This window comes from Ochotona curzoniae, unplaced genomic scaffold, assembly GCF_017591425.1.
Source record: "Ochotona curzoniae isolate NIBS_2020 unplaced genomic scaffold, NIBS_Ocur_1.0 scaffold_4763, whole genome shotgun sequence".
Lineage (NCBI taxonomy): Eukaryota > Metazoa > Chordata > Mammalia > Lagomorpha > Ochotonidae > Ochotona > Ochotona curzoniae.
The window spans coordinates 10,923,556-10,995,644 of record NW_024467123.1 but is presented as its reverse complement, the minus strand read 5'-3'; positions in this window follow the sequence as shown (position 1 = coordinate 10,995,644).

Sequence of the window (72,089 nt, the reverse complement as noted above, 5' to 3'; positions counted from 1 at the left end):
ATTTTTTTATGGTACTTTGGGATAGGCCCAATCTTCCAGTACGATAGAGTAACTATGGAAATGGGTTCCATGCCAGGATCTAGAATTTACTATGAGAAGTACAATTTGATATAATTAAGTGCCACATAAATACCTCTTGAATGATTAGCATGCAACTAAGTGTTTCTCTTCTAGTCATTGAATTCTCAGTTGGGTGTGGGGCTGCATTTTACTGTCTAGAATATCCCCTGTTTTACTCAGAAAAGCATTAGGATGTGAGTATTAGCACAGTATCTCCTACGCACTCTTGCATTTGTGAAATTGCTATTAATTTTCCTCAATGCGCTGCCATTTTAAGAGCTACTAGGCTGTGATTATAAAGCAATTTGCTTGCTATCTTTGCCTTTTTCAACAACAATGCCAGTACATAATTAAGCTCTGTGTTCTGGGGAAAAGACAATTTTGAGTGTAGAGGTAAAAACAAGATTGTCTCCAGAAAAGAGCACAGAAACCAATTTAAATTGCAAGTTAATGCTGGTATATTAATGTCAGTATATATTTTGGCAAGGAAAACTACCTTGAATAATTTTTCCATAGTGCTTCTTAATTTATTGATAGTGTGTTTGAAGTTTAATGATGTGATTCTCAGCCGTGCAATGTTTAAATTGTACAAAATAGATACAAAATCAAGTGATTATTAATTTTCTATCTAATGTTTTAAAAATGATAAGGATTTTTTATGAGGGTTCTTAAGAATAATAAATATCATAGTATAATGATGAGGCTTTAAAAAAATGGAGTTTTTTTTTTTTAGAAGGCAGAGTTGGAGAGGAGAGATGGAGATCTTCTATCCTCTGGTTCACTCCTCAAATGACTGCCATGGCTGAATCTAGGCTGGTCCCAAGCCAAGATTCAGAAACTTCTACCGTGTCTCCCATATGGGTACAAGGGGTCAAGGACTTAGAGCATTTTTTCATTTCTCCATTAACAGGGAGCTGTATTCACAAATAGGCAGCCAAGTCTTGAACGGGTGCCCATATGAGGTGCTACATGCAGAGAGTTAACATGCTCTATGACACAGTGCTGGCCCCAATTTGGGCCTTTGAAACTATAGATAAGGCATAGATACTCTTTATCTGTAGCAGGCATAGGAAGAGCAGATGCAAAATAAATTCCCTGGGAGTTGTTGGGACACTAGTTTCTCTGGCATTTTCCCATTTCACAAATAAATAGATCCTATTGCATTTATTTATGCTTGGCTACAGGCTAGTTGAGAAAAATCATTTAACAAATGTCAGGCAGAAGTCTAGCCGATAATTTGGCAGAGTACGTATCACAGGATAAATTAGCTTTTGGATATAAACATGGGACACAGAAAAATACTGTAAAAATTCCGTCTTCCGCTTTGACTCTCTGACTTGGCTACAGCCTCCGCTGGGTGGAGGGGAGATTCAGGAATCTGTTTCCTTCCTTCCCACTTTTTATACCTGCAACTTGGATCAGTATTGCTTTCCTCTGAAAGTCAGTTTATCCTTAGAAATGAGGTGAGTGTTCGCCAGGAAAAGAAAATAAAAATATTCTGGTATGCAGGAACTGCTCAGATTTCTCCATATTTTAGAGCAGTATACAACAAAATACCATAGACTGGATAGCTTATAAGCAACAAGAACTTCTTTCTTACAGCTCTGGAAATGTAAGACTAAGACACTGACTTTATATAAAGGGGCCTCAAAATAGTCTTGGAAAAACCCGCACCATCCTTTAAATAAATAAATTGTTCCATGAACTCTTCAAAAATCTCATGACACTGCATTAATTTGTTATGATATGAATTTATTAATTTTGTTACCATAACGAATTTGCTGATAAGTTACCAATGAAGGAAAACAAATAAGTTTATTTGGCTCACATCATTTCAGTTTGAAAATCAATCAGCATGATAGAGCCTCCTGGATAGATGGCAGATAAACTGCAGAGGGAGAATCATGGTGGACAAGAAGGCAAATGGACTAGATAGTGCCAAACCATGGCCTCTGTAACACCTTTCTTTGAGATGGAAGACCTTTTGCAGCAGCCTGAAAGATGTTCAACTTCACCCAACCATCTGCTGTTTCTACTGCCTCACAGTAACAACACCCTAGAGACCCAGGCTTTGCCATACTGGGACACTGAACATCTCAATCTTCATTGGTTGAGTCCTTATTATCTAGTCAGTGCCTATCATCTCCAAGACCCAGCTCCATCTCCTATCACATGGGATTTAGGTTGAAGTGTCTGAATTTGGCAGAAATGTGAACATTTAGCCATTAATGACCCTTTGAAGTTTCTCAGTCTGACCGCATCCAAATTGGTAGACAAATGCTGTAGAAACCTGGTCAGGTAGCATTCAGTCCGTTTTGATCAAAAGAGGAACAAGGCTTGGTTGGAAAATGAACACAGACCGGGAAGAATACTCTTGTTTAATTTTAACTTTCTTTGAAAGGCTGAGTTACAATGAGGGAGGAAAAATTGGAGTGGAAGATGGAGAGGGAGGGACAGTGAGAAAGAGACCTCTTCTCCCTGGTACACACTCCAAATGGTCACAGCAAGTAGGGTGGACCAAGGCGAAGCCAGGAGCCAGGAGCTTCATCCGTGTCTTCCGCGTGAGTGACAGTGCCCAAGCACTTGCGCCGTCTTTTGCTGCTCTACCAGATGCAACATCAAGGAGCTGGATCAGGAGTAGACTAGGCAGAACTCAGACTGGGACCCGTAATGGATTCCAGCACCAAGGTTGCAGCTTGACCCACTATACCACTGTGTCATCCCTGGAAAATACTTTTGAAGGAATCTGTCACAATAGGGTCCCTTCAAAGACCTTAAAAATTCAAGTTCACTTCAGAATAAATTAGAGTGAAAGTGACCGTCTCGTGGGTAGATAATCTTGGGCTTTGGGCTCCAGTATGTACTGTTCTCCAAGGGGCAAGTTTGAACCTGTGTTGCCTTCCTTACGCTGTGCAGCCCTGTGCGCTTTCTGAAACTGGGAAGGTGCTCTGCTTTCAGAGGAATCCATTTCAGGATCCCAAATCTCAATTTCATGTCGTCATTTGAAGAGTTTTGTCTTTTAGGATTCAGTGTCAGACTGAATTGCAGTTGGGGTGGATCAGGGTCTGGTGACAGTAATACTCCTTGAAATATAAACATGCTTGTGCTGAACATTGTACCAGTGGCTCCTAGGAACGAAGGAAGCATTTAGCAACTTAAAAGGATCAGTTTTAGCAGTTGTGCTCTGGGAATCTTGGCACTTCTTGAATCACTAAAATTTGAGTAAACAAGTAAGGGTGCTTGATTCCATGTGTTTTTCACTGTTCATACTGCCACGAGGTGATTGAGAAGAGAACATCAATCTTCGCTGAAGGGGGCTAATCACTGGGTATTAATTCTCTATTGCATTTATGCAGGCAGTTTTCCAGAGGTGTCATCCATATCTAGAATTCCATGTAATGCATGCCAGAAGCCTGTTAAGCTCAACTCCACACATACTTTTATAAAATCACGATACCAGCGTCATCAGATATTAATTAATAAGATTTCCCTCCTAGAAGTCTATGGAGGTGCAGTAATATAGTTCAAACATTCCTACCTGTTTATAAAGTTGAGGGAAGGTTTTTTATATGCTCTAACCCCACATCAGAGTTAGCTGCATTACAAAGTACCAGTGATGCTCTGACAACTCCATTTGAGATAAGTTATTGTAAAGAAAAAATGGGACAAAAGTAATTATTTGGATACCAAGGGCCTCAGCTCATGCATCTGAGGCAACCAGAGTTGTTTGATCTGAATTTCACAAACTGGGTGTCTTTGTTGCTCCACAAATTCGTGTTGACCGACTTCCCTGTGTAGCAGTTCTTATCTTGGATTCAAAGGCAAATGAGGGTTTTACAGAAATGTGGGCTCGCTCGGGCCCAGGGAGGTGGCCTAGTGGCTAACATCCTCACTTGGCATTCCCAAGATCGTGTATGGGTGCCAGTTCATGTCCCAGCAGCTCCACATCCCATCCAGCTACCTGCTTGTAGCCTGGGAAAGCAGAAGAGGATTGTCCAAAACCTTGGGACCCTATACCCATGTGGGAGACCCAGAAGAGCTCCTGGCTGCTGGTGGCTGGCTGCTGGCTTCAGAACAGCTCAGCTCCGGCTGTTGGTCGCTTGGAATGAACCAGCAGATGTAAAATTTTCCTCTGTCTTGTCCTCCTCTCTGTATATCCACCTTTCCAATAAAAATAAATAATCTTGAAAGAGAATGGGGGCTCTTTTATTACCTGTGCCTGCTGTTTTAGTATCTCAGTCATTTGCAATTCTGAAATGAATGAAATGAAAGATGCTTAAGTGAATTTTTTTTATATGTACAAATGAGTTTGTACAAGAGGCTGAACAATGCCTACCTTCAAGGGACCATATTACTGTATACCACCCACTCTCTCACCCCATCTCTAATTCTAATACAGTTCTGCTTTTCCCTATAATAACAAAGGAAAAGAGAAGTTTAGAATCTTCCTAATCAATCTTGTCACATTCTGAGTTTCTTTTCCCCCTGTGATGTAAAAGAACCACCAAGAGTTTCAGCAAAAGTATATAACCAATAATCGGGAAGATAGAAAAGGTAGCTCTAAAAGTGTTTTAAAACATGCAAAAAAAAAAAAAAAACAAAGACAGACAAGGGTAAGGAAATCTTCCATCAGATGGTTCACACCCCAAATGCCTTTAACATCCAGGGGTATGACAAGCTGAAACCTAGAGGAGTGTCAAGGAGACTTCAAAGCAGCTTGGTCTTCCCATGTCAATAGCAGGGCCCTAAGTGCCTGAGCATCACCTGCTGTCTCTTCTGTGTGCCTCACCTGAAGCTGGAGTAAGTGCATCCGTGACTTGAACCTGATATCCTAAATGAGATGTCGGTGCCCTAAGCAGTGACTTTGCCATACCAAGCACCCATACCAGACATTTTCAAAGCAGTCATTTAAGCCTGTTATTTGAATACCTTATAGAACCTTAACAGAATAGGGAAAAAGAAGGTCTGAAAGTTACCCAGCTTGCCTATTTCTTACCCTTAATTTAAGGCCTATACACGGTTTTGAAGGTATTCATTAATAAGGATTTGTAGTGATATAACGAATTTGTCAGTTTCTTAAAGCAGGGACATATTTGTTTCTTAGAGATTTTAATAAGTATATTTCACTACAAAGCAATATATATTCTACAAAGCAGCATTAAAAGTTGATGAAAAACAGGGCTGTGTCTCATTTTTAATCAGTTCAAAAGTCTCTTTGACCCAGGACTTAAGAGTTTATTGGTGTTGCCAGAAATACTAACATACAGATCAATTGCATTATCTCCTAGAGGGATTGTTTTATACCTAATTAGCCTTTTTGATCTCAAAGAATAGATTAGTTCTTTTCATATAGTCTTCTCAACTTGATTATGCCACCCCCCCTTTTTTAAATTGCAAAGTCAAATATATAGAGGAGGAGAGAATGAGAGGAAGATCTTCCATCCGATAGTGGCAGGAGCTGATCCCAAGCCAGGAGCCAGGAACCTCTTCGGAGTCTCGCTCATGCGGGTGCAGAGTCCCAAAGCTTTGGGCCATCCTCAACTATTTTCCCGGGCCACAGGCAGGGAGCTGGATGGGAAGCAGGGCTACTGGGATTAGAACTGGTGCTCATATGGGACCTCGGCTTATGCAAGGTGAGGACTTTAGTCACTAGGGTACTGCAGCAGACACGCCCTCTTTTTTTTTTAATAAGTACACTAGATGAAGTCCAATGTCTCTCACAGCTTGGAGGACTGTAGGTTAAAATACTCAGTAAGTTGAGGGATAAAAGCTGAATAGAACTCTTGCTATCTTTGACAAAGACAGTAAGACAATAAAGTTAATAGGTTAAGATATGCAGAGATAAGTGCTAGAAAAAAGAATCTTTGACATATTAGATCTTAGATTTCTTTGTACCTGAGGCCGAGTTTGTTCTTTTCACAGCTCAGTGAGCTGAACAATTTCCTCTTGGAACTTAAATTGGTTGGAATTGGGTTTCAGAGCCTTGCAACTGAAACCATCTGGAACAATATAGATGCCAAAGACATTTACCTATAACTTCATGATAACTGAATCATGGCTAATTAGGCATGAAAAAAATCCTGTGAGCTCATTCATGTAATCTTCTTTCTAAGATCATTGACGGTAGAAAAGTTGATTATAATCTGTTTTGCATTGACCCATTTGTAATCTAAACTTTGGGGTGGTATCACTTTTATTCTGGGACACTTTAAGAAAGAGCCTATTAATGTTAGGTCGACAGTTAAGACGTGTCTCACGTTGGATGCTTACCACTTCCAGCTCCTGATTGAAGCTTTCTGCCCATAAAGACCCTGGGAGACAGAGGTGTGTGTCTCAAAGTGTTGGGTCTCAGCACTCATGGGAGAGACCTCAGTTGAGTTTTCAGCACCTGGCTTCAGTCCAACCCAGTTTTGGCTACTATGAGAATGTGGAAAGTGAACCCTTACAATGGGATTGCACTCTTGGGCTTACTTGCCATCTCTCTTCATGAATGAAATGAATAAATAAAAAGAGCTACACTATGCAGCATTATGTAGGATGAAAGCAATATTGAGGACAGTGTCCGTTTTCATGCAAAGGTCCCTGATCCAAGGGATGCTGGTCTTACAGGTCACATCATAATGAGCGGCATGTTTGATATTAGAAAATAAGTCCCTGTCTTTTTTTTTTTGGTTGTTGTTGTTGTTCAGTAATTTTAGATTCTATTTTACAGGCAGAACCATTTTACAAATGAACATCCGCAGTTAACATAGCAGCAGAAAAATTGTTTCTCTTTACTATTGGTGGTTTTTATTTGTCATCTGAGGTTGCTTTATGTGCTATTTCTCTTCAAAAAATTGTCTTTGTTCTTCATTTTGATCAACAGGGGCAATGGATTCGGTTATGTCTGGTTTCCACATAGCATCTGAGGAAACCAACAGATGCAGAGGGTTGAGGAAACATAACCGTCATTAAAATCGGTGCATAGTTCTATTCCTAAAGGACATGTCCAGTCACTCTACCCACAGGACTTTAACATTGAATAATCTCCTACCAAATGGCTCAGCCACCTGTCCTATTTTCTGGAGCTCCTTTCCCTACTGAAGCTCCAAATCTCTTATTTCATATAATCATCCTTGGAGTGAGTTCTTTGCAATTCATCCTGTCAGATCGCAAACTTTCAGATTCACTATTTCTACCCAAAGATAGTCACTTTCTGAAAAGCTATTACAATGGTAGTCTGTCGACTCTGTTCTGATGATTCATGCAAGTAACCATTCATTCATTAAATTTTAACCGACACCTACTTACGATGCATCACTTGCTTATCTTTTTCAACTTTATAACTATACCTTAATTCTAATAAGGTGTTCTCTGATTTCGCACTTACTGTATTAAGACATTATTTAGAACAGAAGAGATTCGTTGTCTCATAGTTTCAGAAATTCTGACTAGTGCAGTGATACAGGACACAAGCATGAATGATGGAACATCTTAGGAGTTATTTATTTCAAGTTGCTGCCAAAACATTAAAATGCATACCCCACTCCAAGGAGAAGTTTTACTCTTTCAGAGTGATATGCAAGAGGCTATTTCAGCATAGTGATTAAAACACGTGTTTATGATTGAGATTAACAAGATATAGCATGGATGGATGGTGATCATAACAGCAATGGTGCCACTGAGGCGAGTTAGAGAATGAAAAGACAGGAAATAAAGCATTTGTGTGTGCTTGTACACTGCCGAGTGGAAGTGGATCATACTGGTGGAAGAGATCTCCTATCTCTTGGAGGAATGCCTCTCCCAACGTCACACACCTTAGATTCAGTCCTTGACTTTTCATGTGGACTTGTTTTGCCACCATCATCCCCTTATGGGTAGATGATGCAAACATTCGCCAAGTTGCTTAAGCCCAAACCTGGGCGTGATTCTTACACTGCCTGTTTTTGCATAAGAGACTGCCAATCAGTTTTCTGAACAGCTTTCAGATCCCCAAATACACCAAGTATTCTTTTACTTCTGGACATTTATTATTTACTGTTTTCTCTGCCTAGAACATGGTATTTATGAAAAGAATAACTAAGCGGATGAATGAGTAAATGGCACAGGTAGGTGGTTCTAATTTTGGTTAAGAGCTGTGGTATGCAAATGGAGCTCTGTGGCAAAAGATGTAGAACTAAAAGCCAGCAGAATTGAGCACGAGAAGCTGCTTGCCTTGCAGTGGAATGAACTGATACTGGTCAGAGTGATAGTCCTGAAGTGCATTGAATCCATGAACGGCAAGCCCAGGGCCTCCATGGATATGGTGAAGAAACCGGGAAGTTGATAGATCATCGGTGAGAAGGAGCGCCATGTGCAACAGTGTGTTAGCATTAAGGGAGGAAGCAGCTTTATACAAACACTCTTCATACAAAAGAAATTTTCTATTATCTATGCAAACCTCCAGTTGTCATCAAGCACGTTATAGTATGTTCTCATTATCCTCAGTATCAACCTAATCTTGAACTTCCAAATTGACAGTATCTGCTAAATATTTCCCTTTCTTTCAGTTCTTATTCAGAGGTTCAGATGCTAGTTTTGTCATCTGAGACTTGATGTAATAATACATTGTTTCAATCATACACAATTTATTTCTTAGGCATGACCATACTGATTTAGATTGAATTCAGCAACAGCTCCTCTCCTACTCAGCCAAGGGTATTTAGGAGAAGACACAATTGTGCTGCAGTTCAGCTGCTCCGATAGGCATTGTAGTGGCTCAAGGAGTCAGGTTGGAGGAAAGCCCAGTGACTTGTAGGGGAGATGCCATCTACCCTGCCAGGTTGGGAGGTCACTGCGTGAGACGGTAGGAACCCTGGAAAAAGATGAAGGTAGAACATTGCTTGAAACGATGGATTAGAGGTGGGCAGAGAAGAAATGTCTTCAGTTACTTTTGCTGACTCCTAAACTGAATTTCTCATTTTTTTGCTGCTTCAGACTAAGAATAATAAAGCAAGCCTTGAGGGGAAAGCACAGAGACAAATGGAAAGAGATAAGCTAGACTGTTTCCCCTGAGCAGAAATTAAATGAAACTAATGCTATTTAACTGAAATAGCAAGGCCGGCTCTCTTTAACACTGTTTTCCCATGTGCATGATTTTTATTGCCATTAAGGGTTTGAATTTTCTGGATTCTATTCTGGATTTCTCAAATATTAACACAGATACAATTTCTTCCACGAATTGTTCCCCTCACCTCTCTCCTCACCATAGGTTAGGGTGAGTACCCTTGTGTATCACTTCATACAAAGGTTGACATCACTTAATGTCATTATTTTACTTCATGGGATTACTTGTTCCATTTTTGACTTGGCATTCTTGAAGGGAAGACCATATCTGTGTTGTTCACTGATGCATAGTCTGCACCTGACGTGCTGCTAGGAGGTGGTAGCTAATGAATAAATAACAAATGGATAAGTATTAGGAGCTTGCAGTGGGGGCTCAAGCTTTGCCCTGTTTAGTAGAAACAACAGTTTGCACACTTACCTTTTTTATCTACTGCTTTTTAAAGTATTTATTGACTTTTAGAAAAAGGCAAAGTTTCAGAGAAGGAGAGAGAAAGCTCTTCTTTCCATTGGTTCATTCTCCAAATGGCTGCAGTGGCCAGGGCTAAGCCAGGCTGAAGCCAGTTTTATTTTTGTTTCCCAAGTGGTTGCAGAGACATAGGAACTTGTGACATCTGCTGCTACAGCTGATCAGAAGTAGAACAACTGGTACATAAAATGGTGCCCACCTGGGAACTTGGCATTGTACGGGGTGGCTTTACAAACTATGCCACAGGACCAGCCCCCATGGATTTCACTATTACAGTGGAGTACAGCACTATGATTTCTAGCATATAGTGTCAACTTGATTGATAAACTTTGTTTTTGGTTTTTTTTTTTTTTAAAGATTTATTTTTATTATTTGAAAGGCGGATATACAGAGAGGAGAGACAGAGAGGAAGATCTTCCATCCGATGATTCACTCCCCAAGTGAGCGCAATGGGCCGATGCTATGCCGATCCGAAGCCAGGAGCCTCTTCTGGGTCTCCCACGCGGGTGCAGGGTCCCAAAGCTTTGGGCCGTCCTCGACTGCCTTCCCAGGCCACGGGCAGGGAGCTGGAAGGGAAGCGGGGCAGCCGGGATTAGAACCGGCGCCCATATGGGATCCCGGGCGTGCAAGGCGAGGACCTTTAACCACTTGCGCCACCGCGCCGGGCCCTGATTGATAAACTTTGTAAATACAGTGTAATATGCTTGCAAAATTTTTGTCTTAATGTTACTCTTCCTGCTCAAGGCTGTCCCTCCTCCCTTCCACTTTCCCCACCAACTCATGTTTGGAATGGGATCCAACAATAACCAATCATTCCTTTTGCTTAATATCGACTCTGAATTATTTGATTATTAAACTAGGGGATTTGGGTCTTGAACAATAGATAGCCCTCTCATTGAAACCTATTGGCTCAAAGGATTGAGTAAACCGTTCTAAGACTTTGCTTAATTCATGCTCTATTTTCTCTCATACTTGTTTCAGAATTCAGTTTAGTTACTAAGCCAATGAACATTTTATTCTTTCAATCAAAGTGAGTTTGAGTTTTAAAACTTGGGGATTTGGTGATTAGATTTCATTTAGGGAGATGGGGAGAAGCTGAGCTCTGAAGCTCAGAGGCAATCGCATCCTTCATTCCAAATGTTTAAGTTGGAATTCTGACACCAGAGCTGATAAGTGCAGAATTTGCTATCTGTTGCCAAATTTAAGGATTGTGTTTTGACAGTGTTTCTGGTGTTGGAGATTAGAATATACAAGAATTGAAGAGGCATAACCCAACAGGGATTTTAAGTAAACTACATTGACAGGTAAACCCCAAATCTGTAAAAAAAAAAAAAAAATTGTTCCATAACTACTCAATCCTCTGTGACCATTACCATGGCTATAGTTGTAGTTATAGCAATTAAATTCAGCTTTATAGTATCAAGAAATCTTTATTCTATTTCTATTTCATCTATGTAGCTAAATGTTGTGGTCAGTTAGGAGCAAGCGGAGATAATCCAAGGGCTTAGCTTGTGGCTGAAGGGGCAAATCCTTGAGCTTGTGGTTCAGCCATGCACTGTGGACCAGAGGTTGCTGGCATTGCTTCTCCTTTCTGCACTTTCCAAATTGTATGTTTTATTATAGACATTGCATACTCCCCCTCAATTTTATATTGGTTACTCTGGGATGGCTAAATTTATGCTTTGGCAGGACTGAGAGGATGCGAGTTTAGACATAGCAAATGATGCAATTTATGCTGTGCATTTGGAAAGGGGGAGTATGTTTCCTGTTGATAGGAAAAATACTGGCATTCTGATAAATAGGCATTTTGAAATTCATTGCTAAGAGCCCCTTGTGTGTGCTTAGAAGGCAATGGGTAGGACATGGGAGAATTTGGTAGCTACTGAGCTATCCACAGAGCTGTGGTAACATGCTGCTTTCACCATTTCCCCATCACAACCAAGCAGATCACAGGGAGTGAAAGCCTGTCTTCTATTAAAGTACTCGAATAGGAAGATCAGAATCTGAAGATGCCAGACTGGAAGAGAAGGCTGTATTTCCTGGGTTTGAATCCCCTTCTCTGAGGCTCCATAGATCTGACCCTGCAATTGTCATTCAGTTCCGATGCTGCTGCCTCAGTATCTCACCTACATTCTTGGGTCAAGAGAGCTTCTTTCTTGTTTACTGTAGTTCAAATTTTCTTGCAGCTGTAGAGTTAAGAGTTCATATCCTTGGAGATTTGTCACTCTGCCTAATTACTGCTCTTGCTGCTGCTTACTGCATTCCTACTTACTGTCCTGTTATGTATCTATTACTTTCCAAAATTACCTTTTTATGACCAGTATCCTACATATTGCTCATTTCCTTCATTCTTACCTTGCACATTCCTAAAATGCAAAGTTCATGAGGTAAGAAGTTTCAATTGTTTTGTTAACTAGTTTCCCCAAGACCTGGAACAGAACCTTGTAATAGTTACTTCCTAATATCCACTGCCTCGTCCATTAACAGAGGTTTAAAGGCTAAAAAATGCAGAGGAAAAGGGCACCAGACAGGGAAGGTAGCTGCTTGTTTATTTGTCCTGATGCTCCTGGTTTTCCTGTTACCCCATAAACTGATCTTAGATATTTTCCCATCTTCACTTGCAAGCCCGATCTTTTCCTTCTCTATAGTAAATTCATTCCTGCATGTCTGTGGATACATTTTACCACCCAAATTTATGCTTTTGCTGACTTTCTGTCCTAAACACTAATCTCAGTGTAGACTCTGTGTCCGTCAGTGCTTGGAGCTGGTATGATGTGGTTAGTAAACATGCTACATTCTTTCTCTCTGCATGAGGAACCTACCTCACCACAAGGGCTGAGCTGTTTATAACCTACCTGAGAGATTTCCTCGAACAAGGGCCAGGATGGTGATTAAAGAATTCTGTTTTCTGAAATGCACTGTTTATTGGTAGGGAATTTTAAAAATAAGTTAGTTAACCTCAGTTGTACTGTAATACATCTCTTTAAGAGGTCAGCTGGGGTAAGAATTAGTTAAAAAAATGAAACTGTCGGGTCAAAATACCAAGTATAGAGAAGTTGCTGATTTTTTTTTTCTTCCAAGGCCACACAGGTGGTAATGATGAAGCCCGGCTGGGCGTCTGGTGCTCCCTTGAGTGTGACATGAGACTGGGGAGTTGAGCCTATTGAAGAGAAACCTGCCGGGGTGCTGGTAAACGGTGTCTAGGTCATTGACTCAGTTGGGATTACCCTTTCCTAGATTTCACTTCCGCCTTCTTGCTCGCTCGCAAATTTCATATCAGTAGTCAAACTTTGATATTGGAACTCCTTACGATCCTGTCAAATCTTTGACACAAAAGGAGAAAAAACATAATTTTGGATAATTTGCATTTTTTTATGTTAAGTATGGTGCAGTACATCATGAGTCTAATTACATTTATTTAGATTTATTCCTTTATTGGAAGGCAGATACAGAGAGAAGGAGAGACAGGGAGAAAGATCTTCCGTCCAATGATTCACTCCCCAAGTGACCGCGGGGGCTGGTGATGTGCCAATTTGAAGCCAGGAGCCAGGAGCATTTCTGGTTCTTCCACACAGGTGTAGAGTCCCAAGGCTTTGGGTTGTCCTCGACTGCTTTCCCAGGCCACAAGCAGGGAGCTGGATGGGAAGTGGAGCTGCCAGGATTAGAACTGGTGTCCATATGGGATTCCAGCACATTCAAGGTGAGGACTTTAGCTACTAGGCCAGCGCGTAGGGCCCTGAGTCTAATGACATTTTAAGAATCTTAAGCCTATAATGGCTGTCTTGACGTGAATCATTCCAGGAGAGGCCACTGTCCTGAGCTGTGACACAGCATAAACAGTTTGAAAAGAGAAACATTTTCCTTCTGTATAGAACGTGATTGCAGTGAAATAAGCCCACCACAGCCATGAACACTTCACAGAAGTCTGAAAGCCTCCACTGTGCCCACTGCAGCAACATATTTTTTTTTAAGATTAATTTACTTTTATTGGAAAGTCAGATACAGAGAGGAGAGACAGATGAAGATCTTCTGTCCGATGATTCATTCCCCAAGTGACCTCAACGACTTGTGCTGTGCCGTTCCAAAGGCAGGAACTCTTCCAGGTCTCCCCTGTGGGTGCAGGGTCCCAAGGCCTTGGGCCATCTTCAACTGCTTTCCCAGGCCACAAACAGAGAGCTGGATGGAAAGCAGGGCTGCCAGGATTAGAACTGGTGCCCATATGGGATGCGAGCTCATTCAAGGCAAGACCTATAACTGCTAGGTCACCACGCGGGGCCCGCAGCACCATATTCTTAAGGAAAGCCTGGTAACAGTAGTGCAGGGACTTCTCAGAGTCTGTCCCTTTTCTATCACCAATGGGAAGGACAGGTTTTTCTCAGCTTTTAGTTTTAATTTTTTTTTTTTTTTTACATAATCTTACTTAGTTGATTAGGGTACAAAGGGTCAAGAGCTACAGGAAAGTGGGTAAGACCATCGTTTCCACACTAATATAATTTTTCCTGATTCTGGGATCAGAGGAGAAACAAAGGGAAAAGCCCCACCCAGGCTCCCACCCATCCTGGGTCCCTGATACGAGGCATGCTCCGAGGGTCCTGCTCAAGCAGTTTTGATAGTTCAACAGTTCTGAATTGCTGCCAATCTCGCCATTCCAATAGCGATGAAATCTATGCAGAATCCACTGGCTGACAGTCTCTTCATGGTTGGGGTTCTAAATCAGCAGTTCAGTTGGAGGGATCTCCAAAGAAACTTTGTCTGAAGTGATCCCAGATCTGATTCTTGTGTGTGCATGCCAGTACAGGGCCTGGCACAATCCATCGCCCCAATCAGCTTATGCACATGCTGGTGGTTGCAATTGCTGGGTCAGTTCTCTTTCCAGCCCTGTCTTCCACATGAACAAATGGGTGTTGCAGTCCAGCCCGATTCTGCTTACTTCATACTCAGCCCTCACGCAAACCAGTGGGAGCTGCAGCCTAGTTGAGGCAACTCCCCATTAGCCCCACCAGTCCAGCCCTCTCCCCTGGTTCCTATGCTTGCCAGTATGTGCCACAGATGTGTTCAGTCTGTCCCACATCCCATTTAGCTCTAGTAAATGTCAATGGGCATTGAAGCGTAATGGAACCCAACCTGCCCTATCATCCAGCCCACACCTATACTGGCAGGTGCTGTTCTGTCTAGCCACCCCTGCCCCAATCCTGGTTTTCATGCTCTCCAGTGGGAGTGGTTACCCACGAGTGAGGTGCCCACTATCTTCCTACTAGTCCACTCCAACTTCTCAATTATGCACTCTCCAGATAGTTCTGTGGTTTAACTTGACAGAATTAGCACCCAGTGCCAGCCTCTGCCAGCTGATGCTGCAGCAAAGCCCAACCAACCCTTACCCACTCTAATTTTTGCTTGTACCAGTTCTAACACTCGGTCCAATCTGGCCCTTCCCCAGTCTAGCTCACATGAGGCCCACAGGTGTTACAGCTGGTCTGGTCTGCCCCCATCCCAATTCATGCTCTCCAATGGGAGTGGTTGTCCAGCAGAGGAGCCCACATTCCCCTTGCCATCTTTGCCTCCTCCCTCCCCGCCACAGTTCTCACGTGTGCTGTTGGTGTGCTGCAAACACATCTGGTACAGCTCACCTCACCTTGGCATTTCTGAATGTGCACTGCTATGTGTTGTGACCAAAACTGGCCTGAGCCACACTCTATGCTGGCGCTTGGATTCACCAGCGGTTGATGTGAATTGATTCAGCCTGGTCTGCCCCCCACCTATTCCATATGTATGATGGTGGGTATCTTCCTCTGGCCTGGTCCCGGTTGCTCCCTATCGTGGTTCTTGTGCTCACCCGTAGGGGCTGTGTTCAACAGAGGAGTTTCCCAAGCTCCTCCTTCAGAACCTCTCCCTATGCCAGGTCTTGCACGTACTGGTGGTTCCATGGGCCAGCCCTTGTTGCTGACCTTCCATCCATTCCAGTTCTTGGTGTTGGCTGTTTCAGCCCAGCCAAGGCTTGTCCATACCCAGACACTGCTCACACATGGCTCAGTAGGGGCTGAGTCCTACCTTAGTCCATCCTACAACTACCCAGGTTCTCCAGAGTGCCAGATGGTGCTGGCGTCTAGCCCTGCTTGGTGCACCCAATCCCAGTCCACATTTGTGACAAGGGAGGTTGCAGCCATATCCAGACCAGAACACAGCTGCCACTCCAGCCCCTGCACCCTCCTGTGGGAATCCCAGCCTAACAAGGGTGTACTCCTACAGTCCCCAACCTAGCCTGTAGCCAGCCCGAGATTGTGCGCATGCCACTGGTTGCTTTGACCCATTTTGCTTAGCTCCTCATCTGTCTCGGCCTTTGCCTTTGATGCTGTGGCCCTAGCTTATGCAGACCAATCGATGTAAGAGCCTAGCTCGGCATGACCTGTGCTCCATCCTGAGTTCTGTTCTTCCTTGTGAGTTAAGGTTTGCTCAGCCCTGCCCAGTCTGCCCCTTCCAGTTACAGCTAGGCCCACTCCACATCCTATTAGGATGCAGCTTTGGGTGGTGCTGCTTTGACCTGCCTAGATTGCCATCGGTTCCTTTACTCATAAGTGATGGCAGGTACCATGGTCACTCCTACCTTAGCCCAGCTTGTGAGCTAACCTGAGGGACTTGTATTTCCAAGTGGTTGGGCCCACACTTCCCCACAGAGTTTACCCCCTGACCAAGTGGTTCTTCTGCTAACATTGTTGGATTCCTCTTACTGCAGTGTTGATGTTATTGTGTTTTCTTGCCCATTGAGAGAAGCAGTGACACTAAGTTGGGACATCCCAGGGATTAGCAGGACAAGTGACCAGGGATTGCTACCAGCTCAGCTACCATTGTGGGCAACAGAGGCAAAATATTTGCCCTCCAGGGGGCAAATACTTTAATATGCTCCAGGATGTTTGTACATTTGGCAGGAAATCACTAAGTTCTTACCGAGTATTTTGCCAGAAACCAGCTCTTTTCATGTCAAAGGACAGCACAGTAACCAACTGTGGAACAGGCCAGCCATTGATTTGAAGTCTAACTGGTAGAGGACTGGATCATTGCAGCAAGTGTTCCTGTGTTTTCAAGTGTCATTATCAGTTACTCCAGGTATGATTGAATGAGGTTTTTGCTTAGGCCAAAATGGAGGAAGTTTTTGTTCATGGCTGTGTAACTTTTTGGTTCAGTCTTCTCAGGGATGGATGTTTAAAGGCCCGAGGGCTATGCAGAGAGATCCATTTCTCATTTCAAATTCCCACTTTTCAAATAACATCCAATTGTATTAAAGATTTAAATTGTTCCCATCTGTGCAAGCTCTTACACCTTGATTTTCTTAAAACCTAAGTAAATGCATTAAGTTGAATTGCCACACAATTCTTGCCAGTACATGATTGCAGCTTTCCCACGGCCATCTCCTGGGCAGCATCATGGAATTTTCCATTAGAGACAGGTCTGTCCTCCTGGACGTTTGCCAGCACTTCCCGGGACACACAACTCTTGAGATTCTCAGGGTGCCCTCAGTGCCCTAGGATTGGGGGAGCAAACACTAACAGAATCATGGCTTCTACATATAGGTGTACATTGGAGTGGGGTTGGTTATTGCTTCTAGTGCTGTGCCTTTAAAAAATTAAAAATGAGCACAGTAAAGTTGACCATTTAGGCCACTTCAAGTGTGCAATTTCATGGCTTTCAGTCCATTTGCAAAAAGTTGTAACTTCCAGTTTTCAACCTTTTTACTCATCCAAACGCCTCTGTCCCGTGAAATGCTGGCTTAGTCTCCCTTCACCTCAGTTGTCCATGTACTCTATCCCACTTGTTTTGATGAATTTTCAAGTTCTAGGTTAATAACTAGAAATAGATAATATTTGTCCCTTTGTGTCTAACTTCTTTCATTTGGTATTTGTCAAAATTTATTCATGTGATGGCATGTATCCAAATCTTACTCTTTCATGTGCTTGAATTATATCATGCTGTAACTGTAGGAGGATCTTCACAAGGTTATGGGAATATACATTTTGAAAATATTATGTATGAATTTAAAACTTTTATACCAATTTCAACTTATCTTGTAATTTGCTCAAACTTTTTAGAAGTCTCCTTGTACATGCTACATTTTTTTTAGCCACTCATTTTTTTAAGCTGCAGGATTTTTACATTCAAAGATGAACAAATGTCATATTTTACACATACAGATTTAGGAACAAGTGATATCTTCCACCCTTCTCTACCCTCCCTCCTGACATCCTCCCCTTGCCCTTCCCTCCTTGCTTTTTTGTTTGTTTTTTTACAGTGGAATGCTTCTGGTTTACTTCACAATCACAGGGTTATTCCTTCATTATGTAAAGAAGTCCAGTAACAAGTAGAAAAAGGCATCATTTGTGAAAGGATTCTTAGATTGTTTTTCCTTGGCTATTGCGAACTATTGGTTGCTATGAATGTTGGTGTATAAACAGAGGTTTGAATTCATTGTACCAGTTCTTTCAGCTGTATTTACTATCTCAGCAGTTAAATGGCTGGATCCAATGATAATATCTAGCTTTTTGATAAACCACATTTTTTTTCATATTATCTGCATCATTTTACACTCCCATTAGCAAAATTCAGAGGTCCTAGTTTCTCCATATCCTTGCCAACTCTTACTTTGTTAGTCACCATGGCATCATATTGTAAGAGTGTTACAGGTTTAAAGTAGGGAATGTGTGACACCAGAATGAATGCACATGGTTGGAAATTATAAGCACTAACTATACCCTAAAAGGCTCAAATTTTTGCAGTTCCATTCTAAGGTGCATAAAGAAACTCCTCCTGGGGTTTTCCTTAGTGTGCGAGATCCTCAAGGCCAAATGCATCAAGCCGCCTGACGATACAGCCTACATCTGCCTGTGTTGTTGAGCACGCATGCTCAGTGATGTGACATGTTTGTCACAGGATTATTTGAGTTGAGGAAATTGGTACAGCACAGTTTGGATAAGCAAACAGTAACAGACTCCATTCTTTTGGGAAAAAAAATGTATTTATTAGTCTTTCAGTAAAACTGCTATTTGACATTCCATTAAAAACATGGGCTAATCTATTTTGACTATAAGAATTTCTCAGGTGTATATTTTATTGTTTGGAATTATTGAAAGAAACAAAGATCTCCCTTAAACTTTTGGTCTTAAAATCACCGAGTACAAGTAGACCAAACCAAAGTCAGGAGCCTAAAACTCCATGCTTGTCTGCTGTGGAGGTGGAGTTTAATCATTGCTGCTAAAGGGATGCTAAGCTGCTTCCGAAGCCTAAAGTCAGAAATAATACAGCATTTGTCTTATTGCTCATCCTTTGGATTTGATTTGTAAACAAAATTCAATTCAAAATACCTTCCTTGCCTCACTTCTCTCTCTTAGCTATAAATGAACAAGTAAATTCTGGACCATAACAGTTCACAAGACTCAGAATTTATTTACGGCACATACCTTAATCAAATAAGCTTTCCCAGTGAGATGAAATGTTGTTTCCTTTTTTGGTTTTAATTAGGCCCTTATCACTTGATAAATTGAAAGTGTAAATATTCTTGTATATAAACTTGTTACATGTTCAACATCATGATTTAGGAGAGATGTTAGCGGACAACTTGATGTGCCAACTAATTACTCCAGAAGGGAAACACTGTAGATTGAATACACTAAGTTAAAATTTAGTTGTTTTTAAGAAATTATTTTTTAATTAGCTCATGTTCAGTCATTTCACATAGCAAGCTGTCTCAGTGATTCTGACATCTGTTTCTCAATGGAGGAATAGCAACAAATAACATGTCTCAATATGAGGCATTCTATGAATGACCTTTGAATGCAATGAAGAAGCTGTTTGGATTCATAAATACATTAATTAGAATTCTTCCAGAATGTGGAATGTCTTTTGTGCTCTAGAAATGGAGGAGGGAGAAGTAGTTAGGAACAGAATTAGGCCATGTACATTTGGCCTACTATCTATAAAGCTCCCACACCAGAGGACCTGGGTTCAATCCATAGCTTTAGGATTCCTTCTTCCAGCTTCCTCACCAGGCATTTGCTGGGTGTCCACAATGATGCCTCACGTGAGTCCCTGCCATCAATATGGTACAACTGGATTGCATTTCCAGCTCCTGGCTTCACTGTCAGCATTTGGGGAGTGAACCAGCATGTCTCTCTCTCTTCCTGCCTCTTAAATAATTGAAAACGAGGTGAATGACAATTCAGCTTTGTTCCTACAAGGTGCCTGAGTCCTCCTTGAGTGTGGTGGTGAGATACAGATCCATGTTAATCTTCGATTTCACACAAAGATGTTAGCTGATGTCCTAACTCAGCTGCCAGTGAAGACACAGAATCTGAAGTTCAAGAGCAAAAGAAAGTGGCTTGACCCAGGTAATTGTTAAGGATTACAAGTGTGAATTTTCTTGTGCTGTGTTCACACTGTTAGACAAATGTTACAATATTTAGAGAGGAGTTGGTAGGACACTGTACTTAAGTCCCTCAGATAAGTGTTTGCAAATTTCTCTTAACTAGGAAGATAATAAAATTAGTGCTTTTAAAAAGAATAATCATTTTTAAATTTTTTAAAGATTTATTTTATCGAAAAATTCACATAGGAGAGACAAATTTTCCATCCACTGGTTCACTCCCTAAATGGCTGCAGTGGCCAAAGCTGAGCTGATCCCAAGCCAGGAGCTAGGAGCCAATTCTGGGTCTCCTATGTGGGTGTAGGGTCCCACGGCTCTGGGCTGTCCTTTCTGCTTTCCCGGGCCACAGGCAGGGAGCTGTAAGAGAAGTGGAACAGCTGCAATGTGAATTAGCGCTCATAAGGGAACCCAGCACATGCCAAGTAAGGAGTTTAGCCACTAGGCTACTGTGCCAGGCCCATTTTTTAAAAAGCGGAATCATTTCAGAATGAAAGGTGGTCGCAAACAGCCATGTGTTGATAATCCTGCCTTTGATGAAAAAGTTCTTTTGTACATCACAAACTTACTGTAGAATACTTTACCCCACTACACTCCATTAAAACCACATACACACATTTAAAAATTTTATTAGAAAACCACCAGAAGTCCTGCATCAAATTTAAAACTTGTCGTTAGAAGTACAATGTCTTTGGGCCCGGCGCGGTAGCACAGTGGTTAAGGTCCTCGCCTTGCACGCCCGGGATCCCATATGGGTGCCAGTTCTAATCCCAGCAGCCCCGCTTCCCTTCCAGCTCCCTGCTTGTGGCCCGGGAAGGCAGTCGAGGACAGCCCAAAGCTTTGGGACCCTGCACCCGCGTGGGAGACCCGGAAGAGGCTCCTGGCTTTGGACTGGCATAGCATCGGCCATTGTGCTCACTTGGGGAGTGAATCATTGGACGGAAGATCTTCCTCTCTGTCTCTCCTCTCTGTATATCCGCCTTTCCAATAAACAAAATAATAAAAATAAATCTTTAAAAAAAAAGTACAACGTCTTCATCTATTTTAGCATTTCATACATTAGTGAGTGAAACACTATTTATGAAAATATTTATGGGCACTGCTTCTGGATCCTTTGAAAAAACTTGAGGTTTTTGTTTTAATAGATTTCTTCTTCACTGGCTGGGTATTGCTGGATAGCCTAAGTAAACCGTATTGTGAAGATTGCTATGACCGACTTAAGATTTGGTTCACCAACCCGTGGAGACTTTCTATCTGTCATGTTTGTGGTGCTTAGACTGTTTCTGCATTTTTAGATGATGCTTGGACCATCAGGTAGCTGTCATAAGAAGTTTGGAATTGGGTGCTCTCTATGTTGCCTCGCTCACAGGTGGATTCTGCCTTGTCCCATATGCCATCACCTCCCAGCAGAAGTCCCAGAGCTGAGCCTGCCTCATGTTGGACTGAGGACCTCTGAAGGAAACCTTTTCTCTCCAGCAAGTTCGCTGATCTTCTATCTCCTTATAGAAATGCCAAGTCAATGGGCACAATCAAAATCATTTCTTGGTACTGAGAGCCTGATTCATGACACCAAATTATGCCAGGCCACCAAGGGGAGTTTTTATCTTTATCATGAAAAACTTACCCCTTTGTTCTGGACAAATAGCTTGGCCGTACTTTTGAGAAGCAGAATTACCTGGTGAACTACAAGGAACATTCCCTAAGGTGAAAGATTGGGGAAGGGGGCTAATGCATGACTGTTGTACCATAACTTGTTTGCCAGATACAGGCTGTCTGCCTCATTGCTAGGTTGACTTTATCATTCTACTTCCTTCTTACATTCACTCACTACTTCTGATGTCCTCTTGATGCATTGTCATGCATCCATGAAAGGAAATAAGAGTGGGCATCAATAAATAAAATTGGTGTCAGCAGAGTCACAAACCACCATATGCAGACAGGATCATGTGTAAGATACCTGGGGTATCAAGATTTCCCTGAAAATCCTCCAAGATCCTGATTCACATAAAAAGTTGCAAAGAAGCCTGGGGTAGGTGGGAAAAATTACCGACAGCAGAGAAAGTTCTGGGTTCAACTATGTTATTAACCAGATGTATTCTTTTGGTCAAGACTTTGGTGCATTGGCTTCAAATATGAAGATTTGATCAATTCCCCCAGTGTGTTTGGGGACCAGAAGAACTCTTCCAGGAAGTAACTGAGTGAAGTTCTGTGTGGTAAGACAAAGGCAAGCTAGACCTGAGCGTGCTAAAGAGCACTGCCCTACCCAAACCCTTGCATCCTTACAAGTGCTCAGTGCAAACCTTGCAAAGTGGGTCAGCTTTTCCCACAGGATGCCAAGTTTTGTTTTCTCCTTTTTCTATTCTAACCCCCTAGTCCCAGCAATCCTGCAGGGCCCTGATTGTTGTGACAGTCTGGCGTGATGATAATGCCATTGTTCAGTGCAGCTCACCTCTTTTCAGACCCAGCAAGTATGAAGAATGAAATGACAGGCAGCATGTGAGCTGAAGAAAGGGCACCGCAAGGAAGGAGATGGAAGAAGCCTTTTCAGAATGCATTGGCAGCTTCCAGTAGCCCTGGCGCACAGTTGCAGATGGCTGGGGAGGGACAGAGGTTAACAGAGCAAGCTGGTCGGCTGCTGAGGGGAGCGGGCTGCTCTATCTCGGCTCAAACATTTGCTGCCTTGAATCTGAGAAGCAGGCTCACAGAGTGACAGGCAACAATAGCACTTTCTCTTCCCCTTTCACCTTCCTTGGTCCCCAAGGCATTCAACCTACTTTCTGTTTGGCAGCAGCCCTCTCGTATATTCCACCTGTCATTCAAGTGCAGTTCCCAGTGCCACTTTTCTTCTCCATTGGAGTTCCCTGTGCTCCTGCAGTGTTCTGTGAGTTCATTGAATGCAAGCTGCATGCAATCAGGTGGTGGTATTCTATGCTGGTCTGAGTCTTCCCACTGGATCATGAGCTACTGGAGAGGAGAGACCACATCTGTCCTATTTTCACTCACTCTCAGAGCTCTGAGCAGTGCTTTGCCCAAAGCAGATAGCACAAACTGACCTGAAAATAGGATAGAAAAGCCTGCAGTCGACCCTCCTGCATCAGTAACAGAAGCTGGACCCTGAAGTGTGTGATGTGAATTATCTTCTTCAGGTGAACTATGAGCTTGCGTGTTTATCATTTGATTGCTTGTTATTGTATGATACAGTCATACATGTTCTCACATACTATCTAATGCCCGGTAGGCATCAAATAAATGGTAACAATGTTTTGCATTTAGTTATATATGCATGGTAGTCATGCTGTTTTCTTCATTCTGAAAACTGAATACATGGATGTTGCTAGTTTTGTGTGCACTAACTTCATGAAGTGCTGGGAATGTACTGACAACAAGGATAAGGATTCTCCACTTGTATTCAGAGGGATACTGAGAAAAGGTGATGGCAAAATACTGTCTCAACCCAGATGTTTTGAAGAATGGAACTTGCATTATTTTTAACATATTGTTTACCCAATACTATGTCAATCAATTAATTCCATAATGTTGTAGATTGATACTGAGGTTTTGTTGGGGCTTTTAACTGACCGGATCTTTACTCTGTTAGCCCTACCTTCAGACCAGAGAAGGTCTCCCCAAGAGGCCACTGAACTTATCTGGACAATAAGACGCTGAACTTTATGCTAGGCATGTGTTTGCAAGCAATGAATCTCAACTGAACTTGAACTATGGTTATGCAACAAGGTGGAGGAATCCACCATGGGGGGAGGGGTATGGGAGGGGTGGGGGGAATCCCCAGTGCCTATAAAACTGCACCACATAATACAATGTAAACAACAATAAAATTAAAAAAAAAGAAAAAAAATAATTGTGCAGAGGAGGCCTGAGGACAATGTAAGTTTAAGAAGAGCATTGTAGTGATTGTCCAGGATGACAAGGCTTTTGCAAGGAAGAGAGAATAGAAATGGTAGCAGTGGGGGGGAGAGAGGAAGAGACATACAAGGAGGAAGGAGGAAGCATGAGAATGAGGAAGCACTGTTGCACGGTAGTTGGTTTCTTAAACATCTTTTAAGAGTTGGAGGACTGGGCCAGGCTAAAGGAAAGAACTGGGAACTCAAGTCTGCTCTTCATGAGTAACGGGGGCCAAGGTGATGAGCCAAGCCATCCGCTGCTGCCTTTCCTGGTGTGCAGTAGCAGGATGTTGGAAAATTTAATTGGAATGGAGCTGAGACTGTCATGTGCATCTTGATGTAGAATGTGGTTGTCTTAACTGCTGCAACTACTCCCTCATTGTGTCCTGAGAATCAGAGGTAGAGATGATACAAAATCTGAAGGTAATTCAAAGAGAATCTTAGGGATCTATCTTAGGAGTAGGATTTGCTGGTTAGAAGGTAGAGCTAAAGTACCAGGCTGCTCCTTTACTTAGGTGTCTGAGAGTTAAGCCATCAACTTGGAGGCATGACGCTGTGCATAGGACAGGGAATTGTCAGAAGATCTTACCAGGAAGGCCCAGGTGTCCTTGAGGTAGGAAGGAGTGAGCTTCAATTCCTCGGGAATGAGAAAATATCAAATTGTAAATCCAGTTGTTTCAAAATATGTCAAGTCTAAGTTGATGGCTGAACTACAGGCACGTAATGCCCCCTCTTTAACCAAGGCTTTGATTTTCCTATGATTCGTTCTTGAATTTTCAGGCGTCTATAATGAATTTATATTGTATTGTTAGAGAGGTTGTGCAGTACATTCAGATTCACACGAAGCTACATATCTAAAGTTGCTTGCTGAGCCTGTGGTTGGATAACCAGGTTTTTTTCTGATTCTACAAAATGGCTATTTTTACATTGTGTTGTCACTGCAATTATAACATTGGACATTCATGTCTTGTAATCACTGTTGGCCAGGTGACAGTTGAGGGACAGCCCTTAAAGATTTGCATTTGCATAAAATCAAAAGCACTGTGATCAAACTTCAGAAGGGTCTGAATGCTGAGAGAATCCTGGAGAAAAATGTAGATTAATCGTCTTAGAAATGGAAACTGGACATGATTGTAAGGACACAAGGGATGGACACATAGGTCCAAAATGACGAGGAAGAATCAAGTTTCGACTGAAGCTATTTCAGAACTAATTTTCATTTCACTTATTTTTCAATTTGACAGTACAAAGTAGAAATGTTAAATCAGTCTCAGGTATCTAATGCCTGAGAACACATTACAAATCTAATAGAGAAACAGGATTAGTGGGATGAAGTTCTCACCAGGAGTGATAGAAGCAAAGCCTTTGCCACTGCAAGGCTGGAAAAGGCAGGGGGAGGTGCTCGCAGAAGCCAGAGCAGGGTTGAATTTTGAGACAAAACCTGAAGTGGCAGTGTCAACTGAGGAGAGAGCTGGCTTATGACCCCTCCAGAGGTGAGCTCTTCGGCTACATAGCACATCGCCTTTTCTGATCTCTTGCTAGGAGCTCCCTTGGACACACCCAGTTGAAAATCAGAGAGGTCCATTGATACAACCCATCTGTTCGCAAACTTTTTTGGGTCTCCAAAAAATTAGGACTTCTAATTACCATTTTTGATATCTAAGAATTTCGAAATCACAGTATGTTCATAAATAGTGACTTCTAAAGAGACTTCAAAATGCTCGTGGAAAAATGAAGTTATAGAATAAGTTTATTTGGGACACACATTTTTTGAAATCTATGTATAGTTTTTCATAGTATGTTTTCCATGAACTTTTTGAAAGACTCCCACACACCTTGCTGAAAAAAGCCACATATTTAAAACAGAAAGGAAGTGGAGCAGCACTGTTTTGTAAGTTTAAGAATCACTTTAGTAGTTGTCTTAAAAATTTGTTAAAATATTTTGAAGTACAGAAATGAAGTATGATCTTTTATAGGTATTTATTTGAAAAGTAAGGATTTTAAGTATCTTTTCAAATAACCTTTTGTATTTTTTTATTAATGTACCAAAGCTCAGCAGGTACCTTTTTCATTTAAATTTTTTTAATTGTACATATTTATAGGCTTCAATGTGATTTAATAAACTAGTTGCTCAGTTTCCCAATAGTTTCTAAATGTTAATGCTATACGGAACTCGATGTTGTTTTTCACTTGGATACATGAAAATCTTTTGGTCTGATATATTGAGTATACTCTTCATGTTTTTATCATTTGGGAAATGTTGGTATAATGAATTATTCATGTCTTTCTAATACTAACACGTGTGACAATATAAAAAATTACTTTAGAAGTTTTCAAAAAGTCGAATATATGCTTGAAAGCTCATTTATGCATTCTTAGAGGAAATATCAAGCACCTAATCTTAACCATACTGCAATTTGTTAGTTCTTGAGTAAATCAGGTACATCAGTTTGCAGCTGTTTTATTTATTTTTGAAGCAACCATCATACTTTCCTATTTGACAAAAGCGCTTTATATATATTCCCATTCCAAAATATAAATGTGAGAAAGTCATGGCTCTGGCAAGTGTTGTGTGGAGTGGTTAGGATAGTGTTTGCCATACCCATATTCCATATCAGAGCGTTTGTCAGGCCCAGCTCTGTTCCTCATTCCAGTGTCATGCTCTGCGCATTCCGGGGGTAGCGCTTTTGACTTCAGAAGCTGGTGCCTGCCCCATTGGAGGGCACCTGGACTGAATAGCCTGTGCAGGCCAACCCAGCCCCAGCTGTTGACAGTTTGGGAGTGGCCTCGCGTATGGGAGGTAACTGTTTCTTCCTCTTTTGTTCCACCCCCTTTGTCTTCACCCCTTTCCTTCTAACCCCTTCTTTCTCTCCTTTCCCCTGCTTTCTCTTCATAGTGTATATTTAAGAAGATGATAATACATAAATACATGGCCTCAGGCCTCTCAGTTAAAATGAGAGTGGTTAGCAGGTTAAGCATACAAGGCCTGCTCAGCCTGGTGCTATGACTTGAAGCCTGCTAATGTGATAGCATTGTCGCTTATTTATACTTCTGTACCATCAGTGCAAGTGCCAACATGATTTAACAAAAAATATCTTAATGTAAAAATGGCTTTGACTCTCTGTGCCTCTTGAAAGTATCTTGATCTAGATCAGACTTCTGAGGTAGAAGAGAATACGGAGAAAGGTCAGAGTGGCTTCTACAGATTCAGTGGTTGAAAGGCCAAACAAAGGCTTAAAGTCTTGTGTTTCCTCACTTAAAAGTCTCTATCATAAGAAAGATGGTTGCATATTTACAGTGTGTTTTCTCCTTTATTGATATTAAGGTTAACATGCATCTTTGAAGAATTGTTTCATAGATCTTACATTGTACGATAAGAGAATCAAAAGAAGCAAGCACAGAAGTGGGCTCAAAGTTATCGGCCTGATAGAGTGGAACTGCCACTGGTCTTGGAGTCGGAGTTCCTGCTGTCTGTGTAGACGGTTGTGAATGAAAACGTCCCATTGCAAGTGGCTTTCACTGTTAATGACTTTTCGTTTTTAAAGATGGATTTCCTCTTTTTAGTGAAAAATGCACAAAGGGATGAGGGAAGGAGTAGGTATTCATGATCAAGAATCTTTTGTGCCTTTAAAAGTTTGCCTATTCCCTCTCCTGGGATGATTTTTTCCATTTCAGTTTCAATAAGTTTAACCTTCGTTATTTGCAAGTTTATTTTACCCTTTGGGCGAAACGATCATCTTCATGTCCTTCTTGTATTCTCTGTCCTGTGTGTTTACAGACTTAATGAGGGAGAGGGTCTGATTTTTACACCCTAGTGGCCTTGCTCTTCTACCTGTGCTCAGCCGTCCTTCCTACAGTCATGACGCAAGAGAAGGTTGATGTCATGGGCAAACTAGAATGACCTGCGTTTATCCTTCCAAAGGAAATGGCAACTCAGGAGCTGTTCCTCACTTGGAGGAGACTGAAGCTTCAGCTGATATTAGACACTCTTATTTGTTTCTATAAATCTTTAACAGCCTTGAAATAGCATTAAACTCTGAAGAGCACAATGTAATACCACTAATCCTGTTGATCTTACATTGCTTTACAGAGGCAAGAACAGCAATAAATCTTTTTATGTGTAAATCAGCAGTGTTAGCCATTTCTCTGCAAGGATATAGTTTATTGCTAGGGTTGGATGAAGTAAGTCATAATTCAAGCATTAAACTTGAAATGTCTTTTGTTCTTCTCTCTCTTCCACTGTTCCCCTCCTTCTCCCTCTGCCAGTGCTTCCCAAGTAGTAGTACTTTCCTTTCCCTCCTTTTCTTTCTCCCCTCTCTTCCCTTCCTTGCTCCCTCCCATCTTCTCTTTTTCCCTTATTTCCTTCCCCATTTCTTGTTCTCATGTGTATCCATCAGTCTGTCCTGCGAATCCTTTTGTCTGCTAATTCTCAGTGTCTGGCCATCCTGTCACCAAAAAATCAACATTTTTGAGGAAATGAAGTCAGACTTGATCTTGAGTTTCCTAGCACTTGGTCTTGCCAAAGGGGTGACTCCAGTGCGTATACCAGGATTTGATGACCATAGGACAATGACTCAGCATTATTTGGGCTTCCAGTGCTTGTCTGTACTACATACCGGCCACACATTCCTCGGTGAGTCTTTTGAACCTCATGTTCATTGTTAATACAACTCAGTGATTAATTTGTTGTGCTGATTAAATGAAGTATGAAATATTTAGCATAGTATATATTGCCATAATACAATTTTTGATACAAAGCTATATAAATACTTGTTAGATTGGCCCTCCAATTGTTGACCATAAATTTGCCCCACTGTCAGCAAAATGTACCAGGTTTGGTACATTTTTGTATACTTACATTACAACATCCTGTTTTCAGAAATAAAGCTAACCAAGAGAAGCCGTCAGCCTTACCTGTATGATAAAGGCATTCTTTACTCGATTCAAATGAAAATAGAGGGAAAATAATCCTGGACATGAATGTCTTCTGGCGTAAATATCTTGATCAAATACCTACACACTGTCTCCACTGATCCCTAATGTTTTAGTTCTAAAAAACACATTTTCCCAGGCTAAGGATAATCAAGGTCCAGCATAAGTCATCATATTTTATATGCATGATTCTGTATGCCCAAAAGCAACTGCTTTCAACCACTTTGGGATTTGGCTAGCATCTGGGCTGTTTGTCCATTTGCTATTGTATAGGGTGATCTTCAACATTTTCTGTGCTTTTTGTCCTTCTCCACGCCAGCACACACCCAGTGATGAATTTAGGTTGTAGGGAAGGAGAGCTGCAGTTTCCAGAAACACAGGACACTGGAAGAGACTAATCCACTTTAGGAATTTGTCAAGCAGAAGGTTTTAGAGGAACAGTAGAGGACCAGTGGGAGGCTGTGTTCAGGGACCCAGAATCAGAATCTCAGTATCTTCCAGCACCATTTCTGATTCACTCTGATATAATGCTATATCCCCAAGTCTTTTAAGGTCACATTTTGGGCTGATTCAACTATATAGTAAATGTATCACACTGAATAATCTGTTTTATTTACAACAGATGTATTTATTCATTTGGTGTTTCTTAAATTTTGTGTAAGGATAGAGGAAGATGATACATCACGATTCAGAATAAGATGGGTAGTTATGCTCACATCACTGGCAGACATACAGGTGCATACAGGCATGGTAGCTGGGAATGTGACGAGAAGCAATATAAATCTAAACTCATTTTGGGTTGCACAATGAAGCTACCCTATTCTCTCTTGAGCTAGAAGGAAATCGAGACACATGGAGTCTGAATCACCTACTGAGGGAGAAATCAGAATGTCTAGCACAGTACTGTAAGTGTGCTGAGCATCCTGTGTTAACTTCCCAAACTCAATACTCACTTTTTATCAGTTGAAATTTTTATTCTTTCATTGAGTTTTGCCAGAGTTAACTAGTCTCTAATGCCTTTGTCTCTTAATCTGTAATGCATAGTAGATGAGATCACATGTGGCAGGATCCACTTATCGGTGGAGAATCTGCATTTGCTGTCTTCCAGGGTGCTCACTGGCAGGTGCCTGGATCAGACCCAGAGGAACTGGAACCTTATCAAGCACTCAGATATGCAATGTTGTCCCTGTGTGTTTACATGGGGATACTTAATCTGAAACATTTCTAAATTAGTTTTATTTGGTGAAAAAAAAATGTAAAGAGCAACTTTTGAAAATGGGATTAGAGATTTTGAAAAATTTGAGAACTCTCGTGAAATACTTGTAATACTTGCATTGTTCAGCCGGTTGTCTAAAAAACTCAAGAACTGCAGAACCCTTAGCCTATTGACCAATAAGTTAGTATCTGTTAATCAACTTTTTCCCATCCCTTTCACTCATCCTGCCTCAGCCACTGGTAACCACTTTTATACTTTGAACATCTGTAAGAACACGATTTTAGATTCCACTTAAGAGTGATTTTGTGGAATGATGATCCCCTCTGTACTTGGCTTAAATTGTGATAATGACCTTGTATTCCACACATGCTCTTGTAAATAAGATTTTTTTTTTAAATGGGGGAGTAGTATTTCACTATGTATCAAATTTTTTATATATTGGTCAGTGGTTCTAGAGTTTTGTTGCACAGTAGGGCCAGTATAGACAATGTCAATATATTGCATATTTCTTTGTAAAACCGAAGACATGATTCTGGGTGTTTTCCCCATCATGAAATATTAGATATTTCTGGTAATGATTGGACAATATACAATATATGCATGCTTTAAAACATCAGTTGGTGTTCCATAGGGATGTATAGTTTTTATGTTTTTTAAAAAGTGCAAAAACACTGTGGCTAGACACTCAGAAGGCTGATCAAAATTAAATTGGCTTGGGGCTGGCATTGTGGCACAGCAACTTAATTTCTGGCATATAACACGAGAATTATATATGGGTGTAGGTTACAGTACCAGCTGTTCCATTTCCGATTCAGCTCCCTGCTAATGCTCTTAGAAGAACACTGGAAGATAGCTTCTAGGCCCCTGCACCCACATGAGACACACGTGAAGCTCCTGACTCCCAGCTTTGTGTGGTGTGGCTCTAGTCACTTCAACCATCCAGGGACTAAACCAGTGAGTGGAAGCAGGTGACAAGACCCTCCACCCACAGAACCTTCCTCAGTTCTTGATTTTTTTTTTTTTTGAGAAAATGCAACCTGAAAAACTCCTGCTGCAATAATTCACGGAGACTTTTTCACCTCCTCATCCCCTGTCCTTGCAGTCTCCAAAGACTTACCCTTTTTGGTGCCTGTGGAATGAGACTTGTCCCTGGGAGCTTTCTGTGCTGTCCTGGGCATGGGTTAAGGTAAATCCCCCTCTTTAACCCTTCCTTTTCTTACGTGTTGCCCCTTGTAATGTCTCTGCTTTTCATGCCAAAACAAAAAGAACCCAAAGGCAGGAAAGTATCAAGCTGGAGGTTTCAACTGAGCCTTTCGGAAAGCAATGACTGAAACTGGTTGTTAAAAATCAGCCTTTAGAAACTAACCTTGACTTTCGTCATCAGCAGTGTCCTACCTGGCTGGTGAAATTAGCACATGAGTTGATTTTAATGGAAAGAGCATTTGAGCCTGTTTAACTACTAGCATGGAGGCTTCTTTCTCTTGATTCCAATTCTTGGACGTTCTGAATGGTATGATGTGCTGGAAAAAAACTAAGATACTTGAACTCCGTTCTCAGTATTTTTCTCATCAAGAAATCTTCCTCATGATTTAGCTTAAACCATAGCCCAGTCTAAGGCAATCGATATGTGAAATGTCGTCAGCTGTGTGAAACAGGGCTGTACTCTGAGCAGGATCACATAACACCATCAGCATGCACGGGAAAAAAGGATTTCTGAGCAAATAGGTTTCCTTTGGCCACGTTGTTGATGTTTGGGCCACCCAAGAGCCATCTATACTGATCTATACTGACTGTGGCAATATGGCAATATGAGTGACAGTGTTCGTAGGAGAAAATAGTGTCTGAATACAAACAACTACCACACAGATACAGGCGATGTCAAATTCTTCAGTCCTGCCTCTCTGAAGAGAAATTTGACAGCATAAGTTAAATGTTTGTATTTGGCCCCTGAGTTCTTTATAAAAAATCTATCATGAGATTTATAATGTACATACGGATTTACCTATCATTGTTTACTGTGGAATTATGATAGAAAAAGGAAAGGTATCCAAATATATAATAACTTAGTGGTTAAATAAATCAAGGTTTTTAAGCTATCATTCAGCTTGGAATATACTAGTTAGTAAATGGATTCAGGTTAAAAAGCGAAGAATATATATACATATATAAACACATACAATTCACATACATAAAGCACATAGAACATATATGGCAGAGAATTTGTATAATTTTAAAATATACATAAAGCCTCTAGAATATATATTTTAGAAATTACTCATTGTTTTACAGTGAATTATGATTCTAGGTGTTTCCTTTTTGTCATTGTTTCTTGATAGTTTCTGTTCTTTCCATAATGAACATGTATCAGCTGTAAAATAGCCTATTGATTCATACTTCCTATCTTTGCAATGGCTCAGGACTTCTCAGTGCTAACTAAGCTGTTGTAACAGCCTGCCATAACTAGAATCATTAAGGAGATTTCAGTTAGAAACTAGAATAAAGTATAAAGATCTTTGAGTTGCTAGCATCCTAATACTTGTTCTACAACATCTTACTATCCTTCAAACATACACTTCTTAAAGCATTTTTAAAAAATAGTTTGGCTTTTTAAAAAGATTTGTTATTTTTGTTTGAAAGGCAATGTTAGAGAAAAGGATGGGGAGTGTGGAGAAATGATTTCCATAGGACTGGGAACAAAATATCTTCATTTGTAGTGGATTAAAGTAGTAATCTGTTTTCAGAATGTAGATATAGTTCATGATAAATGGTATAATTTAGAATTTCATACAGGATTAGACTTTGCATTTAGCAATCAATTCTTACACTGATGCATTGTTTGGGTGAATTTTAAGATTTCAAACTGAGAATGCATCTAAAATTTCCAGTTCATTAGCAGCAAAATTTCTATGCCATCCTTCTCAATTTGCCAAGTCCTCTCAAATTTCTGTCTCCACCCAGACACATTGAGTTACTCTTTGTGATACCACAGTACCTTGTAAAATCTTTAACATGATACTCAGGTATGATGTAGTAGCTCTTTCTATTGTTTTCTTAGTAGAAGTTGAGGTTCTCAAAGGCCAAAACTGTTATTCCCTCATTTTCCCATCAGCTAGCATCTATCATAACACAATAATCAAAGTGTTGAGCATATGGAATGAATTAGCATAACTGTAAGAACTTTAAATTCATCTCCTGAAGAAGTGCTATAGGATTCATAAGTTTCCTGTCAAACATAACTTTACACCTGAATTGGTGGTGATAAAAAGCAAGAAAGGATAGCTATTTTATACTGCCTTTAATGATATAGAAGGGTAGAAGCAAAGCCGAAATTCTCGTTCTGTATTATAAAAGTCATTTTGATGAAGTAGATACTTTACAGCTCTTTGCTAAAGCATTTTTATACATATTCAGTTACTGCTCAGTCTTGTGAGATAACTTTTTTTCCCCAATAAAAGCACAGCTAACTTTTGCAAGAAGCTGATACCATTCTGTCAGAAATCTTGCATTGCATCAGAGTTGCTATAACAAACACTAGCCAGCATGCTGCAGCTTATCTGGAGCACTGAGCACTCAGTATAGCAGCAGGTTTAAAAACTGCAAGATAACTGAATAAGCTTTTGCTTTCTGAGGCACTAAATAAAACGCTGTTTCATTGTATTATCACTAAGAAAAAGTGGAGTCTTTTCTGCGTCCCTTCTCTCAGTTCTGTTCTATGCATATCTGTTTATTTCTACAGCCTAGCCTCTAGCCAGAACATGATTTAACAGAAAAGGATCTTAGGATAATAAAATAAAAAATCCTGGAAACAGTCTCAAGTTCCAACAGTAAAACATAATGGATTGAAACCTTTTGCTATGGGACTTAGCGGGTATAATCTACAGGGACTTCCCCATTTTTTACAGTCAAGTGAGACAGTGAAATTGGCAAATGTAAACGAAACATTTAAAAACATGCCGGGTAGATATCACAAACAGAAACAGGAAATAAAATGGATTTACTGGATGACTGAATCAGGCAGTATGATAAATTATAAGGCACCCAAAAAGAGATTTGAGTTCCTGCTGGAAGAGTATGTATTCTTCCACCTTCTCTTTTCCAGTTAAATGTTATTTGAACATTAATAACCAGTGATCTTGGATCTTAAAGTGTCTTGGTTCCAGGAATATGAGACATTGTTGCCTCTTCTAGTGTCATTCCTCAGACACATGGCTTTGTCCTTGATAAATCATCTCAGTCTTCTCTGATTATGAAGGCAAGATCAACATCTTCCAACAGACAACATGTGCCAGGACTGGGGTTTGAAATTGGTCACTGGGAGCATGTGGTTTCACACCTCTGGGTCCCTTGTTTCAAGACTGCCCCTGTGTCTTCATGGATCCATCACGAAACCCTGGTCACAAACTTGTGTGAGCAATTTCCGGATGCATCTTCCAGATAAGGACTTGGGCTTGCTGTTTGAGAAGTGCCAGAGTAGGGTGGTGTCATGAATCTCAATGTTAATTTCTTCTTTTGCTATACTGCCATTTCATCTTGTTCATTCGGCATGCTGAAAGAATTTATTTCAATTTTATGGTCTATGAGGGGGAGCTTTGTTAGGGACCACCTCACTGTCATTGTCAACTTCTGAGTTAGTCAAGGCAGGCAAAGTTTAGGGTTGAGCTGTTGGCACAGTCACTTGAAATAACTGCTTCCCCTATGGGAGTGCCAGGGTTTGAGTACTGACTTTGCTGCTAGTTTCAGCTTTCTGACGTGCACCCAAGAAGGCAGCAAGTGATGGCCCAAGGAGTTGTATCTTTGCAACCCACATGGGAGACCCAGACTGTGCTCTGGGCTGCGGGCTATCCCCTCTCTCAGCCCTGCTTGTTGAGGTCATTGGTGAGGGTCCAGAGTGCCCTCACATTCCTAACACTGCCTTCCAAATAAATAAAAAGACAATAAAAGCAAGAAGATGTTATGCTCTTTCCTACGGAATGGGTCTTGTTTCAATTTGCAGTTTTATACTGTCAAATCTAATTTGCTGTAAATATTACATTTCTTTTTTGCTTCAAATCCCCCGCTGTCCCACTGTCTGATTCCTGTCCATTTTGACTGGAACAAATGCCCTGTAGTTTTTGACTACCTTGTAGACCTTCCTTCCACTTTGCCCCGACATGGGCATCAGCCTAGGTTAAAAGGACATTCTATGTAGTTAAGGATATGTGAGCCGGTTTTAAGGGAGAGACAAAATTTAATTTGATTGCTCACATCATTCTTCATCTTTTCAACAAAGTAATCATTTTCATAACAGTAGGATGAAAGCCTCTCGGTGAGAAGGTTACAGAACTAGATTGATCATTGGTTTGTGTACATGAACATAGACACTTTGACACACAAGACTCCCAACTTTGAGTTGCTAGGCCCTCCGTTTGTGATTGCAGTGAACCTATGCTTGGCAAAGGTTACTACGGTTACATACAAGTTAAAATGCTAGACCTTTGGATCCAGAGAGAATGACCAGTTGTGTTACCTTCAATAAATTGTTCAATCTTGGAAGCACAATTTCCTCACATGGAACATGGATACACAGTAGGCAAAAATGACAAATATGTAATTGTGCACATGGGCAAAAAAAATCATGGTTTTATTAGACTTGAAAACTATAGTAATCATTGTCTTCCATCAAGACAGAGTATATGTCCCTTTCCTTTGAATTTGCATGGGAATTTCTGAGTTCTCTGAACAGAAGTGGCAAGGTGAATTCTTAGAAGCCACATGAATTCTAAGTCCAGCATCAAAAGTCCCAGCAGCTTCTTCCTGATTCTTCAGCATCCGCTCTAGGAACTCTCACTTTCCAAGCTGGAAGATTCCTAGGGATGTTCTACAACAGTTATCACATTGGGACCTTCACCATTGTCACACAAGTCACAGTGACAAAGCTAGAATCTGAAGCCAGGCAGAGGTGCTCGGTGTGGCATGCCATCCACCTCTGAGCATATGGTACCTATTAATACTTCTCAGTGAAAACCACTTTCAAGGACAGACTGGCTTCTAGCTATTTCAAAGAGTCAAAGAATGTTCCTGTATTTTTGACCAGTCAGCGTGATTCTTACTGTTTCTGTCGAGAGAAACCCACAGCTTGCTTGTGGAACTGGATGTCAGACGTGTGCAATTTGGGGAGAAATTGCTGAGTGATAGACAAAGGGACATCAGGGATTGGCTAAAACAGTCCAACACTGGATATCGAAGACTGTGATTCAAACTTGGCAAGCAGAGGCAGCAGGTGGTTGTTTAAAGTATATGTTAAAAAACTTCATCTGCTGCTGAAGTTTGATTTTAGCTGAGTGCAGTTTTTTTGCATTTACCTAGAGTTTATTGTAGGAAAAAGAATTGTATGTAACCAAATTGGCATTCTATGTAAATCTTTCCTTAATATGGCAGTTTTGGAACAAGTTTGTGTTTTTAACACCAGCACTACAGTAGATTTCACTGTAGAAATGTGAGCATGCTTCCAGCTCTTATTACTACTCAATGAATATGGACTCATTACTATTAATAACGAAATTTCATTGATTGGAACAGAATATGCTTTTCTTTTCTATGGCATATGCACAGGCATCTGGCAAGAGATACAGCACAAGGAAAACCAATGAGCAAGCATTCCTAATGTGTTCCCAGCAGTAGCCAATGTGTTCTGCCTTCTTGGCAAGTAAATCTCAATTTGAAGATGGCTGTGCCAGACAGAATGCCACTAGCCATTAAGGTCATTCAGCTTCCTCTTCCTGATCCAAGACTGTGCTCACCCAGCAACCTTCTGCTTCTGATTTACTTACTTGGGTCATTACAAGGCTACATTAGCCTGCTGATGTAAGCATTCTGGACATATTGGCAGTTACATTCTTAGTGTAAATTGCTAACTTGGCACACTTCTTTATACATCGGCCTCTGGTAAATTCCTAGGGATTAATCAACTACAAGTCCACTGACATATTCCATTTTGGGAATCAGCAAAATGGAGCAGCAGATGTTGGAATGCTCTGACCTGCAAAGTGTCTGCGCCCTACCGGGCCTAACAGCTGCCTCTCCAGATGTCACATTTATGCACTCTGACTTGAAGTGCTGGCTCATAACTGCAACAGATCTGTGTGTGTATGTTCAAGAAGGAGGTAGATATGAAATGGGCCCTTTTTAAAGTTCTATTCCTTGGGGAATTGGGAACACTTTCTTTCCTCATCAATAGTTGGATTCAATAGCTGGGATGTGAAGTTCAAGTGCAGAATCTTCATTGGTAACAACTTGGATTTTGGATAGTTTACTCTGAATTTGCACCTGCAAGTGCATATTTCTTTTTCTTTGGGGGGTAAATTACCTTAGAAAGAAAGATTATGGCATTCAGCAGAGTACCTTATTCTATATTCATTTTGAACTCAATCTGTTGTAACAAAAGCACATGATTAGTGTCATCAAAGGAATAACTCCAATAGGAAGTTGTTTTGTTTTTTGAACCTCACAGCAGTACTGTCAAATATCGAGCTCCATACAGATTCTGAAATGTGCCACTTCTGAATACATAGGGTTGCAATTTTTACCCTTACGAATGGAGTAAGTTTTGCCTACGGATGCATGTATACCAGAATCAACAACCATTTGAGATGTGGTCTGACAGCAAAAATGACTGCAGGTCAGTTAAATTGGAACTTTGAACATTATTTGAAATCTTTCAAAAGTTACAATGTTGAATGTATCTATTATGAGAATATATGTATAAGCTAATTTAATTATAGATGACATATTTCCAAGATGAAATATCATTTCTATATTATTTTCATTGTCTAAATTGACACTTAAAGTTGCTGAGTGAAAAATTTCAACAAACATTAAAAATGTATACGGTGGATTTCAGGCTTCTTTATTGTGTACTAAGTATGTAAAAATTGATTTTTAGATTCTTGGTGATTAGAGCAAAACTCAAATGAATACTAATTACAGCATTCATTGATTTAATAAATCCATATGGACAAACTACGCTTGATGAATTATCCTAGACATTGGGGATGCAAGAAGCAATCTTACAGATAAGGTCCTTCCCGTGGTGAAAAGTGCATTGTAATGGAGATGGTAAACGAATCAGCCCGACAAATCAATTTCAGGTGGTCGTGAGTGCTGTAAAGAAAATAAGAGTGGACTGATTCAGAGTGAGTAATGGCAATAATCCTGACATACGAGTTAAGACTGACGCTCGGACTGTTAAGGACAGATTTTCAGAGTAGGTGATGTCTTTTTGGAGATCTAACAGAGTTGCACTGTTATGAGGAACAGAAACTCCAGGGGAAGACCAAGGCTTAGTATGTTTGAATTGTCTAAAATGCATAAGTGGCTAGGGCAGTACTGCGAGGGACATGGGGTCAGACATAGACAAGGTTCTCATGGTGCTGACTAGTACTGAGATTTTATCTGAAGTACAGATGGGTTAGGATTGATCTCATTGTGAAAGGTGGGAAGTTCATCAGAAGAAGCCAGTGGGTTGCTATTGGTGGACTAGAGCAGAAGTTAACGTTTTCTCTAATAGTCAAAGGATAACTCTTTAAATCTTTGATATTGTGACCATCGATTTCTCAATGATTCAACTCTATGGCCGTAGGTTGAAAGAAGCCATTGGCAATACATGAATAAAGCAATGGGTCTCTGTTCTGATTGATCTTTATTTTTAAAGATTTATTTATTTTTGTTGCAAAGTCAGATATACAGAGAGGAGGAGAGATAGAAATATCTTCTGTCCAATGATTCACTCCCCAAGTGACTGCAATGGCCGGTGTTGTACTGATCCAAAGCCAGAAGCCAGGAACCTCCTTCCAGGTCTCCCATGCAGGTGCAGGGTCCAAAGGCTATGGGCCGTCCCGGATTGCTTCCCCAGGCCACAAGCAGGGAGCTGGATGGGAAGCAGAGCCACTGGGATCAGAACCAGTGCCCATATGGAATCCTGGCTCGTTCAAAGTGAGGACTTCAACCACTATGCTATCACGCCATGCCCACGTGATGTGAAGAGTCACACTGTTTCTTGGTGATGTGTCTACAGTTGCCTTTATTTTTTACGCAGTGTTTTGTGTTTCAAACTGATATCCTGGAACTGAAAATGATTGATAGAGTTACTGGAGTGCTGTGTTTATTTCCACGTACAGTTGGTTTTACTGAACCTCTCTCATGTATGTTTTAATCCACTTGTTCCCCTGTAAGTCAGGATCTAATCAGAACGAGCTTCACAAGAAGCAATGCACTGACATAATATCCTGTAGCAGCACTTGAGTAGAGGAAAATGTAACTTTTCTCTCACTTTCCAGTCTCCCTCCAGAAGCCAAATGGCGCAGCAATGGAGATATAAATCAGTGCTGAGGAAGGACAAGAAATGGATCTGAAGGGAACAAACCCAGGACCGTGTCATCCACTTTTGATTATGACAGCAAATTGATTGCTTACACAGATTGGCTGTGATAACATCCTTTTAAGTTCTTCAGTTATCTAATTCATTCTTTAGGTTGCCTTTCTCTTTGTGATTCAATATCAGTCAAATCCATAGCCAACGTTTATGGCTCAAGACCCACCTCTCAAGACATTTTTGGTCATGGCAGGAAAAAACAAATTGAACTCCACTTGCTTTAAAAGTCTGAGAATTTCTCAAACTCTGGACTCTCATTAGTATACTTCCTTGTATTCTGACCACTTCATCCGAGCAGGTTTCAGGTTCTTAAGTGCAGAGAGTACAGCTTCTGTTTGTAGGTATTGCTTATGAGGTTCACCACATGTATGAATAAAAGTAGGTTCTAAACATCAGACATTGAAATAAGGTTCCTCTCTCACCCTTAACATCTTATCTGTCTAAATCATACTCTTAGATAGTCGCAAAAAAACTCACAGAAAGTTGGGAGAAATGGGATAAAATAGAGAAATGTTTGCAGAAGGGTCAAAGTAGGGAGGGAATTTGAAATATTTTAGAAGGGAAAATAGGATGGAGACTCATACACACGCACAAAATGCGCACACACACATTCATAAATATCTACGGGGTGGGTAGGGCCTAGAATCAGAAGGTACAGGTGTAGTGTCAAATGTACTCACCGTATATAGAAAAACAGAAAGGTGTGGCAATTGTTCACAGAAGCATTTTCAAGTAGAGGGATATTACTGCAGAAACCTTTTGTGATCCCCTCTGTGGGACTCGTGCTGCTCTAAATTTTCCATTGCTCCTTGAAGGAAGCCTGTCTTAAGTGTTAGTTTCCCCAGGCTTTTACTGTCCCTCTGTGGTATGAGTTTTTGGATGAAAACTGTTTGGCTTTTGTCCAACTGGACACCAGAAATACATTGCCTCCAAACTAGAAGTGAGCCAGAATTTCCTTATTGTTCACAGCTGACTGCACAGCTTTGGTTGAATTCATTCTGCATGGGCTGGGATAGCCTGTTTCCGTGATGCAGCTTCTGTGCAGATAGGCAGCTTTAGCTTTTACACTGTGCAACTTTGCGTAAATATTTCCCTGATGCATCTGGGGAAAACAACTGGGTAAAGTACCATGCACTCTGTAAATGTTTCATCCATGATGTTTAATCCATAATCAGCTTTTCTACAATCTGAATGTGTGTCCCTTGTAATTATGCCAGAAACCCATTCTTGATGGTTTCTTGGAGTGTCTGTTATCTTTCTAAACCAGCATGCATCTCTCTAGCCTCTGGTGTAATTGAGGCTTGTTGTCAGAAAGGAGCTGCCCAGCACTAGAAGTAGCTGTCTATAAAATCTCCCTGGCTCTGCCGCAGGAACCTCTTCTGATAGCACTCCCAAGGAACCTAGTCATGTTTCTCCTTACCAGACAAACTGTGAGTGAAGTGATGTGGCAGAGGCCAGCAGGGACTCCAGGTGGCAGTGTGAATGTCCTGAAAGATTGGTGGTCATTTGGTTTGTAGGCATGAAAGCCTAACTTTCACTTGTGTCCCACAAGCATCTAGAAAAAAAAAAAACTGAGCTTATCTAAGTTAGACAGCTTGTGGGATGCAGGAAATGCTTGGCCTATAGGTTTAAGTCCTTTGGAGAATTGTTAGAAATGCACTGCAAAGGTCAGCCTTTCTCTCTGGGTAAGAGTATGTCCAACCAAAGGGCAATGGGGAATGTTTAGAACAGTTTTATGGAATCAATGTGAGGGCATTTGTGCTCTGAATTGCCATAACACGTGATTTCTATGAAGCATGGTTTTCTAACAGCAAGACCGTCTATAGAATGAACTATCATTGGTGAAAATAGTTCCTGAATGGCTCAGTGCTGGGCATGCTTAGTAAGTAGGGATAATTGAGGGAGGAGTGGTTGGGTTGAATTTTATTTCCCACGTAGGTGACATAACTTGTGAAGTCATTTCTAATTTTTAAAATCAAATGTAACAAAATTTTTGTAGATCGTTCTTCATGAGAAGCCTCCAAAGATTGCTCATGTCTTTTTGCCTTGCTTACCATTGTCATCATGAGGCTATGTCCCTGGGTCATGTCAACCTAAATTCTTATTTTGCTAGTCAAGAATGTGAGGGGACACAAGGAGCATTGATAGGAAAGTGTGAGAATAACTTTGGAAAAAGAATTTTCTATGGGATTGTAACTATTAACGGAAATTGAGTTGTGCAGTTGCTTTTGGGTTGCTGAATGGTTGCCCAAAATCTGTGTAGTAGGGTGTGAGGAATTTTGAGTGCAAAGCTATATTCTCTGTCCTTCCTGATAGTTACAAAACTAGGAATATATTTTAATTTTCTTAGCAGAATAGCACATTTAGCATTTGGGGTTTTATTGAGGAAGATTCTCAAATGGTCAGTTGCTTCCTTATTGGTAGGCTGACCTCATTACTAACCTGTTTGAATAACTTGACAGCTCAGTGCAGCAGCTCATGATCTGATGAATCAAAACAGAAGAATTTAAATGACCCTTCAAATGAGTTGATAAGTTTAAAATGTATGAAGGGTGACTTTCTCCTTAGAAAAGATCCGCTTTAATATTTGATCAATATTGTAGACTATTAGATTAGGAAGATGAACAATAAACTAGTTGAGTAAAGTTAGACATTCCATGTAATGAGAGAATCAGATTAATTGTATGCATGCAGTAAGTCCAGAGTGTTGTGCTTCAAACTGAGTTTGAGCATGGTTGTAGTGTAAGAAGTGATACTGACTTAATGCCTGGAGAAAGAAACTTTTGGCAAAAGTGAACACAAAATCCAAACCAACAACGAATTCAAGCTTAATGTGCCATTGAAAAAATCTCATTTTATTTAACCTTGGCAATGCAGATTAATGGTGGAAGAGAGAATTTTGTTCTATTTCTATAACTGTTATTTCTTTTAGTTTCTTTAAATCACTTTGAAGAACTTTAGCTTCTTTTAAGCTGATTTTTTATGCAAAGCCCTTTGATTGCAATATTACATTTCCTAACATTCATTTTATGGTATAGGTAACCTTATCAGCTTTTGTTTTAGCTTTGTAAGAATACTGCTTTATGCTCTCTTTAGAAGTCTTAAAAATTGGGGCTGAAAATTAATTCCTCTTTTCTCAAAGAAATTAGAGGAGCTAGCCGATTGCAGTTGACATTAAATATGACCTTTTTCCATTTTTAAAGGGTGTTGGGAAGGAGGGCCAGCGAAGATTTACACACTGTTTTCCAGGCTTCCACATGAGAAAGTTTCCATGCGTTTTCTATCAGGTGGAAGTCTTCCTGAGGCTACCTTGTGGTTCTTTAAACTATAGATCACAGCAAAAAACTTATCTGGTCATATGTAAAAATGAGTCCAGCTTTAGAAAATACTTTCCTTTCTTGGGAAAATGTTGTTTTCATAATTCTGCCATTTCCAAATCTTTGTGCTAAGTGCATTTTACTTGTGTAGAGAGAACTGAGTCCTCTCTTGAGACTGGAGGTTCCCCTGCCACAGTTGTCAGCAGATGTTAGAAAGGCAAAGGAGACCCCATGCAATCTGTGCTTCCCAGCCTGTTACTCTGGGGCCTTGATCAGGACTGGCCTCCCCTTTCCCTACCCTAAAGCGAGCACTCTCAGGCTGCAATCTTCTGACTCCTTCTGGTCCATCATTTCACATTCTAACTGTTCCCATTGCTTTTTTACTTATCATTTTTAGTTCTGAGCTATAATTTAAGATTATTTACATGCAACACCATGAGACTTTGTGTTCTCAACTTTTTTTTATCAATAAAATTTATCTATTTTGAGACAAGAGGACAAGAGAATCACCCTTGTGGGAGAAGAAAGATCTGGAACTGTGGCTAGGAGTTTAGTGGAGCATTTCCTGTGTCTTTCTCAGTAATTCATCCAAACTGGGACAAATAAAGCATTAAAAATTCCTTATGAGCATCAAATAATGAATACTACTTCTTTGACAGAATAAAAGGGAAGAACTCTACCACTGAAAACTGTTGCAAAATTACATTTCAAAGGGTGAGAATAAATATTTAAAGAGTAAACAAAAGAGGCGCTAAGGTTCAGACTTTTTTTTCAACATATTTAAATATGCTTTAGGCTTCCTACTTACAACATGGATTGATGGATGTTCTGTGTGAGTGTACATGTGGTTTGCTGGTGAAGAAAATCTATTTCCTTGAAGTCTCATGTTTGTTTAAAATGTATGTGATTTCTTGCAATGTGGAATATATCTTTATTTCAAAGTAACAATGTCCTAAGTATGGGTGAACTTCATGCTTATCATTGGTAAATTGAACCCCCTGGGTTGACAGTCATTGTCTTACTCCTTTTATTGAAAAGGATATGTTGAAGACCTAATGGGCTATGCAGAGTAAGTTTTACTTTCACACAGTGGAGTGATTATTGGGCAAGTTGCTAACCATTTGTCACTAGAACCCTCGGATCTATATTTCCTTTTTTAAATATGAACTTGTTACTCATTTTTGCCAGTCAAATGAAGTCGGGAAAAAACATTTGTTTTACTTGTTGTAGAACATTGTGATTCACTTTCCATTTCCTCTCCTAGATGTGCTAGGAAGCTTCGAGCTGAAGAAGGCAGAGGTAGAAAATGGAATGGTCAGTGCTCATGCATCACCATGTGGGAAGTACTTCTCTACTAAAATAAGACAATTGCATAAGAAAGAAATACACTTCTATCCTGGTAACACATGAAAGTTTTGTTTAGCTACTGGAGCAAATCATGTTACCATCAATGATAGAGGGTGTGTTGTGAATTTAGAATCTAAACTTGACAAATGTTCATATTAAAATGGGCTCCAGATAGCAAGGAAGAGAGTGAAGCATCCTTGCTTCTGGTCTTTGCTTCCCAAACATATGGCATGGAGACAGTGGAAACCTCCGTGTAAATGAGGTGAAGAATATTGGTTAGGCATTAGTCTACAGTGAATTTGTGCACATAACTTTTAACACATCTTATTCTATCTAACTAACATTCTTTTTGGGTTATTGCTTTATATCTTTCAAAGAACTTTACTTTGAAGAGTTTTCTTCCAGTGAAGATGTCTCATGGACTCATAGAATATTACAAATTAGAAAGGACGCTGGATGCCACCTTGCCCCAGAGTGTTGATTTCAGTTCCCAGTGATCCTTATTTGAGTATGTGCCTTAATGGGAACATGGAAATGTTTTAAGTAGGATATGGACTTCGCATAACAAATATTCTAAACTCCACTCCTTATAGGATCTCCTGTTCAAAAGGCTTCCATAGATTCATGTATCTGCTTCAAACAAAAGTGGAAACAGGTCTGGGGTGTACTACAGATGTCGAGAGTTCTGTGTCACTAATCAGTACTCTTAGCTTCATTTTCACAGGAAAAGGGAAGGCTTGTCTCTTTGACATATTGCCACCACCTTCTTCCACAGCTCTGTTCTTCCAGCTGCTATACTCTGAAATGATCTTAAGTCCAATATGTAGAACTCTGTCCAGGTAGCTGCTCTGAGTTGGTATTTTCCTGATGTTTGGTGTCTATACCGCCATTGATAGAGCACAGACGCAGTTTTCCTTAATGCATATTCTACTGGTAGGAAATCCTGCTGGTGAAGTACCTAGTTAGCTCTCTATCATAAGCAGTATTTCCAAGCAAGGTTATAGCTAAGATCTGTTGATCACATCTCTGGAAAAAATGCAATGTGCAGTTAGGACTTGGTTATGGAAAGCCTCTTCATTTTCAGTAATATTTCAAAGTTCACTCAGTAACTAAGGAAAATCTACCACATCCGTGTACTTATTTACTGAAGTCAAAACCTGTATTCACAGGTTTTTTATTTTTTGTAAAGATTTATTTATTTGAAAGTTACAGATTGAGAGAAAGCTTTTTCCATCTGCTGGTTCACTTCACAGAAGGCTGCAATAGGCTGAATTGGTCCTAAACCAAGACCTAGGAGTAGTAGATGCTGACCTCGCATCCACATAATTCACAGTGCCAAACACTGCCCCCAGAATATTAACTTCTATCCAGATTGTCCCAGGTGATGATCAAATGAGGGAACTAGAGCTAAGAATAATGCAGGAAAAGAGATACAAAATTCTCTGTAATAAATGATTCTAGCATACCAGCTGGTGAATAGCAGAGGACAGCTAAAAATTACACTATTTTTTTGTATAGTAGAAGCCAAGATATGCCAAAAAATACTTGCATTGACTAGAATGTATTGTCTGCTGTACTCTTGATGTGCTAAGTGCATCATGTGCATGGGCTGCTTTCATCTGGCCAGTGCTCCTGTAAACGTACAATGCTTGAAGTTTTAGAGCAAGAAACGGATGTGCCTGGTGTATCCATGATGTCAGGACTTCACAGTGGGAAAGGGTAACCAGGTTTCACATCAGGGTTTCTTAACTCTTCTCTTGATGATCAGCAGACTCTTAAGCAAGGATTGAGTCTACTTAGATCCACCCAGGAGAAACCAGTAAGGAGCTAGGGGAAGCTGGAGAGGGGAGAGTCAGAATCCAGGCTAGGGAATTTTTAGGACATGCCTCAGTTTTAGATTTACCTTAGTGCCAAGAGCTAAGCTCTTTAAGATATTCTGTGGCTGATAGGGATCTTGTCTTTAAGGCAATCCTTCTTGGCAGGAGCATTCAGCATAAAAGCAATGAGGAACAATCAGAAGATAGATCCACAGAGCAGATGAGAGGGCATCACTGTTGTCCACTACACACTACAAAAAGATTTTAAAGATTAATTTATTATTAGAAAGGCATATTTACAGAGAGGAGAGACAGAGATAACAATACACTGTCCATTGCTTCACTCCCCAAATGGTTGCAACGGTCAGAGCTGAGCCAATCTGAAGCCACGTGGGTGCAGGGTCCCAAAGCTTTGGGCCATCATCAATTGCTTTCCCAGGCCACACGCAGGGAGCTGGATGGGAAGTGGAGCATCTGGGACATGAATTGGCACCCATTTGAGATAATGGTGCATGCAATATGAGGTTTAGCTACTGAGCATTGCAACGGGCCCCACACTACAAAATTTATACTTCAATTGTGTTTTGGGGCATATTGTTCCTCCAACTTTCTATAAAATCAGGGAAACAAAGATAACAATGCCAGATGAATGTGGGGAAGAGATAGACATTCCAGAGGACATCTTTGAAAATTGTGTGCTTATGCAGTTTCTATTATAGACACCATATATGTAGGTTTGTAGCTTCAGATTTTGTGTGACATGCAATGTTCCACTATTGAAGGGAACCAAAGGCAATTATTATTATTTTTTTCTTTGGTACCACTGTCCTAATTTCACATTTTTAGTGAATGTCTATACTTGGATGTACCAATGACATTTTGCTGTTATAAGTGGAATAAATTCACTTTTTCTTTTGGAAAAAGAGTTGTAGAGCCAGCACTGCATTGTAGTGTGTAAAACCACTGCCTGCAACATTGGCATCCCATAAAACATGTTTATGTCTCAGCTGCTCTGCTTCCAATCTATCTCCCTGCTTTTCCTGGGGAAAAGCTGTAGCAGATCATCCAAGTGTTTAGGTCTCTGCAACTCATGTGGGAGACCAGGAGGAAGTGGCTCCCGGCTTCAGTCTGGCCCAGAGTTGGCCTTTGTGGTCATCTGGGAAGTAAACCAACAACTGGAAGATCGGTCTCTCCCAGTCTTTTCTCTTTGTATAATCTTGTTAACTTTTTTTTTTAAAGCCTTTTTTTTCCAACTTTGTCTTTCATCTTTATTGAATATGGAAATTTCCTGGTCAAATAGTTAAAACAATGAAGTTTACTTAAGTAAACTGTGTATACTTTTTAGTATTGACTGTCAAGTTGCCAACTATTCGCAGGGCATACATCCAGGGAATGTCTTGTAACCTAATTTGTTACTATCACATGTTTTCTCCCTTGTTCCATGTGCTGTAGTACTGTCTGCCACTATAGGTAAGAAACAGTCTAGCACTGTCACTTTCACTGAGAACCAGAATCTTGGAAAAAACCATTCAATAAGCTTCCACTAAAAGCTACAGGATTTGTTGGGAATGACAAAACGTGTTGATATGTCGTAAGCAATGTTCCATGTAATGAAAAAGAAAATTACCTCCAATATGCAACGTAGAGATCAGATGCAAACTGTCCATCCTTCAGAGATCAGTAGAAATGCCTCTGGCATGGCCTCATTTGTCCTCTTACCTTCCCATGGCATACTTAGGTGTTCTGTTTGCAATATAAATTTTATAAAGTGCAACCACCACAGTTACTAGAGAAAGAGCTTCACTCTTGGCACTGTATATTCTTTGACTTTCATTTTCTTAGAGGTTCAATCAGTGTGAGGTCTTGATCTCTCTTGCTGTCTATATGTGTGTGTGTTGAGAATCTACGGTTCCTGCATTTTAGTAAGAGATGGAATGAACTTTAGTTTGAGAAGCACATGAAATTCCTTCTTCCCAGTGTGGAAAAGGCTCTTCTCTGTTATAATTGGGCATCAGAACTATCCGTTGGTGATGACTTTATGTCTGAGTGTGCTATTCACAGCAGTGATCCATTCCTGTAAAATTTGGAGCACATACTATAGAACCACCTGCATTTTTACAATTCATGGTAATGTGGGTTGAGGATTATAATCACATTGTCAACTACTTTTTAGAATGTCTTCCTATCTCAGTGCAGTTGCTTGGTGGCTACAATCGTTGCCTTGCTTGTGTCAGGATCCCATATAGGCACTAATTCATGTCCTGGCTGTCCCACTTCCCATCAGTTTGGTCATATAATTAAAAATAAAAGCAGTTCATGATCTGGTAATAAACAAATATAGTAACTTTATTCCATTTTATATATTAGGTTTGTGATTTTATCCAATGTAAATGTGTGCAAAGATACTTTTACGCTATGGGAGTATCACTTTCCCTAACGATCTTTGCCAGTTTTTAAAAATTATCCTTAATGATTCTTGCTTGAAATGATTACTACTGTTGTGCTTGAAAATGATTTTCTAATCATTTCTTTCACATGTGTTATTTAGAGCTCTGCTATAAAGGAAAGATTTTCCTTTCGTGTCCTCCCTTTCTGGTTTCATGCTGTCCTCCCTCCTGCTTGGGATAGTGTAATGCACTTTTTTTTTTTTACCACAAATTTTCACTTAGATTCTTCTAAATGCAATGTATTTTATCCTGTTATGATAATTAACCATAATACTCACATTTGTTCCCATATGAGTTAGTAAAGCACCTTTAAGTGAATTCTTGGGTCCTTTTGATTTTCTCATTATTTTTTATATTATTATTAATTACATTGCATTATGTGACACAGTTTCATAGGCTCTGGGATTCCCCCCACCAACCCAAACCCTCCCCCCATGGTGGATTCCTCCACATTGTTGCAGTAGTACAGTTCAAATTCAGTTCAGATTCTTTCATTGCAAGCATGTACCACGCATAGGGTCCAGCATCTTATCGTCCAGATAAGATCAACAGTTTCTTGGAGACCATCTCTGGTCTGAAGGTAGAGCCAGCAGAGTATCATCCCGATCAATTAAAAGCCCCAACATAACATCAGCAACAATTTACAACATTATGGAATTAATTGACATGGTATTGAGTGACCAATATGTTAAAAAATGCAAGTTCTTAACCACATCCTGTGACTACTTCATTGACATTTCAATTTTAGTTTATACACAACCGGCTGCTATACACCTTAAAATGGCTATAGGGTACTATTCAGCTGTCTCGTGTCTATTTTCATTACAGTATGTAGCAGTCTATAGTGTTGAAGCATAATTTTGCTGAATCTGGCACTTTTTTGGGTAATCTAAACTGGCTTATGACTCTAACTAGACATATGTCAACAGTTTAGGTGCAGAACAGTTTTAGGAGGGGTGTGCAGAGAAATCTCCAATACCCCAGTGAGGAGTAACTAATCTCTGTGTCCCACCTAGTAAGGTATGAGTGAATCCACGCTGACCATTTCCTGTCTGGTTCTAAGCTTTCCTTGTTGATCTCTATCTATTCTAGTTTTTTTATTCTAGTTTTGATTTGAGGGGTTTCTGGAGCGACCCTGATTGTCATTACGAGAGAGGGTGGGGACCCAAAGTTGGAACCAAGCAAGGACCAGAGAAAGCTCCTCTCCTTAGTCCCGAAGGAAGTTTACTGTTCTTCTGTTTCTGCAGACCACTCATGGCTCCTGGCTGTTGTTCCGATGACCTTGGATCCTGCAAGGCAGGATTTGGACTTCTCTCATCCCATGTGGGAGATCCAAATGGGGGTGGGTGACCTCAGAGCTCTTGGCCTCTAAAGGCACTCCAATTCCCCGTGGTCTCCTTGGGAGTTGGGATGTAGTCCTTGGTGCCTGTACTGATAGTCCTTGGTGAGGATCTAGGAGTCTCCAGGTTTGTGATACAAGCCTCCTCCTGTCCACCTGCTCCACTCCAGGGTCGCCCTCCCCACCCGCTTCATGAGTATGACCTCCTGTTAAGACGTTGTCAGGATCACACGATTTCCCCCCATATGCCTTTGTAGTTTTACTATTGTCTAATGCTGATTTGAGTCTGAGTTACCAGTTATGATCCTGATAGGTTATACTAGGTTATACTTCATGTCTTCCTCACACATTCTAACGAGATGGAGGTCTTTGTTGGCTTAGCGTATTGTTTCACCCTTATTTGGACTTTTCATATTTTCTTTCGATTTCTTCAATAACCTCTAGATCCATTTTGTTGGAAATTACATTTGTAAGTTAAACATTGAGCCCTCAATGCATTCAATGTCCAAAAATAGTTTTCTAGTCTGTTTTAATAGAAAGAAAAATCTAGAAATATTTAAGTTATTTTAAAATAATGAGGTTTTATTAAATCTAATCTAGTAAACCTACACAATCAAACTCATAGTTTGTACTAGGTACTTATGTTCTTTCTCTCCAAGCCGCTTTATCCCTCATTAAAATTGCTGTTTCATCTTCTGCCCCAACTGAAAATAATATGTACAAAATCGAGTAACTAAGCTTTATCAGTATGGAAAAGCCGGTGTTTCAATGCATACAGCTGGTTAAGCTGAGATAGAGAAAATGGCTTACACTCAGATCCAACCAGTTTTTACAATGTGTCTAAATCTAGAACACTCTGACATAGTTTAGTAGAGGAAGAGCTCATGAAATATTTTGCCCAACATCCTTATCATTTAAGTGAGAAATTTGGAGCTCCAATACGAAAATGAATCATGTAATATCATCTTAGTGGAATTTTCTGTACTCTGAGAAGTGTGATAGATTAAGTCCTATATTATCTTCCTAGGTTAACATATATTCAAATGTTTTTGGAGTGACCATTAAAAGCCATGTTAACTTACCTGTCAACATCATGAACAACTTAAGCCTAAGAGTTGAAGATGAGTTGATGCAAACTATTTGGGGCAAAGAATTGAAGCAATATCCTGTGTTCTGATATGTGGAATTTCTCACCCTTCAACATCTTTACTATTAATACCTGTTATGAATTACATTCTGCCCTATACTAAGAGATGTGTTAATAACTTATCCCTGAATACCTCAACAAGATAACATTTGTTAAATGGATCACTGCTGATGCAATGTGTTAAGATGAGGGCATACTTGGGTAGCATAGGCTTTTAACTCAGTAAGACTTGTGTGCTCATATGAGAAGGGAATGCCTTGTGAAGACTGTCACTGAGAGATGGTGGCTGAGTGAAGATGGAAGGGTTGAAGTGATGTATTTACAAGCAGAGCAACTTTAAGGATCATCAGTAAACATCAGAGTCTAAAAAAGGAAGGATTTTCCACTCTATCAGAGAGAACTTGATCTTACCTACAACTTGATTTTTGGATTTGCTACTTTTAGAATTTTAAAAGAATTGTTTTCTTAATCCTCCCAGTTTGTACTATTTAATTTGTTGATCTAGAAAATGAATGGAATGTAATTTCTGGTAAAGTATGCCATCATATCTTTGTGAAATGAGAATAAGCCACTCGATTCGCTTACTATCCATATGTAAACATTCATAGTGCCTTATATACAGAATTTTTAGTACTTACCTCTGTTTTGTAAATATACTGTCTTGCAATTATTTATTAGAATTTTGCCCTCTGTCTGCTCTTCAGAATCCACTGACAAAAATTTTGACGGTTATCTGAAACATACAGACAGCAAAGGAGTTGGCCAAAAAGGAGCTCCTTACCCCCTTCTTTTATGTGACTACCATACTGTGTGTTCAAATATTTTTGAACAAATCTTGCTAAATGAGATGAATTTGAGGTAGTGTGTATATGCCTATGACTTTATAAAGACTGATAAGCTCACTTATCTTTTCTTGCTACGTGTGAAGTGAATGTTTTTCACTCTGTTTATGACGACATCCACACTCTAAATTGACTTCACACCCATTGAGTGATACCGGTAATTATTTTTCCATGAGATCTACATTTTTTCAAAGCATTTGAACTTGTAGCCTACAGAGATGTTTCCCAATTCCACATTTTATTCCCCTTTCTCTCCCAACCATGTACACGCTTGAGCAGCATAGTTACACATGACGTGTACATAAATAAAACTTTTCTGGAAATTACAACAAAAATTATGGGTTCTCAAATTCAAATGACATATTTGTCTTCCAAGAAGTCTTCAATTTCATGTATTAGAGAAAGCTTTGTATTGTTTGCCATTGTGGCTAACCATTTGGTAGTTGCTTTGGTTGCGGCTACGTTAAATCTTTGTTTCCTGCTTTTCAAAACAAGACTGGTTTTAGTCATGGAATTATTAAACAGTGAGGCCTTTTGCATGAACTTCTGTGTTGTTCATTACTTCTTTATTTCCTGGTTATTTTAAACAATTGCTCATTCCTTTTAACTAGGTTGACTAATTTTCAGTCTTTCCTGAAATAATTTATTGGAGCAAATTGACCACGTAAATCGCTTGTGCACTAGAGATAACATAAGTACATAGAGCTGACAGCTAATCTAGATGAATCCATTTGCTTTGGGTGAATCTTAATGTAATCTGAAGAAAAACAGCCATCAGAAACCATTCTCTGACAGATCAGCTAATGATTTTTAAGGAATGAAAAGCAGCTATTATTCAGGTGTCTCTTCCATTTAAGTTGTTTCTTACTCATTTGAAGCCAGTTGGGGATTGTGAAATAGACACTCTCATGATGTCGGCAAGTAATATTTGGTTTTCTGTAAATGGATGATATATTTTTATTGTCAGAAATTTAGCAAACAAGTCTAATCTATTACCTAAAGAAGATTAACAGAATTGCTTAGGATCTATTACTCAATTCTGAAATAATCTTTTTCCTATTTCCTTAAGGATGTCATTGAATTACATTCACAAACACTCTGCAGTTGATCCATTTAGTATATTTCACAATGCAATTATCCTAGAGTATTTGCTGGAAAACATTTCTCTAAATTAGCTTATATATCCATAATTAAGCCTTTCCTATGGTGAATCTAAAGGATGTTAGTCATTCCATTTTAAAATTGGGCTATAATCATCATTGTGAATTTACCCTGTGATTTGGAAGGAACTACAAGCCTTGTGCAATCATTTTTGACTGAGTTAGGTCATGTCCAATCTAAATAACTTGCACCAATCTAGGAAGGTGAAGTAGTTTACGCAAAAAGAAGCCTTGGTTCAGTGCCTTAATTTTCAACAAATAGCAGTCTGTTTCTTTTTTACTGACAACTTTTTTTAAAATTCAAGGTTATGATCCAGTATTGGCAATGCAAGTTACATATGCTTTGAACGTCGTTCAGTGTTATTAACCAGAATGTATCAACTGAGTTTTTATTCAACTCCATTATACAAAGTTCGTGGAAGATCGCCTCTATCTTCTAAATTGTAGTTTATTAGTTCAGGTTTATATTTCAACAGATTCATAAAAGCATAACAATAGGTTGCTTTTACATCTATGTAAGGATGTCTTTCATGGTAACCCTGTTTTTCATATTTAAAGGATAGGAAAGAGAACTTACCCTTTTGTTAAACAAAAAATAACCACAATTTTATGAAATGTTTACGTCTATTTATTTATTAGATATCAGCCTCCCATTTGTTGGTTCACTCCTCAAATGCCTGAAATAGCCGGGGCTGGGCCACGCCATAATGAGGAACTGAAACTGCACCCAGGTCTCCCTTATGGAAGCAGGCATTCAGTGACTTGAGCCATCATCTGTTGACTGCCCAGAATGGGCATCACTTTAAAGCTGGTTTGGAGCAGGGATTAAGTCAGGCACTCAAGGGTGGGACATGGGCATCCCACTTGGACCTTGAACCCATTGTACCACACCACCTATCTCAAAACGTACAACCTTCTAAATGAGATAATGGTTTACCCGCAGATTTAGTTTCAAACAAAGGTGATGGCATAATGAATTACGGGGCTGGAATGCACTGGTTCCTACTTGTTTGTAGATGCTCATCATCATTCCTTAAAATTTCAGAAATATAGATAAGATTAATTATGTGATCACTTCAGCAGAGGGACAAGTTCTCAGCTTGAAGTTAATAAAACGATACAGGGCATCATCCTGCTTAGAAATAATTGGCCAATCTCATATAGAGTCAGGATTAGTAACGTAAAAATCCGATTTTGGCTCTACAGTAGAAACTGTGTGGATACTTGAATGTTTCCTTGAAGTGCATTGACTAGGAAGTTCAAGGGTAGAAAAACTCCACTGAAACAATATAGAAATCAACATAATGGTCACAGAGGGAAGCTTGCTTAATTTTTATGAAGTCTATGATATACAGCTCAAGGGCAGTGTCTTATGTGTGAATTTTCATGCTTGAGATTTTATAATATTTGAACCTCTCTCTGAAATGTGTACATAATCAACATTAATGTTCATAATTTTAATTCACTTGTAATAGTACTTTAACGAATAACACTTTGCATGAATAGCTCTGAAGAAGCAAAAACTTATTTTCTTGAATATATTCATAAATATTCAGTACAGTTTTCTCATCCTGAACTGTGTAATACCCTATGGTACAATATAGGCTAAAGGCATTATTCCCTAAAAATTTTTTCTTTTCTTTGAAAGACTGAAATATAATAGCAGTTTGAATGTGAAAATCAGACATCCTAAAGCAGGTAGTAAATTGTGTCCTACCAAGTCAACCATTTATCCTTTTTCTGGTTGGTTGAATTGTGCAGAAATGATCAAAATCAATTCAAGGATGCATAATTTTCATCTTCCTACGTTTTTGAATGCCATGTAGGGTCTGCAATTCTATCTACAAGACAACACTTGTGGGGAATGAACAAAGAAGGCAATTGATAATCTTATCCTCAAAATGGATTTGGACTATTACCTTCTTTAAAGCACAGTTGAGTGAATATTGATTTCTACCACATTGTAAATGTATATATATGAAAAAAGCTGAAACTAAATGACATAAAAATGGTCTTTTACTTTCCAAATCATTTTCTTGAGGTACTAAATAAGCCCAAACTTGGACCACAGTACTTCAAGCATAAAGCAGAATTGACTCAGCCTTGCTACTGACTTGGAGTCCAGAAATGTAATCAGAAAATCATATTGGCAATTTCAATCTTTTTACTTGTGGACATAATTAAGGGAAATTAGTGTGGTATTACATCTTTTAGGTCCTAGATACTCAGTATGTTCATTTTGATGTTTGAAAGTGCTGCTTTAAATAGGTATACTCACAAAACCTATATATATAGAAACCATGCAAAATATTAGCCAGGTAGACTTTAATGCATACCTATTGTGCATCTACCATGCCGTTTGAATAGTTTTTATGCATTTTTGAAATGCTTCCAGAATCTGTTGTTAATGAAAAGGAATAAACATAAAGTTGGTTTAACCAGCAGAAATTTTCATCCTACCCCTTCCTCATGATACATCTTGTTGATTGAACAGTATTGTTAAAATCAAATCAAATTTTAGTTAATTCATTTGCAACTGATTGCCTCGTAGTAGTTTCATTTCATGAATTTTAATTGCATGCATTCTACTCAAACTAGAATGAGTCATTTTGGCTAACCAAAAATGAACATTACACATGTCTACATAAAAAAACTTAAGAACTTTTTATAGCTATGTGTGACTTCAGAGTTTATTGGTGACTGGTTCACCAAGACCTGTCAAAATTTGTCTTCAGAATGAATGTGAAATGAGCCCACTTAATTATATCCTCAAGGTCATTGTAGTTGAATTAACATCATTTTTTGACGTGATTAATTGTCTCTGTACCAGGTTTGCCTTTCTTTACTCCTGAAATCAGATTGATTTTCAAAAAGAAAATCTAATACATTACTCCTCTACTTAATATAGACCAGTGGCTTTCTGCAAGGGTAGGCAAAACACTATGAATTAAACGCTAACTTCTTTTAACCTAAGAAGTTCAAAACATATGCATATGAAAGGTCTCCAAAAAGTTAATGGCCCAAACACACACTATGGAAACACTATAAATAGATTTTTAAAAATTTGCACCAAAATAAGCTTATTTTTTAGAAATCAAATTTTACTTATGCAGAAACGGGGGGAGACACAGAAAAGAGGAAGAGGTATTGCATCTGCCGGTCCAGTCTTCCAGTACAACAACTGAGGGGTAAGAGTTAGATACAGGAGACAGAAACAGATTGCATCTCCATGTGGGATATGGTAGCACAACTCTATGGAACTTCAACACTGCTTCCCATGGTGCATTGGCTGGAAACTGAAATTGGGTTTTGGAAATTCATCTATGGGTGTGAACCACGGTACTCTAAGGTGGGATCTGGGCATCTAACTGCTTGGCTAACCAATTACTCCTAAGTTTGTGTATTTGTCTCTGTCTTTCACAGGAAGGCAGATTTATACAGAGAAGGAGAGACAGAAATCTTCCATCCACTGGCTCACTTCCTACATGGTCACAATGGCTGGAGCTGAGTTGGTCTAAAGCCAGGAGTTTTTTTTTTTTTCAGTCTCCCACATGCGTTCAGGGATCCAAGGATTTCTGCCATCCTGTGATGTTTCCCAGTGCACAAGCAGGGAGCTGGATCGAAAGTGGAGCAGCCAGGACTAGAACCAGCACCTGTATGGGATGGCAGCACTGCAGGTAGGGGATTAGGCTAGAGTCACCTTGCCAGCCCTCTGCCTCTTTCTAAAGATTTTGTTTATCTGCAAAAGGAGTTGCAGAAAGAGGAAGAAAGATCTTTTATTAGCTTTCGCTCTGCAGATGGCAGTAATAGCCAGAACTGGGCCAGGCCAAACCCGAGAACAACTAGTTTCATTCTGGTTTCCCACGCTGGTGGTGGCAAATCAAATACCAGGACTGTTCTCCACTGCTTCCCCTTGCTCCCCCAACACCCCCACAGCCTTAGCATGAAGCTGAATTGGGAACAGAGCAGCCAGGTTTTGAACCTGTGCCCATATGAGTTGTTACCATCCTAAAGTGGTAGCAGTACCAGTGACACCAACGCACTAAATTTAATTTCTTTCCCACTGACTTTATGAAGTACTCTAAAATTTCTTGTAGGACAATTTAAAAATTCCTCAATATGATCCAATCACTCACATTTTTAAATGTCATGTATAATTACTCTTCTATATTTCTCAGTCCCACCATCCACATGGACACATTTCTAGAACCTCAATCAATGCTATAATAAAATCATTTCCAGATCCCAGAGGCCTACGAACATCTCAAGATTGTTCTCCCATGTCACAGCTGCTTATGTGCTGTCTACTGTAGCCCATCATGCAAAGCATTACTTAATTGAGGAAATATCTATCACAGAAGCTCTCAGTCATGTGCAGGTTGGGATGATGTTTCTGAATTTAAGATGGATGGATATTGGGGAACATACAATACCAAGTACCCAAATCCTGGACCTGGGAAATAGAACACCATCAAAATGGGGCACTTTACAATGATCTGGAGTTTGTGGGAAAATGAGATCCTTAATAGGATAACAGTTCAGGATCTCACAGCACGTTCATTAGCTGTGGAAGCTGTGTAGCCGAAAGTGAAGGTCTTGCTACTCTTGGTTTCCACCATATGTGGGCCCTCACAAGCGGCAAACAAGAACAATTTGACTTCCTACTTTGTTATTTATATTCCGTCGATTTTTTCCTGATCTAATGTCTGTGGCTAAAGATTGCAGAACTACATTGTGTAACAGTGATGAGAATGGACATTTTCGTCTGATCCAGATCTTAGTAGAAATGCTTCCAAATTTTCCCCATTTGGCATGATTCTGTCTGTGGGTTTGTCGTATGTTGCCCTTATTGTGTTGAGGAATGTTCCTTTTATATACCCAATTGACTTAAGGCATTTACTATGAAAGAATATAGTATTTCATCAAATGCCTTCTCTCATTGAGCACAAAATCATGTGGTTGTCTCAAATTTGTTGATGCAGTGTGTTATGCTGATTAATTCTATTTGGAAACATTCCTGCATTCCTGGAGTAATACCCATTTGGTCTCAGTGGATTATTCTTTTAATGTGTTATTAGATGCAGTTTGCTACTATCGGGAGGACTTTTACATCAAAGCTCATCAAGAATACAAGTTTGTAGTCCTCTTTAGCTGTTGTATCTGATTTTAGAATTAAGGTGACACCATAAAATGAGTTTGACAGGATCCCCTTCCTGTCAATAGTTCAGAATAGTTTGAGGTTGAGTTTTTTTTTTTCTGTGAAATTTTTGTAGAATTCAGTGAAATCAGCCCATGCTGGGCTTTTTGGGGGAGGTCTTCATTGTTGACTGAATCACTGTATATATTTAGGTTTTCTGTTTTTGACTTGTTTTGGTAAATAGTATGTGTCCAGAAATCCATCCATTTCTTCTAGATTCTTCCAATTTGTTGGTACATAGCCATTTGCAGTACTTTTGTGATGCAAGTTTTTATTTCTGAGTTATTGATTGTAACATCATTTTCACTTCTGATTTTATTGCGTGCTCTCCCATGTACCATTTTATCAATTTTATTATCTTTTTTAAAGCCAGCACATCATTTCATTGATCTTTTGTGCCTTTTTTGACCTGAAGTTGTTTTCTCCTCTGACTTTCACTATACCTTTCCTAAGTTTGGTTTGGTTTGTTCGTGCTTTTCTAGGTCCTGCAATGCATTGACAGATTTATTTGATGCCTTTTCAAATTCTTGGTGTAGGCACTAACTACTATATCATAAGGTTTTTAATATTTAAAAATTTTACTGGAAAGTCAGATGTACAAAGAGAAGAAGAGACAAAGATCTTGCATTCATTGGTTGCTTCTCCCAAGCAGCTTCAGGAGCTCAAGCTGAGCTGATATGAGGCCGGGAGCCAGGAGCCACTTCTAAGTCTCTTATGCAGGTACAGGGTCTTAAGGCTTTGGGCTGTCCTTGACTGCTTCCCCAGGCCACAAGCAGCTAACTAGAAGGGAAGTGGAACATCTGGGACGTGAGCAGGCATCCATATGGGATCCTGGCAGATGCAAGGCAGTGACTTTGAACCACTGGGCTACCATGCCAGTCCCAATCCCACTGGTTTTGTGTATTCGTCCTTGTTAGTAGGCGTATTTTTTCCTTTTGATTCTATGACCCACTGTTCAGTTAGGAGCTTATGGTGAATCTCCATGTATTTGCACATTTCCTTAAAATGCTTACATTTTTGAATGCTACAGCATGTAAGACTATCCACAAGGCCAGATGTGGACTTCACACCTTGTAGATTCTTCTTGGTTCACCGTTTCCTAATAGTCACTTGTTCTATTTAGGAGAAAGGAATCCCAAGAATTCTGGTTTTTCATTACTTTAGCACTGCCATTGGATTATACCACAACTAATGCCATCTAGACTGTTGGATTTATTCAATAAATGCTATATTATTTCTACTGTGGTGATATAACCAAGGCATTATGTTAAGTATAATTCATGTTTTAGTGGGTAAAGGAAGCACACATCTTTCTTCTTTTTTTTTAATTCCAACCATCATGTTAGAATTTTTATTCTTCCAGACAATGTAATTTCAGTTTTTATTCCAATTTTTCCACAACAATTATTTTTAAGTTTTAAAATGCTTCAAATTGGGGCCTATGCAGTGGCACGACAGGCCAATCCTCTGCCTGTGGCACTAACACTCCATGTGGGCATTGGTTTGAGTCCCAGCTGCTCCACTTTTTTTTATTGTTAATAACATTGCATTATTATGATAAAGTTTTATAGGCACTGGGATTCTCCCACCCCTCCCTCAACTCTCCCCCCATGGTGGATTTCTCCACCTTGCTGCATAACCACAGTTCAAGTTCAGTTGAGATTCTTTCGTTGCAAGCATATACCTAGCATAGAATCCAGCATCTTATTGTCCAGATAAGTTCAACGGCTTCTTGGGGAGACCATCTCTGGTCTGAAGGTAGAGCTAACAGTAAAATCCCGGTCAGTTAAAAACCCCAACAAAACATCAGCAACAATATACAATGTTATGGAATTAATTGACATAGTATTCAGTAAACAATATGTTAATAATGCAAGTTCAATTTTTCAAAACACATGGGTTGAGGCAGTATCAATGATAGGTTCAAAAAAAATATATCCCAAGTTAAATTAAGGCAAACATGTGGTATCTAACCTTTTGGGATTCGCTCATTTCCATTAGCATGAAGTTCTTAAGGAAGCACCAAGTTAGGTGCGTCTTACTGTGCAGAATGCATTAAAGAGACTCAGCCTTGAGAGAAGGAAATGGAAGCTGGACTGATTCTGACTCAGGGAAAGGCTGAGCTGCAGTGGCTTTTTCATGCTTCAGACTAAGACAGCACTTCAGAGGTTCCTTCCTGGTGAAAAAAAATGTGTCACCTGGGCAACCCTACATGTTCAGTCACCAGAGTGGATTTACCAGGGCAAGGCTAATGTGTGGGGTCATTGTTTAATCCAGTAGCATCCCTGATAGGCTGATACTGAAGGCTGCCTGCCAGCAGCACTCCCAGACGGGAAAATCACCTCATCAAGGTAGAGCTGAGTTGCATAGTTCCATGCTTAGCTAAAGTTATTTACCAGTGGATGAAAGAATTGACTCAGATGATCAATCTAGCATCACAGTTGCTCTCTATTAGATGTGTAATTTTCAGCCTCCCCATCTGAAAAGTGGAATACTATCTTCTAAACAGCATCATCTATGCGGTATTTACATTGATTACTATTAGTATTTAGTCCAGGTTATTTTTATGCTCATGGCATAAACAGGAATAACATGTTAACAGCATCTGAAGCATGCATATTTTCTAATCACATTTAGCCTCTCCTGAATATTCACAACATTTTAGTTAGATTTGAATAATTCTTCTGTATGCCAGTAGTAATTTGCTTAGAGCTCCAAATGATTCTGCTCACTGGGCTCATGTCCCGAAATTTTCAGTTAGAGACATTAGTGGATCAAATAAAAAAGCAAGAAGTACTGTTTCCAAGAAACGCAGGATGAGACCTTATGACATCTGGGACAGTTCTGCAACTTCCTCCTTCGGAAGACTCAGCATAGATGAATTTGTTACATTGATCAGCTAACAATGTAGACCTACCTAGAGGGGCTAAATCACAGGAGGTTAGCAGCAGTTGGTCATCATGTAAGTTAAAATGGATGTGTGGTTGCCGGAAGTTCTGAGAGTAGTCTTATGTACCATAGATGGAGAGGCTGTGAAGCCAAAATGGAGAAAGAGGGCCATGTTTAGGTGGAATCACCAAAGACACAGCATACCGAATTCACTGTCTTTTGTTAAACATGAAATGCATTTGTTGTGCATATATATGGGAGTAGGATGACTTAAGATTTTTAAAGATTTCATTTATTTGAAAGGTGGAAGAGCAGAAGACTGGGAGGAAGGGAGAAAGATATATTGTCTTCTGGTTCTCTCCCCACATGTCTATAGAAGCCATGGCAGGGCCACACTGAAAAGCAGGAACTCCATCGAGGTCTTCCTTGTAGGTGCAAGGGCAAGAGTACTTGGACCATCTTCTGCTGTTTTCCAAGATGTAGGAAGGTGAATTTGAAGTGTAGCAGTCAGGACTGGAACTGGCACCCAAATGAGATACTGCCTTCACTGATAGCAACTTAACCTTCAGGGCTACATGCTGGGCCAGTGTGACATTTTAATATGTGTTCATGTATACTGACTAAATGAGTATTCAAAGGTTTTTTTTTTTGTCCCTATCATTACTTTATAATTGGGGCTTGAATCTCTTCATTCAAAAAAAAATATTCATAGAACATGAACTGAATCACTCCATTGTGGTTGGTAACACTAGGAACTCATTCTATATCTATTTTTGTACCCACTGTCCAATATGCCTCCATCTCCCTTCACTCCTCTCAGCCTCTAGTATTTACAATTGAATGTTAATATTTAGGATTTTTATATTTTCCCTTTGTAGTTTAAATGTGATAGCCTCCCATACAGTCTTTATTTCTATATCTGACTTGGTTCAACCTAACTGAACATTCCACTTTCATGTATCTTGATGTAAATCGCAGTATTTCATTTTTAGCTTATTAATATACCATTGTTTTTGTTTTTTATTATTCCATGATGTAGTTCCATAGGCTCCAGGATTTTTCTTTCCCCACTCACCAAATCTTTGCCTCTGCCATAAATTTCCCCCATGTCATATAATATAGTCCTTCACAACCAATCATAAGTCCATTCTGATATTTAAGTGTATCCTGACATTGTAGTCAAGACAATGGCAGAGAATCTAGAATCCTATTGTTTAGATACATTCAACAGTTTCATTGCAAGTCCATCTTTGATTTGGAAATAGTGATATATACTGCATTGCATATTCACATATGTACATGACTTGATTCACTGAGCGTAATGGTCTCTAGTTGGGACCATTTGGTTGCAAATGGTAGAATTTCATTCTTTTTAATAGCTGAGTAGTATCCCATGGAGTAGATGTACCACAGTGTCTTCATCCATTCCTCTTTTGAAGGGTATCTTGTTTATCTCCATGTCTTTGCTATTGTAGGATATGATGCTGTAATTTTAGGATTACAGATCCCTTTTTCATACACAGATTCCATTTTCTTTGTGTATATTCCCAGTAATGGGAAAGGTGGGTCATGCATTGGATCAATTTTCAGTTCTCTTAGCACTCTCCATACTGACCTCCATGGTGGTTGTTGCACTAGCCTACACTCCCACCAACAGTGAAGGAGAGCACCTTTTCGCCACATCAATGCCAGCAGGTATTGTCAGTAGAGTTTTGAAGATAGGAGTTAGGTAGAGCCTCAATGTGGTTTTCATTTGCATTTCCCTGACAGCTCAGGAGCCTGAGTGTAGACAATGCAAGAATCTTCTTTGAAGCAAAGATACTTGACCAACTCCATAGATTACCCACAGTTGGATGCCCAACCTGTTTTACCTGTTGAACTCTTATCAATAGTGCTTCTGGCATCTTTGCCTCACATTGGTATTTTCCCAGTTATTCTTTACCCTCCAGTGGGGAGTTGCAAACCCAGAAAAGAAGGCCCAGCTTTTCTGTAATGCTTTCTTGTATTCTCTGTCTCCTAAGACTCTCCTAATGCAGTATTCCAGGTCATTTCTGTCAAAATTAAAATACTTGTTGTTGTGGGTCCTGGACATTTATATTCACTCATCTTGTCAATTTAAAATGGAAAGTCTCATCCTCTAAAGGCATGAGCATTTTCACTGGGTACTTGTAACATAGGATTAAGTATGGTACCATATAAAGGTGTTAGAACGTGTGAGGTAGTTAAAACATGAAAGAATCCTCGCCAAGACCTGTCTCCTTCACTCCCCACGTATCCTGCCTTGAATTTAAAATAACGTGATGGAATGTTCTTCTTCATTGGTACTTCAGTCTTAAATGATTTTTTTCAGAGGATGTCTGCATTATTTCAGCAATGTATATTTTTATTCATTAAAGATGATAATCAGGAACTGGCTCTAAAAGGTTTATTTGGGAAAATGTCTACCTGACCAGGCTGTTTGTAATATGTTAGAGAGTCACAGAAGTTGGTGAAGCCCACTAGCATTGTTCTGGAGCCAGGAGGAATAGATACTACATACGTGTCTGCTCTGGGAAATGGTCTCAAGCACACTTGAAGAACTTCAGCCAAAGATGCCTATATAGCCTCGAGCAGTTATCCCCAGAATAATAGTTTTCACTCCCCTCCAAAACAGATACCATATCTTCTTCCAAATACTCATTAATATAAATCATCCAGATGGCTGAAACTTATTTTTTGATGACATGACAAATCACTGGGTATTAACTTCTTGAAGAGATGCTATTTTTCAGAAGTTGCCTTAAAGCATCACTCTGTCATAACAAATCCAAGTTTTAAAGCCCTACAGCTAGCATTCTAAATTGTAGAAGTCAACACTAAGAATGTTCACAGAGGTGATTGAAATACTTATTGTAAAAAAATTTGAAGTTTTATTTATTTTGATGAATTACATTAAACTAATTTTAATATGCCACAGTGTTTGTAATTAGTGTTTATCTATGTATCCATGAGTTTTCTTCTACATATGTATTTGTGAGTAAGTATATTTATGTTGTTTAAATATGGAACATTTTGTTTGCTCAGAAATGAGTCATCACAGAAAAGAAATGGACTTTTAAAACTTTGTTCTTTGTTTCTCAGCATAATTGATTTCCATGTTTGTCAACTTGGTTTTCTTGGTCACCATAGTGGTCAATTACTAAATGAAAATTGATCACCAAGGAGTCTAATACTATTACCTTAGTAACCCTGCATATTATTTTGTTCTGATCAATTAAGACACTAGATTAGATTCTCCAGTTGCCATTCCTCTCAGTAACACAGTCACCAATACAAGTATCTAATTTTATTACGCTCTTAGGCAAAATCTTTAGGGGGTATACTTAATTGATGTATGAAATATCCACCTAATAAAAAACAGAATATTTTCAAATATAATGTTTTATATTAGATTTTTTTTTCTTATAAAGTGAGAAATTCTAGCCTTAAGTTACTGGAAGTAATACCACAAGGTAACTTTCGATCAATGCACTATTGAGAATGAAAGAAGTTCTGGTGTATTGGATGCTGGTGATATAATGATGTTTAACTTGTAATCCCAGCCTGTAAGTGAATCACTGTTCCCAGAGGTATATTGGTAAGGAAATAATTTCAACAAAGTAGGATGAGCATAAGATATGTATGCAGAATGACAAGAGATGTGAATTATTTGTTATAACTTGGAAAATAGTTTGAACATCCATTGACCTATTTGTTGGAAACTCCCTAAGTTTTATATGAATGATTACTGGATTAATGTTAACGGCTTAAAGATGAACACTTGATTTCAACAACTGTGTAAAGTCATTGAGGAATAACCTGGAAAGGTAGTTCTCATGAGAAGGTTGGTTAGGCAGCTCAAGTTCAGCCTACCCTCTCTGTTTTTGGATTTGCTATATGATTCTTCTTCTGCATGGGTTCCATTATCCACAGCTCCATGGGGCTGTCTGATTTTGAGCTATGAATCTTCAGGACTAGTAGCCAAATTGAACCTTCTTTCTTCATAAATAGCTTCTATCAAGAATCTGTTATAGGAATGAAAGGCAGAGCACTCAATATTTCTACCTGGAGAACTTAAGGAATACACCCTGAAAATCTGAACTGAAAAGCTCGGACAATTAGTAGTTATTCTCAAGGTAGGCCAAGAATATGTTACAGTCTGACGTGAGCTGGGACAGTATGGCATGTGTTTTTCATATCTCAGGCTAAAGTCACCTAAAAATCATTAAAATGAACTTGGCAAAGGGAACATTAGAAATTGTACTAGGCAGAATAATAGCTGATCAAAAACATCCACGTCTTAGTTTCCTAAACCTGAGAATGTTATTTTATATGACAAACAGAAATTAGAGTTGTATATAAAATTGAGGTTTCTAATTAGCTGACCTTAATTAAAATGATTTCACTGGATCATACGGGATAATTCTGGGGAATGAGGCTCAATATCAGAGGAGAGGGACGGCATCATGAAAAAAGATTCAGTCACTTAATGATGAAACCCATGACCCAAAGAATATGAGCAGTCTCCCAGCAGGTAGAAAATGGAAGAAGATACATTCTCTTCTAGAGTCTCCAGGTAAGAACAGAGCTGTCTGATGCCTTGATTTTCAGTCCAGTGACATCCATTTTGGACCACAAACCTAGAATTGTAAAATACTAAAATTAAGTGTTAAACCATCAAGTTTATGATAATTTACAACAGCCAAAATAGGAAATTAATGTAGGAATATGCTGGGGCTACTAATAAAATTTGAGGAAAAATTGGACAAATCACAAAAACAGAATGATTGGGAGCAGAATATAACAATTCAGGTGCTCTATCATCCAAGTCTTTGCCCAGAGGCTTAATTTCTGGTAATTTGTTTCTCCATGCAGCAGGGTCTCTGTCCATTGGCTGCTCTGGACTTAAAGAGTTTGGGCTTTCCAAAAATGGAGAAGATACACACCTGCTTCTTTGGTTCAGCTTTTTAAAAAAGGATAAGGAGAAATTCTGATTCATTCATTTGCAGCCAAATGTCCAATATACTGAACTAAGCTGGTGGACTAAACAATGGTCATTTGACAAACAATGTAAAATTTATCTCCAAAAGGAAAAGGATTAGAATGTGAGACAAACTGGAACAACTGGGATTATTCCACTTGAACATATTAAGTGAATTCTGTGTGGTTCACTATAGTGAGAGCATAAAATAATGAGTGTTAGGTTATAACACCATGGACTTCAAACTATTCTTAGAATTTCAACTTTCTGAAACACATATGGGTTGGAACAAACTCGTGGCAATAGCATGATACTTGATTGCAACCCTACTGAGTGGGGTGCCAGTCTGTGAATCAGTGATGACCTAATTGTAGGATTGTGGAAACAGAGAACATAATTAGTTGGGGGTTCCATCCTTAAGTTCATCTGAACACATTTTGAGAAACTGCCCAATAAATCACAGGATTAAGATTGACTTGTTTATTATAAATCAGAGATAGTGAATTAAAGAGGCAGAACTGGAGGATATTGTAAGGACATCTCATTCTCTTGTCTCTCTTCTCCCTTTCCCCTGTCACTTTTCTCTTTCCTCCTTACCCTTCCCTCTTCTCTCTGTAACCAAGTGTCTTAGGTTCAAAAGCTTTACAAAACAAGTGTATTGCCTCATCATTCCTGAGGCTAGAGATTGGAATTGTGGTGGGATGGTGCTCTTTCTGACATCTACTAAGAAATTCTTTGCTGTCCCTTCTTAGCCTTTGATGTTGACAAATGTCTTGCATCTGCATAACCGTAGCTCCATCTGCATCATCACGTGGCATCCTGCCTGTATGTAGATATATCAGACGAGATCAGGCGCCTTCAGGGGGGGTATGGCTGTAGACTGTAGACGTATTCAGAAGGCTAAACACTAGTCCTATTGGATGAGAATGTTACTGAAGTATAATTTAAATATTCAAAGGCTTGTTTTCAAATAAGGTCATGCTAAAAGATTCTGAAGGTTAGAACTTTTTTTATGGGGAGCAAAACTGAGTCCACAATACTATTCTCTTGTCTTTGATCAATTCCTTTCTAGCATTTATAGACACTTGGTTATTCATGTTCATCTCTACTTTTCTCCCCCATGAAGGTGTCTGACCCAGTTTTATTGAATTTGACGTTGATGTATTTATATAGATGTCAGATGTTGCTTTTCTCTTGCTGACATCTATGAGTTGGCATGGTATTCTCATCTAGGCTTTGGTGTTGCTAGGCCGAGCCTATGCAGCAAGGCCTTGCCCTTGATTTTCTCTTATGGATTGTAAACAGTTTCATGGAGCATCAGTAACAGAGCAGGATGAATGCCAACAAAAACATACACTCCATATGCATGCCTGAGAATAAAACCAAATGCAAATGTTATCTCAGTGGCAGAAATAGCCAGACAGCTCTCCATCTTGTTCAGCTTCAGGAATAGGATTGACTGCTTCTTACTTTTAACACTTAAAGCTTTGTCTTGTTCTAGTTTTCCCTTTTTCTAGACAAGATTAATGAAAACAGATAATTGAAATCATCCTGAGAGTATTTATTCCAGCCTCACTTTTTAAAATCATCAAATCACTGTCTTACATGCTCTACTATGCTCTCTTCCTGAAACATCCCGAAGTCAATTGGTCCATTCTGCCTCATTTCAACAAGCAATCAATCCAACCCGTTTAACAAAAAGCATACCCAACAGAATTTAGAGGGCTTTGATGGACATTTTAATATGCATGTTAGCTGAAATGTTCCAGTTCATCTGAACACATTTTGAAGGGAAGCAAATCAACCAAATCAAGTGGTTGTAATGGAGATTACACTGCATAAAGAAAAAAGCAGGTATAAACTAGTTGTATTTATTACAATACTAATTATAATAAGTTGGGAATAGATTTAAATGGGGCCCTATGACTTAACTCAGACTTGATATTTCTGTTTGATACCAGATCTAGTGTCATTATTGTCATTGTCATCTTTTCTCCTCCTCTTTAACTTTGAAATGTCACTTTCATAGGCTTGGTTATAAAAACACTCCTTAAATCCCAAGATTGAAATCTGCTCAGCTTCTGTACCCCACAGAGGGATGAGAGGGGAGACCTGAAATCTCACCATCTGGTCCCTGACACTAAACATTGATTATGTTTGGTCACAGTGACTGTTTAGACATCTTGGTGGTCCTACCCAAAGCATTCTTTCTTGTGGTTCTTCAAGCCACAGCTCCTTAGCTTGAGTTCTTGAGTTCCGGCGAAGGCGCTGGCCACACAGGAAGCAATGGTTCATGCACCTGCCCCTCGTGGCCTGAAAGTGCTTTTCAGTTTTCCTCTACAGGAAACCGTCTCACAAGGATCAGACCCTTGGATACAACATTTCCTGGGTCATGATGTGAACAATTGGAGAACCTTAACCTCTAGAGAGTTCTCCAGTTCCACCTCAATCTGGGAGGCAAAGAACATTTGTGCCTCAGGGAGAGATCATTCCCCAGGCAGATGCTAAAGTCTTAAGTTCTCTCTCAACCAAGCAAATCAGAAAGAAAATACTTTAACTATGTCAAATGTCCAGTGGGGTTATGCTGCCACATGCATAGGACCTAGTGCCATGAAGTTGCTTTGTCTTTGAGTAGCTGCTCAATGACACTTGTTTTTCTCTAATTTATACCACAAGTGGAGTTCTCTGGTACAGTTAACTTTAGTAATTTAGAAAATGAATACACTTTTCCAATCTTTTCTATAACTCCATGTTTTTAATTATATACTTTTTCGTAGTCTAATTCCATCAACACATCATTTTCTTTAGATTGAAATAATGTCTTTATTCTCAAACCTACTATTTAAAAAAATCTCTCCAAAGAAAATCATATTATTGTTGAAATATTTTCTTACCTCCTAGTCTTGTTTTCTTCCACAAAATATTTTTATCGTGTAATTTTTGGTAAATACATTATCTGGGTAACATCAGTCAACAATAATGACTTCTAGAACAGGTAATATTGATTCCCAGTATAAATCCTGGTCAAGACTTTAACCTCACTACCTCCTTTTCCTCTTACTACCTTACTGGAAAACACACTTTTGTAACAAATTATTGACTTCAGCAAAGATGCTCTGAGAATATTTTGCTGCTGCTTTTTGACCTATTCTGCAAGTCAACTACAAATGACTGAGATGTCTTCTACAAGGGATTGTGCTTGTACTGTGAGATGGAGAAAATTCTACCATTCCATAGAGAACTTGAAACTACTTCTGAACAACCTGGCACATTGCCAGTATTCCACATGGGCACCATTTTGAGTCTCAATTGTTCCACTTTCAGTACAGCTCCCTGCTAATGTGCCTGGGAAAGCAACCGAGAACACTCCAAGTTCTTGACCCCTTGCACACATTTAGGAGGCTTGGAGAAATCTTTTGGCCCTTGGTTTTCGACCAGGCCAGCTCTGGCTGTTCTGGCCATTAGGGGAGTGAACCAGCAGATCAAAGATTGAGCTTTCTGTCTTTCTCTTTTCTTTCTTTTTTTTTTTTATGTCTCTAATGCTGACTTTCCAATAAATAGATAACTCTTTAAAAGAACAAACAAGTTGCCAGCACCTGATGAGGACTCTGGTTGCATTACCATATGGCAAAAACACAGAAGAGCAAGAGTCTCTGCACTCACTGCTGCGGCCAATGTTGATGTGAACATATTCCATTCCTAAAGGTGGGAGCCCTTAGGATGCAAACACTTAAAAAACATGCCTCCCCACAAATGAATTTTGAGGAATATATTCACACTACAACACAACTAACCCATTACAAATATTGCATATCTGAGATCTCTATAGTCCGAAACACACTTTGTTCATTGTGATTCTCCAAGAGTGAAAGATCTCAAATTCATGAGATCCCACCTCCCACAATTCTGAACACATTATAAAAACTAATGTTACATCCACACATTGGTGCATTCATGCCTGAAGTCAAAGAAGGCACACCTCTAAAATACTAAGACTCCTTCAAACTTATGCCACAAGCTCCCACACCAGCACACAAAAAAGACATTAGGCAAACTATATATGAATGTAGTAACCCTACTGACGATGAGTCCAGTAACTCTTTCAACTGTCTTTACTGCATGACGTGTCTATGAGCCTGAATGCATAATTCTAAATGCACTAGAACATTTTACTTGTCAGCACTGAAATGCCAATGAAGTCATAAAACTGAAAGTAACAAAATGTCAAAAAAGAAAGGAAATATTTCTATTATTCTGTTCATTGAGAATCTTGCCTTGAGATGAAAATTCATTAGTGATGATATTTAATGAAGACAAAGCTTAATTCAGATTCTTTAATGAGTTGAATATGCATTTTCATAGGAAAGATTCTCCAAATAAAAATTTTTAACTATTCAGATTTTAAAAACTTCATTTCTATTCTTCATCAATGACTCAATCTCAGGCAGCAAACTCTGTAGGCAACAGAGTATGAATTAAGTTACGCCTCCTGTAACACAATTTAACAAATTAGGGACTATGTTTAGTAAAAAACTACAGTTCTGGACTAGTTCTCATTGCAACATACACCGAGCTTACGTACAATGACTTCAAGCTGCCTCACCTTGCCTCTGTCCTCAAATCCTACAGGTTCAACATCTTTCCCAACAGCAATGTTTGATTATACTGGACCAGAACTCGGCATTATAATCAACAGATGCTAATAGCTGAGAAAATTCTAATCTGATGACATGAAAGAAATTGTTCAGTCTCAATCTGTTGATGCTCAATTATTTCGCTTTGATTTTCTACATTGATTATTTCTTAATCCCAGCCATATCCCTCCTTTTTTTGTTTTCAGAAGGATTTACCCATGCCCTTTGATTTTATATCCGAAAGAACATATAAACAACTTCTTCCCACTTGACATTCGTGGCTAAGTCCAATTTTAAATCTCCATGGAGGACTTTCCTTCAGTATGGCTTGCAGAATCTCTGCTAAATATTGTAGAATGTTTTTGTAACATATTGAAAAGTTCTCTGGGAATGTTTGCATATTTCTCTAGTACCATTTGCAGTGGTAAGTGGAAGTTACTATGACAACTACCTTCAAAATGAAAAACAGAAATTAAAAGTTTTGCATAATTGGAAGGACTGCCTGACAAAGTTTTAAGTGTAGGATTTTAACCTAAGCTATGTTTATGTGCAGGTAGGTTCTTATCAGGACACAAATTTAGAGATCATTGGAAAAAAATTACCCCTTCAAGTTTTCTTTCCAGGTCAGCTATGCTAAATCAGTGCCAGAAAACTACAACAAAAGTCTCCAGTTTACACATTTGATCTAGCGTGTTTGGTTAACCAATTCTTGTCTGTGAATGCTAACAGCAACAATAACAATGAGTGATTATTAAGTGTCATGCACTGCAACAGGTACTTCTAGGTTGTATATTGTGTATATGTAGGACTTTGTGAGGCTGCAGCAATACGGAAACCTCATTGTATAACTAAGTGAAATTATATAGTGTTTACGTAGTTACATTTCCTTCTCATAGCAAAGCAGCCATTTAATTTCTGTTTTACACATAAAGAAATAGAGGCTCAAACATTAAATCACTTTCTGGGTTGTAAAGCTTGTTGGTACAGAGCTAGCACCCAGAATAAAAATGTGTGCCCTCAGTAATTACTCAGCTTTATGAAAGATTCACCTATTTAATTTTTTAAAATTTTTTTAAAGATTTATTTTTATTATTTTTTTATTGGAAAGGCAGATATACAGAGAGGAGAGACAGAGAGGAAGGTCTTCCATCCGATGATTCACTCCCCAAGTGAGCGCAATGGCCGATGCTATGCTGATCCGAAGCCAGGAGCCTCTTCTGGGTCTCCCACATGGGTGCAGGATCCCAAAGCTCTGGGCCGTCCTCAACTGCTTTCCGAGGCCACAGGCAGGGAGCTGGAAGGGAAGCAGGGCTGCTGGGATAGAACCGGCGCCCATATGGGATCCCAGGCGTGCAAGGCGAGGACCTTAACCACTTGCACCGCGCCGGGCCCCACCTATTTTATTTTAAAACATAATCCTTCAAGCTCAGACACAAGTGTTGATATGGTGATGGGACAGGAGTGACCAAGGGAGAGATGT